General features: G+C 36.7%; 7 protein-coding genes, 1 long non-coding RNA gene and 1 other non-coding gene across 17 annotated transcripts; 3 read left to right on the forward strand and 6 right to left on the reverse strand.

Moving 5' to 3' along the window:
* Positions 1-3,727: 3,727 nt before the first annotated feature.
* LOC112292383 (ceramide synthase 1 LOH3) lies at positions 3,728-6,492 on the reverse strand. Of its 3 annotated transcripts, none has more exons than XM_024540792.3 (6): positions 6,084-6,492; positions 5,647-5,864; positions 5,285-5,440; positions 4,993-5,178; positions 4,598-4,776; positions 3,728-4,500 (listed from the first exon to the last, which is right to left on the reverse strand). In XM_024540792.3, exons 1-6 carry the CDS (start codon positions 6,198-6,200, stop codon positions 4,481-4,483), a joined length of 876 nt encoding a protein of 291 aa, XP_024396560.1. In that variant the 5' UTR covers positions 6,201-6,492; the 3' UTR covers positions 3,728-4,480. The 3 variants fall into 3 exon arrangements, with proteins under 3 accessions (XP_024396560.1, XP_024396559.1, XP_090112333.1); XM_024540791.3 differs by having other exon boundaries at positions 3,728-4,455; positions 6,084-6,339; XM_090256207.1 differs by lacking the exon at positions 3,728-4,500 and having other exon boundaries at positions 4,633-4,793; positions 6,084-6,339.
* Positions 6,493-7,087: 595 nt separating this feature from the next.
* LOC112292382 (transmembrane 9 superfamily member 7) lies at positions 7,088-11,698 on the reverse strand. Its single transcript, XM_024540789.3, has 7 exons — positions 11,393-11,698; positions 10,102-10,266; positions 9,813-9,922; positions 9,551-9,653; positions 9,318-9,445; positions 8,901-9,051; positions 7,088-8,587 (listed from the first exon to the last, which is right to left on the reverse strand). Exons 1-7 carry the CDS (start codon positions 11,498-11,500, stop codon positions 7,430-7,432), a joined length of 1,923 nt encoding a protein of 640 aa, XP_024396557.1. The 5' UTR covers positions 11,501-11,698; the 3' UTR covers positions 7,088-7,429.
* A 14,391-nt stretch (positions 11,699-26,089) lies between these two features.
* Positions 26,090-28,018, reverse strand: LOC112292067 (large ribosomal subunit protein eL27). The gene is made up of 4 exons (XM_024540192.3): positions 27,809-28,018; positions 27,073-27,167; positions 26,413-26,494; positions 26,090-26,294 (listed from the first exon to the last, which is right to left on the reverse strand). Exons 1-4 carry the CDS (start codon positions 27,962-27,964, stop codon positions 26,220-26,222), a joined length of 408 nt encoding a protein of 135 aa, XP_024395960.1. The 5' UTR covers positions 27,965-28,018; the 3' UTR covers positions 26,090-26,219.
* Positions 26,804-26,918, reverse strand: LOC112292942 (small nucleolar RNA snoR83). The gene has a single exon (XR_002972861.1). It is a non-coding gene; the product is annotated as a small nucleolar RNA snoR83 (small nucleolar RNA).
* A 2,469-nt stretch (positions 28,019-30,487) lies between the features above and the next one.
* Positions 30,488-33,018, forward strand: LOC112292276 (uncharacterized). The gene is made up of 6 exons (XM_024540584.3): positions 30,488-31,043; positions 31,511-31,618; positions 31,908-32,035; positions 32,166-32,266; positions 32,459-32,518; positions 32,632-33,018. The coding sequence occupies exons 1-6, from the start codon at positions 30,521-30,523 to the stop codon at positions 32,714-32,716; spliced, it is 1,005 nt and encodes a 334-aa protein (XP_024396352.1). The 5' UTR covers positions 30,488-30,520; the 3' UTR covers positions 32,717-33,018.
* Positions 33,019-34,296: 1,278 nt separating this feature from the next.
* On the reverse strand, positions 34,297-35,604 carry LOC112292277 (V-type proton ATPase subunit G 1). Of its 6 annotated transcripts, none has more exons than XM_024540586.3 (3): positions 35,565-35,604; positions 35,198-35,321; positions 34,297-34,821 (listed from the first exon to the last, which is right to left on the reverse strand). In XM_024540586.3, the coding sequence occupies exons 2-3, from the start codon at positions 35,293-35,295 to the stop codon at positions 34,590-34,592; spliced, it is 330 nt and encodes a 109-aa protein (XP_024396354.2). In that variant the 5' UTR covers positions 35,296-35,321; positions 35,565-35,604; the 3' UTR covers positions 34,297-34,589. The 6 variants fall into 6 exon arrangements, with proteins under 6 accessions (XP_024396354.2, XP_024396355.2, XP_090112334.1 ...); XM_024540587.3 differs by having other exon boundaries at positions 35,198-35,334; XM_090256208.1 differs by having other exon boundaries at positions 35,513-35,604.
* A 173-nt stretch (positions 35,605-35,777) lies between these two features.
* On the forward strand, positions 35,778-38,482 carry LOC112292274 (rhomboid-like protein 14, mitochondrial). The gene is made up of 2 exons (XM_024540583.3): positions 35,778-36,930; positions 37,336-38,482. Exons 1-2 carry the CDS (start codon positions 36,718-36,720, stop codon positions 38,149-38,151), a joined length of 1,029 nt encoding a protein of 342 aa, XP_024396351.1. The 5' UTR covers positions 35,778-36,717; the 3' UTR covers positions 38,152-38,482.
* Positions 38,483-46,448: 7,966 nt separating this feature from the next.
* LOC112292273 (uncharacterized) lies at positions 46,449-49,184 on the reverse strand. Of its 2 annotated transcripts, none has more exons than XM_024540582.3 (3): positions 48,036-49,184; positions 47,510-47,866; positions 46,449-47,275 (listed from the first exon to the last, which is right to left on the reverse strand). In XM_024540582.3, the coding sequence occupies exons 1-3, from the start codon at positions 49,008-49,010 to the stop codon at positions 47,186-47,188; spliced, it is 1,422 nt and encodes a 473-aa protein (XP_024396350.1). In that variant the 5' UTR covers positions 49,011-49,184; the 3' UTR covers positions 46,449-47,185. The 2 variants fall into 2 exon arrangements, with proteins under 2 accessions (XP_024396350.1, XP_024396349.1); XM_024540581.2 differs by having other exon boundaries at positions 46,449-47,354.
* A 9,410-nt stretch (positions 49,185-58,594) lies between these two features.
* Positions 58,595-59,346, forward strand: LOC149987704 (uncharacterized). Its single transcript, XR_016506486.1, has 2 exons — positions 58,595-58,677; positions 58,782-59,346. It is a non-coding gene; the product is annotated as an uncharacterized LOC149987704 (long non-coding RNA).
* Positions 59,347-70,667: the final 11,321 nt, after the last annotated feature.

Below are 70,667 nucleotides of genomic sequence, written 5' to 3' on the forward strand. Positions count from 1 at the left end.
TTGAACATGCAAATATATATATATATATATATATATATATATATATGTGTATTTACATATGATTCGTTTGATCAATTCATCAACATTCCATACTTTAAATTAGTATCATGAAAAAGAAATGGTTTTTTTTCTTTTCCTTTTGATAATAATAATAATAATAATGGTAATAATAAAATTCATAAATTCTTATGTCACTTTACAAATAATTTAGAAATTTAGAGATAATTTTCAAAAAAAATAAAATAAAATAGTTCTTAAAATATGTATGTTTTTTGTGATATCCTTGCAAACCTTTTTCAAAATCACTTATTTATAGATATGTTGTATACAACAAGTATGGCTCATAAATTAATTATGTACTAGAAATGTTGTCTCCAAAAAAGTTTACATTAAGCATTTTTTATATTTTATATTTTTTATATGATTTTCTTAAGTGTATAATTTATTTATTAGTTAGCAATAAGATAAATAAAGAATGTAGTTTTTATTATATATCAAATAGTAATTGATTATTTTAATAAAATATACATTTAATAATTAAGCTCTTTGATTAACAATTGTTCAAAACCACTTTCAAAATTAATTTGTCTTCCAATATCATTCAATAAACTACCATCTATGAAGAGTCAAGTTTAGATAGAGAATTTTGCCCTCCATCTATTGTATCCTTGCTAACCTCAAGCTTCAAAACAACAAGAGAGTTGAACTTTCTGTAATAACAAATATTCCTACATTTTGAGAAGTGAACATGTGTTAAAAAGATTGCTCAACATAGCAAGCAAATTTCACCATATTAAGGAATTCACAAGCTTAAACTCAAATATTGGCATTTACTTTGCTTTTTCTTTATCTTCATGATTTAGCCAATTACACTGAATTATTCTGAGATATTGCATTTTTTTATGAAGTATTCTCAACCTTAGACTACTTTTGGGCTATTTTCATCTCTCTTGCATACCAACTAAAACAATATCATTCATTTTTTCTGAATTTACTTCAATTTTTTATTAAAACAAACATCCATAACAAACATTCATCCTTCAAAAGACCTAATTTGGGCAATAGTTCTAAGTAACAAAAGACAAAGAAGAAGAATAGAAAGAAAGAAACAATCTATGAATGACTTCAACAAACATTAGATTCTCTTTTAAAGTTACAAAGATTTTTTGAAATTCAAATAACATTTATAAATAACATCTTAATGTGAACACACACACACACATATATATATATATATATATATATATAGATGTGCAAAAACATTTGTTAATAATTATTTGTTAATGAGTTCTTTGATTTTGGCCAATAAGAAGGATTCTTTCGTCTCTCTTTGTCTTCACACCTAATCTTCCTTATTATACAATAGATACATATCACAAAGTGACTTAATCCACGTTCCATTGATGACGTCAGCAGAGTTGGACGGAGGCCTTCACAAGAAGCGTTTATACAGCGCGGGAAGGGCGACACGGAGGATTGGGTGACGTGGCGGGAAACCCACGTGGCTGTTCCCGGCGATACGGGTCGTTGGTTCCGGCTAAGGTCCAGCTGTGTTAAGCCCACAGCCGCGGGAATGTTTTTTCCCGCCACTTTGATCTTCTTCATCCAAAGGAGACTGTCCAGGGCGACGTCCAGGCCCTTGTTGGACCCTCTTGCCCTGTATCTGCCCCGGTACTGTACTTCAGGAAGGGTTTGGATGGCTTTCATCGTAGGATGAATGTACTTGAAGACAGAGGAGTCATTATTGTGGTTATTTCATCACTTTCATTTCGATATTCAAATGCTTGTTTTTAAAAACAATTAAAATTAGAAGATATTTACATAAGAACAGAATATTAAAGATGCAACAAAACCAGAATAAATCACACAAGTCCCAACAAGCACATTAATAATATCTAAGTTTGCTAAAATAAATAATAAATGTTTAAAAGTTCCAAAAATTTAGACAAATAGTAAATAACAAAGACAAAAAGCAAACAGGAGCAACAACTGCAGTTCTAAATGCCACTCTAGTCAATAATAGTCCATGGTTTTAAATACCATAATTTGTGTACTAAGAGAAATAAAAATGAGGGTCCTATTACATACTTTGCATTACAGTAATTGGCTTGAATGTCACAGTATAAATAAGCATCAAGAAAATAATGGGTGAGTCCAAAGATTTTTTTAATTTATATTTTCCACAATGTTTCATTCAAAGATTTGAATTTTATTGAGTTCTTAAATGATTTTGGCGATTTCTAAACTTTGATTGAGCCAGTAATGCAATAAATTAAAATTTGATAATAGCGTTTTTCGGTTTACATTATACTTTAAGTATAGGTGATTATTGCAAATTTAATTTTCAGCCTTAGTTGCTTATATTTTCAAAAAAAATTAGAAATATTACTTGTTTTTCATTAAATATATTCTTTTTTTCGTTATTATGATAATTTATAAATTTTATATTAAATCTTGTATTTAGTTCTGCGGATTGTAACGAATATTTTTGGAAAGGGAATACAATTCTATTCATACATCTGTCAAAAAATTTAAATTGAAACATGTGTGTAAATATCTAATATTTATTTACTGCACAATTTTACTTCTATTAAAACTTGAAAACAAATCATTACATTTTAAATAAAATATTATAATTCTTTATCTTAATACAATACATATATCTAGACATTTTTTTCCTCCAATACTTTAAAAATCATAATAGCACTTGTTTAATAAATGATAGTCTAAGAAAACTAACTTGAGACAACTAAGTATTTAAAGCTTCATAACTAGTCAAAATTTAATTACTCTTTAATATGATATTTTTGAAAGGTATACATGCATAAATTCAGAAGTAATAAGTGGATATAGTTATGATTAATTGGTAATAAAATCACAATTGTACCAAATCAATCTCTTTATAAATATACATGTAACTTTTATATCCTCACAAGCTAAAATCTGATTTTTGTTGTGGCAAATTTTTCCATTTTTATTTTTATTTTTAACGGAAATAAAATAATTACACATTTTGAAATGATATTAATTTAAAAAATTAATAAAAATTAAGACAAAATTTATAATACTTTTATTTATTTTTTACAATCTATCATTTAAAGACTTTAGAATGTTCCAAAATGAAATGAAGTTTTAATGTTTTCAACAATGTGTAGATTTTAAAAACTGAAAGTTTTACATGTAATATCATAATTTTAGAATTGAAGTATATATAAAGTGCGACTAACTTGAACATATTTTTCAAATGTAAAAACGAGACATCATAATATTGTTGAATATGTCTGAGACTGATGCATTTCAATTTCAATCGGTAAATATAAATCAAGCACAATACTGGTTTGGGAAAAATTGGTTCATTCTCAGTTTTTGGTATGTGCAAAACTGGTGCATTGTAATATCACTTAGTAAACAGAATTGATATGTTTCAATAGGTATAATATATAAAATTGGAACATCGTAAAACTACCTCTGATGTTGATGCAACATCATAATCCTCCAACTTTGGTACAATCTCAAAAAAATTATGTGAGACATTTCATCACATACTCATTCAATTGCAGGAATTGTTTTCATGTATTCATCATGCATAGTTTTTCAAGTTATATCTTAAACACAGTTCTTTGGAAATTCTATCTAAAACACATATTTCAGCAACTTTGGGTGAGGGCAGGTGCACTTGGTTCAAACCGTGTAATCCATGGCATGGTAAAACAAAATTATGCAAATAGAGAAGGAAGCTAAATAAATAAATAAATAAATAAATAATTGCAGTTTTGGATTGTACACATGCAACAACTGAAACCTAAACCTGCTCTTTAGGCTATTGTCTACATAAAAGAGGATGTTTCATAGAATGGAAGATGCTCCAGAATAACACAATGAATCAAAAATGAAAAAAAGAAGAAAAAAAATAAAAACGTTTCGAATCTATCCACAGCTGTAACTCCAAAACTTTCAAGAGAACACAAAACTGGTGGCTAAGAGCTTTAGCTACAGGAGAGTTGAGGAATCAGCCAGCTTCACATCACACCACAGTGAGCACACAAACAGCTTTGAAGTAAATGAGCGGCACTATTGCACGAGTAGGAGTCCATTATAACTGATGTCTTGTGCTGTTTGAAGAGACCTCACCACCACACAGCCACTTCATGTGACGTTGACCTTGTCAAAGATGAGTAGTGATAACTTACCTGGATTCTCTGTAGACAGCAAAACCCAATTTGCCTCCATTTAACTCACCAAATCCAAGGATAATTTCATGACCTTGAGGAGTTAATGAGCTGCCCAAAGTTGAATCGTCCATTGTGTTTCCCTGTTGCCTGCAGATCCAGCAACAATAGGCAGCAGGGGCATACACGCAGGAGAGTTTGGAAGATGGGCAAGTCATTTCATGGTTGTAGATCAAGATGGACTTTCTGGAGTGGAATCATGGTTGAAGTTTGGGCAATAGCAAAGCTATTCACAACCGAGATGCACAGCGTCAGTCCTCGCCCTCGGAGTCTGTCACATTGAAAATGAGGAAACATAAACATTGAGGATACCCTGCCAAGGGGATTGAAACGGGGGGAGGGGAGCAGAGAGTGGCAAGGACATGCACCTGATCGGACGTCGTCACTCACTTTGCCTGAATCTCGGAACAGCTTCACAAGCATTCGACAAATGAGGATCCACCAATAGATGTGGAAGATGAAGAGCATGATGAGGAGAGTGCTTTGGAAGTAGTACTGTTTGAACTCTTTATTGCCCCCGAGGTCCAGGTATTGCATTACTTCCACGCTGCCATGCCCACCATCCTTCCCTCGTGATCATCACCACCAGCATGCGCAATGTGACCCAAGACATAGTTTTACCCTTTACGCAAACGTGTTGCAACTACAGTTCTTCAATGAGACCGGAGCAGAAAGCGCTCGAGGAAGAGTTGGCATGTCGAGTACCGCAGTATGATTCAAGGAACAGTGTTAGATTTATGAAAGATGGCATGGAGTTACCCACCTGATGCTCCAGATGATCCAGAAGGGGAAGATGACGAGACGAAGAACGAACCACGACAGGGCGAAGAGGCCAAAGCACACGCTGGCGCCCACCTCAAAGTGTGAGTATTTGCACAGCTTGGCGATCTCCAAAAACACATCACTAATGTCGTGCAATAGCAGGGTGCTAATCCCCGCTCGGTATGATCTGCAACGACACAGGATTGATTGTGTCAAGCCTCATTACTAAAACCGACTGCAAAATGGGGTCTCGAAATTATTTTTGCATCAAGTCTTAGCGGCTGTAACAATACCCTTGCACGTAAGAGAAAGCGATAAGACCGATGGTGATGAAGTGGTGGGCCATCATCACGCCGAAGTCCTTCCGACGAGTTTCCCACACCATCAAGGCAGCCACGCTGTAGACGTAAAACCCGCACTGAAACGCATACAGCACCTTAAGCTTGAACCTACAACAAATCCAAAATCCTCTTGAAACCATTTTCCTTTGCTGGCTTTCCAGTAAGCATCAGAACCTCGAGATTCAGTCCTGTGATTAGGTTAAAGAGCAAACCATGCCTGTATATCACTGTACCATCGGTGATTTCAGAGTTGGATTGCTTCTGTGAACCGACAATCCACAAGGAGATAATGTAATGGGGGTATTGATCGTTACTTGATTGCGTGATTGGGCCACTCGATCCAAAAATGCTCGGTCTTGCCGAACCATGGCTCATTACGGGCGGAGAGAAGTAGCGTGGTGGTTGTAAACATGTAGTAGGTTAACTTCCATGCTGACTCGGTGAACTTCGAGACTTTCTTCTCATTAACCTCCAGCAATCGTTTCTTCGTGACTTTTTTCTCACCGGAGAATAGCAATCTTCTCGCAGATTTCTGTAACCAAGTTGACGTATCATGAGAAAAGCAAGTCCTGGTAACCGCAACAGTAATACTTGTCTTGAGTTGAAATGGTCAGCATCTGGATAGATGTAACACTCTCAAGAACCAGCGACGTGTTGAAAGGAAACTTCGCTTTATAGGGACTTCCATGAGCTTAGAGATAATATGACCCACCTTCAGTGCATTAAATGTGGTTAACATTTCGCAATTTACCTCAAAGATGATGCTATCCAGGAAGAGGCGTGCAACTGGGAAGAAGCTGGCAAAGAAAACGGCCATCAGGTAGTCTCGCCAATGCGGCTGGTCTTCGTGTTCCCACATCGACTCCATCTTCTTCCAATTCTATTTATGCTCTCATGGATGATTTCGAAAAGAGTAGATGATGCCGAGGATCTGGATCATCCTCGATCTCTCATATTGAAATCACGCACCTCGGGATGATTGATTATGAACGCAGCATCCAGAAAGAGTAATTCTGTTCTTTGATGATACCACAAATAAACATCAAGATTCTGCCTTAAAGCTAACGACGACGAACATGTTCCGAATCGATCCACTGTATGTCCTTGCACTGAGTGGAAAGCCTGCCATACTACTGTCGAGACACGTTTCGCTAGCTTGCACACATAACTGTGCCCAATTATGAAGTTATCCTCTCAAAATAGGAAATAGCGAATCGGCAGCGTCGTAATCCTCTCAACAGAACAAGAACAAGAAGAGCATCATTGGAAAGAAATTACCGTTACAGTAGCATAGTTGGATGAAATGTGGAGAAAAATGCGTTTCTTGTTCTTTCTTCGCTAGGGGTTCGAAACTTCGGGTTTGATGTTCGATTCGTTCCACACTGCGTCTAGTATTTCTTAGGATTCAAGCCCATGCAGCTGCGTTCTACGCAAAGTGACAATCACCTCTCTTCCTATAAGAACCAGAATAGGAGGCCGCTCATTTATCTTACACGGATCAACTCATGCTTCGTCTGGCCTTTTGACAACTTATGATGTAAATTCCACGAATGTACAAGCAACAAATGAAACGCTGCAATATATCTTACAGAAGATCGTGAAGTGCTAACATCCAAGGAAAGAAGTGACTACAAGCGAGTGATCAATCAACAAACTGAACGGGAAGCTGTAGACAAGCACTGCAACCAATAAGCTGGTCAGGAGACTTCGACGTGAAGATCACATGTTACCAATACTGCGAAGGGACCGAGAATGTAGCATCAGAACGGCTGTATCGTTTTACTTCACGCTCGAGAAGATATGTTCTGCCAGTACATGAAAGAGCGGGGTCCTCTACTTTGGCCAACACGCGCTGAGAAAAACTGCAGTATCCTGGACGGGCTAGAAATACCAGGAGTCTTCAGAGCAATAGCTAGCTAATGCACATACGTCCAATCCCTCTGACACTATTCTCGCAGTAGCGACAAGGATTCTACTAGGTCAATTACAGTTGGACCTCTCCACAATAAATTGACCCATCAGCTTTAGCCCACCTCCCCATCATCAAAATAATCTCTTTAGACTAAGAATAATAGTCATCTGTAAATGCGCTCCAATTTAGTCGATCTTCACTGCAGCATAAATCGTGCGCACAAACCAGTAGCAGGCGTAGAAGCCCATAGTTCCAGTGAGCACAAAGAAGGAATAGGAGATGATGAGCATGTAGCCGAAGTACAAGATCCCAGATACAACCTTAGTGATGTCAAGCTTCGTGAAGAAGTAGAACGCTGCATACAGGAAGAGGTATAGAGCGGATGAGCCAGCTGTAAAATATGCCCTCCACCACCAGTTGTAGTCTTCGCTGCACAACTGGAAGTAGCAGAGCACAATGGTAATCTCGGCGCACGTCACCACGAGGATCAGGAATACCAAGAAGAGGAAGCCAAAAATGTAATAGAACTTATTCAACCAAATTGAGGTCAGGATGAAGAAAAGCTCAATGAAGACGGCTCCAAAAGGCAGAATTCCTCCGATCAAGATTGAAAATACGGGCTGCATGTACCAAGCCTGTTCCGGCACTTGTCTGGGAATCTTGTTGGTTCTGACCGGGTCATCTACAGCGGGTTTCTTGAATCCAAAGTAGCTGCCAACGAAGACTAGCGGTACGGAGATACCAAACCACAGGAGGACAAGTGCAATCATCGTCGTGAAAGGAATAGCTCCTGAGGATTTTTGTCCCCAGATAATAGCGTTTAAGATGAAAAAGACCACAAAAACGGCGCCCGGGAACATGAAGGCCGTCTTCAGGGTATTGAGTTTCCAGTCAGTGCCCTTGAATTGCTTGTAAAGACGGGCGGAAGAGTACCCAGCGAACAAACCCATGAAGACCCACAAGAGAAGCATGGCTGTCATAAGGCCACCCCTGTTTGCTGGCGACAGAAAACCAAAGAGGGCGAAGATCATTGTCACCACGGTCATTCCTAGGAATTGCACCCCTGTGCCCACGTAAGCACACAGTAATCCAGCATTGATGGGAGGTCTAAACACGTCTCCGTGAACCAGTTTCCATCCAGTTTCTTCTTGGGCTTCCTCTAAAGTGTCCAATTGATTATAGTTTGAGATGTCGCGGTGGAGGGTTCGCATCATGATCATGGCTACCATGCCGGAAAGGAAGAGGACAATCATCAAGGAATTGATAATCGAAAACCAATGGATCTGGTCATCTTGCGACAGTAAATACGTGTCCCACCGAGATGCCCACTTCACATCACTAGGCTGCACACGAACCCATTGACGTTACCAAAGTAGCCGTAAAGCGGATTTGAAATCCTTCCGAGCGATTGATACAATAAAAATCAGTATCACAACATACGCTTTGCAATCATGATCACATCCTACTGCATGTTGGGCTAGATCGGCACCAAAATAAAAATACACAACTAATTAATACAATTTAATCACATGCGGTACTTCTCAAAGTCGCCGATACAAGACATGACAGCAAGCCTTCGATTAAACAGACACTGATAGGTGAAGAGACCCTAGTAGACAAAGACCATAAGGAGTGTAAATAGTACCAAATACTTACTACGAATTTCACGTCGTATGTAAAGATTATTTCTCCATCCGCCACGACTTCCTGAGGAGCTTGATGACCGGGAACAGTCACCTTCTGGGCTGGGTTACAAGTCTTCAATTTAGTCTTCTCATCTTCCCATGTTCCATATTCATGTTTCACACTGCAACACCCTCAAACTGAATCAACTCAACAAGCAGGCGGATTTTAATGGACTAATACACATGCTTTCCACCTATCAAACCTAGCCTCGCAATCAACTACCTTGTCGAGAAATTGTTTACTGGAGTGCAAAGCAGAACTTTACACCTGAATTAGGAGGACTACTAGATCAGATTAACGCATTCACAGAGAACCAAAAGGAAATGATAGAACTCCTATCCTCAAATAAAAGAGCTATACGTCTTTGGGGTTTATCAGATAACAAACCTATGAGGAGCCACCTCAAAGCCAACGATTCTGGAATCTGTAGAGACAGGATCTTGGTGATACGACACAACGAAGCTGAGGTGGTTAAAGATGAAATACTTCAAATCGACTTTTTTCTCTTCATTTTTCTGCAAAAAGACCATCAATATAAGCATACAAACTACGCGTCCTTAAGCAATCTCCGAAACAAACAAATCGGGGTCACGCATTCACAAAAGATGGAGAGCACTCACTACATCACTCAAGGACAACGTTTGACCAACGGGAAATCCCCGGTCATAGATCTTGATTCGGCTTTCCGTGTTGACCATTGCCACTGGCAGGTTATCAAGGATCCTGCATAAGAAAATAGCAATGAAATGCTAATTAATGAAGGGGTGAAGGTACAAAATCTTGAGTATTCCACTTGCCTGGAAGAAACTCATTTATTCGTAGATAAGCATCAATCAAATAATCCACTTGCAAGGTATCATTAAGGCAGGCATTAAAACTTACATGTTCACACGGTAGTCATACTTAATCCTTTCTTTGAAGATCTTAGCAGACTTTTCACTGAGTTTTGTTTTGCAAACAATTTTACATTGTTCATTCACCTTCATTTTGAACTGTAAATGAACACAGCATTCACGTTGTAAGCGGACAAAGAGGATCCGTTGACCTCCACCTAATTTCAGAGAAACGCGAACAATGCATGGATAGACAATTTATTGTTCTCTAATCAAAGCAGTAAACTAATGGTATACTATATAAAACCTTTTTAAGATGATAGGACTCCGAAACTTACGACATAAGGAGAATTCTCTATGCGGTCGCCACGAAGAACCTCACCAAGGTTCTCAGCCATGTTTTCAACCTTTTTTGGCTTGCAGTAGTCAAGAGAGTAATACTCATATGGTAGCTGTGTTTTCGTGGACGTTAATTTGTTCACCTTCACTTGGACCTTATCACCCTGTTTCAGGCACACTTAAAATCATTCATACTTGCACTCTTTCAGTTTATTTTAGCGACGCTTAGCCTTGGCGCAGTACAAGACTTTCTCAAGAAGGGTTTTCCACCACTTTAAATAGAAGGCATTACGGATGTCTCTTAAAGATTGAGATGATGGACTCGCATCGAGTGCTTCCAAACATAACAGAAACGAGCCTAGCCTTACCATCAACATTTCGCAGCATAGAACATTAAATTAGCTGATACCAGATAATGCGCTACCGTTTGACAACAGGAGAGTCACTGTCCACCTCCACAGCGTGCAAGCATATATCTACTCAACTACACTGCCATACTCTTAAGTAGCTACGCCCTTCCGGAGGTGTGTGGGGATGCCCAACGATCAATCGCTGGTTACATGCTTTCAACCACGCAACTGTGATCATCTCTCTACAATTATCAATTAGTTCCCTCAGATTCTGAGAGCAAACTATGCCAGTAACATAATATAATCAAGCCGACCATGCGAGGTTCATACGAACGATGGAATAGAAGAACTCTGACTCCCAAAATGCCATACGAGGGCTGCTAATGAAATTTACTGCCTTGACAATGTAAGCAGTGATCATCTTGTCCTTTCTGACGCGTGGACATCACCGCGCGTGGATTGTGCTTCTAGCAAAATGACCTTAACTGACCCAAAATTTATGCACCAAAAACCTGCCGAATCAATTCCCAATAATGATATTATCACGAGAAGGAAATGAACTCCCCCGTTCTCGATGTTTCCAATAGTATGTGTGGATCACACAAACGACCAACATCTTATGCTGTAACTCAGAAAGAAGTTCCATGATTCATTTTTAAAAAATAATAGAAGATCGACCAAATCAGCTCAAATTGGGTCATTGCTAACACCACAGATCTACCAACATAACAAACAATGCAAAGGCACATCGGCGCAACCCACCAAAGAAGTCGCGGCCTTGGCACATTAGGTCTCACATGCATGTTACAAATTTTAAGCAGCAGACCAGAGTCAGGAAGACCCAAGTGCCAGGAACCCATTATCCAAACCCCACAACCACAACCCCCACTTCCCACGCCCCTCGCAACCCAAAATCTGGCCCCGTGGAAACAGAACTCACCTGCGCAAGGTCCAGAGGCGCCACACCAGGCAAATAGAACCCAGACACAAGTGGCAGCGTCAACAGCATCCAAACGACGAGCGAGGAGGCGGCCATCGGTACCGCCATGGCGACCACGAGCAACAAATTTAACAGTGGAGTCCTTCTTCCGAGCTCGATTCAAGCGCGCTAAACCTCAACAAACACCCACGAGGCGCAGATCCCACCCCATACTCCAAAAAACACGAGCGAATGCGCACACGAACACCGTCTCGCGATTGCGAGGGTTTGTTACAATCCCACCGCGAAGAGCAGCTCGGCAACGCTTCCTCGACTTCCCCCGCCCTCAAGCTGTGCTTTCACGGTTCTAGTCTTCCACGGCCTTGGGGTCGTTTTATCGGGATCCGGTCCCCGTGCTGCTTCCGACGAGATCCGATTACCACCTGCTTTTTTTCTTCATGTACTTTTTCACACGCCACCTTTTTCGGGAAAGTGTGCAGAGGCTGCCCGTTTTTGTGGTTCCGAGGCCCGAAAACGGTGCAGGGGATACTTTTTTCGTAGCGTTGTCTTTTATTTCTCCGCCTCGTATTTAGTGTGGTCGTTATTAGTCTAGTCTTGGGTGTCATGTTCAATCAGTTCGTTCCCTCATGGAATTATGCTGGGAAAGCAGGTTTTTTGTGGGCGTTCCCTGCTCCTCCACGGTAGACGTGGACTTCAATGATTTGATGTTTCAATCATTGAGAGGGGAAACTAATAGTTGTTTTATTGGTTTGGGGTTTTAAAAAAGAACTCGCATTAACTCCTAATTAGTCTCGTCCTCTTTTTAAACCATAGTTCCAATTGGTTCTGTAAGTGTTGATTTGCATGTATTTATTTTTCTAATTTTACCTACTCTACGCTTTAAATGTTTTTTTTTAGCACGGACCTGGCACCGTAGGTGATTAAAAGAAAATAACCATGAACGTGTTAAGAAAACGGTAAACAGTGGTTTATACAGAGAATTTACCAAATTCCTTCAGGAATAAAAAGACGTGCATTTATTATTGTTATTATAACTCTAAATATTTTTCTATTACTTTTCATCACATATAGTATGGTTTTGGGTGTTATGAAGAAATTCATTAGCCAATCAAGGCTTTGCAGATTTTTGGGCCAGTTGTGGGGCCAGATGAGAAGATTTGTAAATCCAAATCCAACACCATGGCTCATTTAATGAATGATATTATAAAGATATGCAAATAACCTGGAAATAGGATTATTTATTATTGTTTCATGAAAGGCAAAGTTATTTTGAAAACACACCATCTCAACAATTAGATTGAAGTCTTGAGATGTGTTAATTTTAAAAGTAATCCCAATGAATTTTTAAAACTTTAAAATAAATTTCAGCCACAATCTTTTTTTACTATTATTATCACGTAATTAGTTGGATTGTATAGTAACCAAAATCATGTGCATATTTATGGGTTAAAAAATAATCAGATTTGCCCAAATGTCTATTATTAGATCGTGTGTTGATTGATGTATTTTTCATACAAAGGTCATACAAAACAAACTTCTTAAATGAAGATACATTTAAATAAAATTAAATAAAATAAAGTTTACTCCAAACCATTATGTATATTGAAATAAGAAAGCCACGAAAAGTAAACAAGTGATTTATTTTACTAACATTAAATTTACATTTATTTTTTTAACCCATAAATATGCACATGATTTTAATGGTCCCACTAAGACTTATTTCTCCATTGTCATTTAATATTTTTTTTTTTATTAAAACACCGATAATATTGTAGAATTTAGCATTTTCCATATGAACCATGGATGAAAGTATGCCATGGTGTGGTGCCTGAGGACCAATTTCACCAATTTGCTCTGAGGATTGAAAATATTGTGGCTAGAGATCAAGCCCCACTGCAACAGGAATGACATAATTTGTGGAACCAATTAGAACACTATCAAAGGAATAATTTGATTGGACCTTTTAAAACAACTTCAATATGTTTACCTTTTTAACTTTTCAAAGTTCATGTAAAAATGATCATTTGAAATGCATTGTATAATTGACAAATAAAATAAAATTGCATAGCTTTTGCAGAGTGGAGATGTGAATAAGTATATATATATATATATATATATACATACATACATACACACACATAATATTATCAACGACAAACATGAATGAATGATTGAACAATTAAATAAATAAACCATTTCATAACAACTTCTAACTAAGTAAATTAATGCATTATTATTGTTTTTAATTATTTCATTGACCAACAGTAGTATGATGTGGAAAATTGTGATCACATATTTTGTATTAACAAATCAAGTAGTAGAAATTATGCATTAAAAATATGCTTCACACATGTGTTGTAAAGGAACTAATTTTGTCTTTGAAGCATGTGTAAATATGTGTATATATATATATATATATATATATATATAGACACATATATATATATATAGACACATATATATATATACAAAGCCTAAAAGATATTCTTACAAGCATTAAGTCACAACAAGAGTTAAATATTAGTGGGTTCTTGCAAAGAATACACTAATATTTTATATTTTAAAAAAAATAGTTGATTATGAATTTAAATATAAAATATTAGTGTATATATATATATATGTATGAAAGCTTAAATTTTTTATTATAATAATATAATAATATATTTATTATTAATGTATAATTTTAGACTATATATTTGTAATTTTTTAATGCATGTCCATTATCTTTATTAATTATATATATATATTAATTATATATATATATATTAATTATATCTTTATTAATTATATCTTTATATCTTTAATTATATTTATTTATATATATCTTTATTAATTATATATATATATATCTGGGAATTTTAAATAGATTTAAGTTTTTTCTAAATCAATCCATCCATTTTAACTATCATGAAAAGAAAGAAAAAAATAACTTTTAGATTCATTTCTATACTATTGGATCTGCACCCAATAAAAATCAACCATATTCATCATGATTATCATATTCTTTATCAAAGATAGTTCTATTTAGTAAAAATATGGATTTATTTAATATTCTCTTTGTTTCTTTTTTTGTCTTTTTTTTTCTCTCTTTATAAATATATATATATATATATATATATATTAATTTCACAAAAAATTTATAAATCCAAATGATAATTTTTTTATCCACATTATTTTAAGGAAAATGATAAAGTGATCGAAATTTTTACTAAATCAATCTATCCTTACACTCCTATGTCATGTCCTTGTTCCTAATGTTCATATACCTTATTCTTGTATCTAGTCCCTTGTTTTCCAATCAGCCCTTTTTTATCTCATTCCTCAATCAACCCTCTCCAACTCCTTTCTTCTATCAATCTTCTTTGACTTCATTCTCCAATTACTCCTCCATGACCTTGTTCCTATGTCAATCCTCTCCAATCCCATTCTCTGATCAAATCTCCTTGATTCCATTCCTTAGTCAGCTCATCATAATTCCATTTGACAAATTTCAATTTGAGAGCTACTTTTGCCTTATCAATATCATGCAATGAGGACTAAAAGCTCAATTTTTTTGGTAATCGTCATGATTCTATATGTAATTTGTTCTTAACTTGCTTTGAGCAAATTACAAAAGCTGTAATAATCCTGGATTGTTATGATTGATTTTGGATTTTTGAGATAGTAATCTTACAATATTACCAATTATAGAACTTGGAGACCATGGTTTTAGGTGCATAGTATTAGGATTGTTACACAAGCAATTGAAGTGAGCTAAATGGCATGAGATTTGGTTTTTATACTCTATGTCATCATCTCAATTGCACCCACTTTTGTCTTGGCTTTTGCAACAATTAGGATTTTTATTTGGAAGGACCTTGTTCCTCTCTTAGTAAGAAAAGTGATTATTCCAAATATTGTGAAGATCCCTCAAGCCATGGCATAGTCAAAGAAGTTTACTATTGCATTCACCACCAATAATGACTTCGTGTTGGGTTTCTTGGCCTACAATCAAAGCAACAAGCAACAAACAATTGTTCACAAAGCAAGATAGTTGCATTACCTTTTCTACAGAAGTAAGGGCCTTTGCTATATTGTGGAGAATCCCATGAAGACATTCAAAGTTAATTATATTTTTAAAAAGTATGAATTGACTTGCACTGGTATGAATTGCATTCCATCTACCTGAGTAGTCCAAGAAGTATTTGTAGATGTAGAAGAAGTGAATAGCGTCAAGTGCATGAAGTTCAATTACCCTTCCATGATGCATGCTTGGCTAGAAATGGTAGACAACAACTTGTCCTATACCTTCTTTTTTTCCAATCCTTTATTCATATGCGTCTTAAAAGAATCATCTCTAAAGCTTAGAAAATCAGCTTCAAACATGTTTATAGTCCTAGATTATTGCATCAAGAAAACATTTGGAGAGCTTCATACGCTAGTATGAAAGGCAAATCAATAGCTATACCTTCTATAGAATGCATCTTGAGCTTGAACATGTCTAATTTTAGTACCATAGTTTTTTACTTTCTGTTGTTCATAAAAACCATATATCGAGACATCTACTGTATGTGTCATGAAGACAAAGATGTTGTCACCGACACAGAAATACAGACTCGAGATCTAACAAGAAGTTCAAGAAGAACTGGCAAGAACTAGATTAATTAGATGAGAACAACACCAGAGAGGTGAGCTAGAGCTCCAAGAGATGTATTGTTGAGACTGAAGAACTCTTCAGCCTCGATTCCAATATATACTTCTATTTAGGAAGCTTCTCAAGCAACTTCTACTAACTAAGAAGTTTCTAGAAGGTCCCAGAGACTTGCTTCTAAAAGGTTCTAGAAACTTATCTCTAGAAGGTTCTAAGGACTATGTCCCTAATATCTTCTACCAACTAAGAAGCTTCTAGAAGGTTCCAGAGACTTGCTTCTAGAAGGTTCTAGAAACTTGTCTCTAAAAGGTTCTAAGGATTATGTCCCTAATATCACCCCTTCCTTTAGCTTCGAGGTCTCTGAGAAGCAATGTTGTTGATCAGTACCAACGCAAGAAAATGAAGATCTGTCACATAACGTCTGCTATGAACCCCAACTGTTGTTCTTGAGGCAAGTGGTTCATCGGCCCTTCAAGCCAACGGTAGTGGCCCACTCCTTCAACTTCTGACCAAGCATGAACTTCCATGTCCTCATTATGAAATTGTCCTACAAACACGCCTTCTAGCTGACCATCGTAAGCAGGCTCAGACTCAAATACAATCACCAGTGATTGGTTACTCGGTATCCTCCATTGTCGTCGTGGTGTGGGCAGTTCTTCATCTCGGGGTCGCCTTCGTGAGCTAGTCGGTTGAGATAATCTGACTGGCATAGTATCTATCTCTTAGCTATCCATATCAGAAGACCAAACTATGGCTACTGAAAAAATTCTATTTAATCTTGGAGAAAATAACTACATCAACTACGAATTTTGGTGGTGCTCTCCTCCTTTCTTATATTCTTGGATGAGCAAGCTTCAGAAAGAAGCTATCGTCAAACCGACTTAGGTTTATGAGGATATTGTTGATGAAACTCCTGTACCTTTAGCGACGCATTGGCAAGATTTTCAGCTGGCTCCCACATTCGCTCATTAATGTCGTAGCCGCACCAATGAATAAGATACTCCAACTTGCCCTACCTTCGCCATGAATCCAGTATCTTTTCAACCTCGTATTCCTCATGGTTCTCGATCTCAATACTAGGTGGCAGACATTGTACTCTTTTAGAAAAAGACGACTCTCGATAAGGCTCTAATAGAGAAACATGAAAGACTGAATGTACTTTCATAGAAGCCGGTAATTCCAGACGGTACGCTACTAGATTGATTTACTTTTGGATGATAAATGGTCCCAATCTTCGATAATCCAACTTATCACATGGTCGCTTGGTCTTGATATTCCGTCGAAGAAGCCATGCTTTATCTCTAATTTTGAAAGTAGGTGCTTGATTCCGAAATCTATCTGCAGACGCCTAGTAGGATTCTTGAGCGGACTGTAATTGAAGCTTTAACGTATTTTGAAGCCTCATAGTTGTTTCGCAAACCCTTCAACTGCTGGATTGTTATTTGTTGACGGACTCAATAAATCAAGCTTCAGATGATACCCATAGTTGGAAAAGAATGGTGTGTATTGAGTCGATGCATGGAGGGTGTTGTTATATGCAAACTCGACTAGCGACAGATATGTGGTTCAATCGTCTTGCTGATAGTTGATGCTACATCGTAAGTATTGTTCCAAGACTTGATTCATCCGTTCCGTTTGGCCGTCAGTTTGAGGATGAAAAGTCAAAGAAAGCTTGATATCCACCTTCAGTATTTCAAAGAGAGATCTCCAAAACTTTGATACAAACTGGATTCTTCGATCTGATACGATATCATCTGGTAGTCCATGATATCGATACACATTATCGAGAAAGAGCCTTGCTGTGACTTCACTGGATGATGTCTTCTTACAAGGAACAAAGTACGCCATCTTTGTAAGCCGATCTACCATGAAAAAGATGCTGTTAAATGAGTTCGATGATAGAAGGTCTGTGATGAAGTCCATGGAAACTGAAGACCATAGTCGACATGGAATCGGCAACGGCTGTAGGAGTCCATAAGGGCGATGCAGAGGATTCTTGGATCTTCAACAGATGTCGTAGGAGAAGACAAAATCTTTCACATCCTTCTACATTTGGGGCCACCAAAAATCTCGAGAAATAAGCTCCAAGGTCTTGTTGAATCCAAAATGTCCCGCAACTTGAAAATCGTGGCGAGATTGAAGAACTCGGAGTCGTGCTGGTCCTTTTGGGATATACAACCGCTCCTCAAAGAATAAAAGATCTCTCTCCACCTTGAATTTTTTGACATTGGCACGCTGCTTGATATCAATGGCTACTGAATTTTTAATGGTTGCGGCATGTACCTGATTCAAGAAGTCAGCATTAATTGGCACAATAGTAGTGCAAAGCTGAAATTGCTCTAGCTTCAACAACGTCGTACATTATTGATCAAACGCTGCTTCTCCAGCCTTTGGTAGAAGATACGATCTCCTCGATAAGGCATCAGATAGTCCTTGCTGCTTTCCAGGTCGATAAGTGATAACAAAATCGAACCTAGATAGCAACATACTCCACCGAGCTTGACGTCGATTTAGAACTTGAGCCGACATGAAATACTCCAAATTCTTGTGATCTGTGTATACGATCACTAGGTGTGTAGCTCCTTCAAGAAAATGACCCCATTCTTGGAAAGAATCCACTTTAGCAAGAAATTCCTTATCGTGGATCTCATAATTGATTTCAGCAGCAAAGAACTTTTGAGAATAGAATGCAACCGGATAGAGCTTCTTGTCTTCTCTCATTTGTGAAAGTACAGCTCCCAAAGCAAAATCTGAAGCATCAGTTTCTAAATAAAAGGCCTTTGTAAAGTCTGGATGTACCGAGATTGGAGCCGTAGTAAATGCAATTTTTAGGTCTTGAAACGCCTTCTCCGCTAGAGGTCTCCATTCCAACTTATCCTTGCATGTCAACCGAGTGAGAGGAGCAGCAACTTGAGAGTAATTCTTGATGAAGATCCACCTTCTGGAGGTCCATCTTCAAGCCTTCCATAGTTGCAACGAACCCCAAAAACTCCATCTCTATTTGGTGAAATAAACACTTCTCCAACTTGGCATATAGTCCTCACTCGCGTAGTTTCTCCAAGACCAAACGAACGTGCTTTTCATGCTCTTCCTCATTTTAGGAGAATATCAGAATATCATCTAAATAGATGACAACAAAATTGTCAAGGTACTCTCAAAAAATGTCATTCATCATATGTTGAAAGACCGCTAGAGTATTGGTAAAACCAAAGGGCATGACATTATACTCAAAATGGCCATACCTTGTACGGAACGCTCTCTTCCACTCATCTCCTTCCTTGATTCATACGAGGTTGTAAGCTCCCCTTAGATCAATTTTTGTAAAAATCCTTGCACATCCAAGTTGTTCTAAGAGACGAGAAATCAAGGATAACGGGTAATGATTCTTCTTTGTTACCTTGTTGAGGCCTCGATAGTCCATGCACATCCGCAATGAGTTATCTTTCTTCTTCACAAATAAGATGGGTGCTCCAGTTGACAATTTTGAATGACGAATGAAGTTCTTGGCTAGATTCTCGTTGATGTACTTCCGCAACTCTGCCAACTCCGTCTGCGATAGATTGTAGATTGGGCCAAAAGGCGATTGTGCTCCTTCCTGCAAGTCTATGGCGCAATCATATGGTCTGTAGTCTAGTAGCATGTCGGCATTCTTCTTTTGAAACACGTCTTTAAAATCTTTATATTGCTCCGGTATACTTGTTGTCGAGATCTTCTCCCCGGTAGTTGGAGCCGCATAAATGGTAAACAATATGCCTTCCTTGAACGATCTTATAAACGCTCTTGCTCCAATAAATAAGGATTTCTCTATTTGGGGTTTTCTACTAGGCTTGCTCTTGGGTAGTTTTGTGGGAAAGGTCATCTTCCGTAACTTCCAATCTATGGATGGGTTATGCTTTTTCAAACAGGAAAGACTAAGAATAACAGGATTTGATGGGGTTCTAATAATATTGAAAATAATATGACTACTATGGCCCTTAAACGTCACTTCTATAGGTTCTGATTCATGGGTGACACTCTTAGACAATAAAGGTCGCCCATCTATGACCTCAACGTGAACAGGTTTGGATTTTTGTACTAAAGGGATCTTATGATGCTTTACAAATTCTTTATCTAAAAAACAAGCAGATGCTCTTGAATCTAATAATATTAAGGTTCTCAATTTTTGAGGGCCAATAAGCAAAGGGATTGTAAAACAAAAGGCAGGTTGAGCGGAAAGAAAGGAACCTGGTTGTTGTTGCGATGTTTCACTGTCCAGCCGCACGGTTCCTATTGTGGCTGGGCATCCTCGTTTTCTTGAATAAACACGCCCCTAGTCTTGACAATACGTCAATTTTGCTTCTTGGGGCAGTTTCCAACTTTGTGGCCTTCTTCACCGCAATACAAGCATAGACCTTCCTCCATACACCGCTTTTTTTCTTCTAGAGTAAGGGATTTGACATGTACCGCATGAATTTGCATGTCTTCTACCTCTGAATGTGAATTCACACTACTTGCCGACATAGTTGGGGCGTGGTGAACCGTATGTTGTCTTGAACGTTGGTCTTGGCGGCATTGGAATAGGCAGTTATCGCACTTCACAGCTTGGCTAATAGCTTCGTTGAGCATTTATGGATCAAGAAGAGTTAACAGCAAATCCTTCACATCATTCCTTAAACCCCAATAGAATTGACTCATCAACGCTTCTTCATCCCATTTGATGTCGCATGCTAATTGCCTGAAGTCCGATGCATAGACTGATGTAGGGCGCATCTCTTGTCGTAGTGACCGGATCTTTGCTGTAGCCCATCGAACCTTGTCGTGTTCACCAAATGCTTCCGCAAACGCCTCCAAAAAGGTTTCAAAGTTGTTTAGTATGGAGGATCGTTTCTCAAACAAAGGAGCTCTGACGTTGCTTTAGCGTTCGTTGCGTTCCCGGACCGACCTCCGAGCTGATCTCGGCTTCCTCTATCCATCGCGGAAAGCTCACCGATCCCCCAGACCTCCCACCTATGCGCCATTTTGACGACCTGTGTTGCGCCAGTGCCGGGTATGGTAAGCTGTTTTCTTGATAAGCGCATGATTGGCACCAGTGGCCCATAGTTCGTGTCACTAGGCCTTGTCTCGACTTATGAATCTTTTTTTGTCTTCGGAGTTGGGTGCGTCTCCAATCATGTTGATGCTGCACGGATCGTAGAGTGGTAACAGGACTGGATCCTATTGCCGCTTCCAACACTCCTCCTGAGGCCTGTTGTTCTTTGATCGTGATACGTTGATCGATGATTTTTTTTAACGTCGGGGTAGTTTGAACAAACATGGCTCGGAGTTTAACCACTCACAGATGGTGCTCCTCCTGCATGTGGAAACTCCCCATAGTCTATTGCTAACCTAATTGACTAACTGGTTTAGAACTTTGTCTTACTTCTACGGTGTCTGAGGTCTTCCAGCGCCGTTAGTTGTAAGGCATCGCATAATTCCAGGAAGCGGGGTTTTGGAAATGCTTTAGTGTTGATGTCCGCCATCTGATATTGTGATCGAATAAACACCAGTTTGATTCGTTCTTCTTTGAATTGATGTCGAATGAAATGGCATTCCCAATCTAAGTGTTTGATTCAAGCATGTTGGACTCGATTCTTGGCCAAAGCGATGCAGCTCTGGTTGTCACAGTACATGACCACGGGAGTTACAGTACATGACCATGTTTGTTGAGTGGCATACCGATGTCATCAAAGAGATTGTGTAGCCACAGGGCTTCCTTGGCTGCTTCAATACACGCACGGTATTCAACTTCGGAGCTTGATTGTGCTATTTCAACCTGCAGTTTGCTGCTCCAGGACACGGGTCTACTACCAATGCTGAAGATGTAGCCCGAAGTCAACCTTCGTGCATCAGGTTCACCTTGAAAATCACTATTGGAGTAACCAGATGGAATCACCTTCTCTCCCTTTCGATAGAGAATTGCAAGATCGGTTGTGCCTTCGAGGTAGCAGAAGACATGAATGGCTACTTCGAGGTGAGCTGCTCAGGGTGCCTGGGTGAAACGAGTGAGAACTCCGATGCGAAGACGATGTCAGGGCGGATGTTGTTCAGGTGGAGCAATTTTCCAACAACGACCCAATAGTAGGTGGAATCGGGTAGAAGAGAGGAGGCCATGTCGAAAGATAGCTTGACTATGGGACCCAAAGGAACCGCGGTGATCAAGCTCGTGAGTAAGCCCAAGTCGTCGAGGCAGCGATGAATGCAGCGGGAGTGAGACATGAGTATGCCAGCCAATTCGTAGTGAAAAGTAACGCCGAGGTTCATAGCCAAGAGCCTAAGCATGGACGTTTGAAACTCGGATTGGAGGCGGGTAGCTAGACACTGGAACTTGGTGGGGTGACTGCCGGTAAGTAGAAGGTCGTCAACATAGATGATGAGGAGGACCATGCCGTCGGGGTCGATGTACACATAGAGGCTAGGATCAGCACATGATTGGGTGAGGCTGAGAGTGTGGAGGAATGTGTCCAGCCGAGCGTTCCAGGCGCGAGGTGATTGCCGAAGTCCATTCAAGGCCTTGCGAAGTTGGTAGACGTAATGCTTGGAGCTGGGTTTGACAAAGCCAAGAGGTTGGCGAACGTATGCAACTTCGGTGATATGACCATTCAAGAAGGCGACCTTGACGTCCATGTGCATGAGCATCCATCCGCACTGAGCGGCCAACGAGACGATGCTGCACATTGTTGATCAGCGGACGACATGAGAGAAGGTTTCGGCAAAATCAATACGTTCAAGTTGCGTGTTTCCGAGCTCAACCAGGCGAGCTTTGTGGCGGAGAGGACGACCATCGGCATCAGTTTTCATGGATTCAACACAAGCGAGGGCGTCGGTAACACAAGTGACGGAGGCCACATAATTATGGAGACGGGTACTAGGGATTGGAATGCGTGAAGAGCAGCGAGGAACAGAAGGCGGGGTTGCAGTCGGGGGCTCGATAGGACGGGTAGAGCATCTGTGGTAGGTAATAACATGTGGAGAGGTAGGAGTGGATTCATCTGAACACGAGGACTCAATTGGAGGAATGGGAAGCAGTTCGGCTGGAGGGAAGGCCGGTGTGAGAGAGGGAGTATTTGAAGGGGTAAGGATGGGATCAAAGACCTCGATGATTGTAGACTGATCTGAGAGAGGTTCTAGTGCTACGGAGGGACCATGGGCAGTAGAAGCGGAGGGAGTGTGCCAGAAACGGCGTTCAATAAAGTGGACATCTCCATTGATGTGAATGCGGCAAGTCCCAGGTTCATAACACTTGTAAGCCTTGGTTTCTTCAGAGTAGCCGACAAGTATGCATTTGGTTGTTTTGGAATCAAGTTCGGAGCTACGTTCATCTGACTTGTGTACGAAAACTAAACAACCAAAGACACAAAGGTGATGAAGGTGGGGTGGTTTTTTGAACAACCTCTAGTATGGAGAGAAGCCGGAGTTGGTGCGTGTTGGGGACCGGTTGGTTGGGTAGTTAGCCGTTCCAACAGCCTCCGCCCACAGGTATCGAGGGGTACAAGCCTCCAAGAACATGGGGCGCGCTTTTTCAATAAGAGTACAATTTTTCCGCTCTCTTATGCCGTTTTGGCTAGGGGTGAGAGCCTAGATGAGCTCCCGATGAATTCCAGTTTCTTGAAGGAAGGGAGTGAAAGAACCGGAGAGAAACTCTCCACTCCTATCGCTGCGGAATCTGTTAATGGATTGATACAGTGCTAGCTCAGCATGTGATTTGAAAATTTTAAAGCTCGCAAGGGTGTCTGGTTTCCTTCGCAAAAAATATATCCATGTATATCAGGAGTAGAAGCTTCATTCGTACCTTCAAGCTCGATGGAATATATCCATGTACATCTGGTAGTTCATTCCATCGAGCTTGAACGGCTCGGGAAGAGAATCTGTTGCCATAGAAGTTTACACTACTATCACTCTAAGAATCGACTTAACACCGGTCACACTGATCGTTCAACATACTAACACTTTCAACACTTGATCGCGTATGCATCTAGCGATAAAGAAAATAAGGATGACTACTCAACCCGGACTGTGGTCCAGAGAGAAAAAAGACAGTCACTATTACTAACACATACCCTGTCCAAGAAAGACGGCTCCTCGAGCTCTAATACCATTTAGAAATCAATAGTAACTTAACAAAATGTGTTTGACCACACAGGTAGGTGGTTCTGTTTGTATTTGCAAATTCATAGGTGATCACATGAGGTAGTTATGAGTTATGAGTTATGAGTTACTGTACTAACAAGATCGTAGAGTGGTAACAGGATTGGATCCTATTGCCGCTTCCAACACTTCCGAGTGATGGTGCACAATTCATGCCACTCGTGGGTGTCTAATAGATCGCTGAAAAACACAACTGCTGCTGAAACGAAGTGCCTGAAAAAAACTTTCACAGCTGTATTCAATTCCATCAGGCCGAAGGAAAACGAGTTTGTATAACATCACTGCCCTTTTTCGGGGTCGGCGATCTTTCCTGTGATTCATGATTTTCTTAGTCGATGCATGCATCAGTACGTTGTACTCAATGATGTTCGTTTGTGAGCATTTTCGAATCTGACTTCTTCTGAAGCTAGACGTCATTGATCATGTCCTCTGCATCTTACCATTCATCACCTTGTCCAAGACCTTTGATCTTGTTGCCCTTCTCCATGGAATCGAAGAACATGAAAACTGATGCAACTCACTAAACACTGATGAACAGTGCGTGATAATTGCACATGATCGAACATGCCATCCAATGCTCACGATCACTCTTAGAATGGAACATCCAAATAGATTGATCGAACGGTTTTGCCCAGATATGTACCAAACCGTTTTTACTGACGGCAGAATCTTCCTACCCTTTCACATGTTTCGTGTGCGGTAGCACAGATCCTCTAGATGGCACACGGAAATCTTACTAGACATTAATCTCGATCAAACTTCAGCACTATGACATACAACACAGGAAGAACGCTCGGCCCCACGAAAAGCAGTGGTGGAGTGAAGGCAGTCTGATGAATGTGAAATCCTCACCAATTGTGCGGAGTAGGCAGGACAATATCCTAGGAATTCAGCCACAGAGATGCAGTTGAGCACTACTTTTAGCAACGCCCCGAAAACTCCGAGCCTCGTCATTTTTACTCCACTGAAACAATCCTGCCGTATTATTCAACTCGCTCTTCAGTGTCTCTTGGTTCTCATTAAAATAAAATAAAAGAAAACATAGTTCACTCAAGCTCAATATTAGTACTCAAAACAACCGAACTAGTATACTGTGACAAATTGTTAGTGAGATCGTTTGTCAGTTATCAAGATCATTCCTGATGTTGCATCTGTGATCACGTCGTCCACATTCTTTTTCTTCGCAACAACCGAGATGGCTGACCTGTTCTGCTCTACTGTGATAAATGCGGAGTTAAACTGCTCAGAATTGACCTCACGGATCAGGCATCTTTTTGAAGTGTAGTTTTTTCATATCTTTTCCTTTTGATTGATTTTATCCTAGGTTACGAACATTTCATCGAAAAACCTAGTCTAAATTCGTAGAAGTTTCTGTAGTTACAGAAATGGTAACCGAAGTGACGATTCACGATCATTTCCTCCTTACTAATTCACAGTTTTTTGTCATATGTCATGGTGTCTGACAGCAAAACTCCTCCTAAACACAACTACGCTATGCAATACGGTGAAGAGGTTTATTTCACGTACTGGACTGTTGTGTTTTACATCAATTGCTATTATGGTATTGGATGGTCGTCATTGACATGGTGAATCATTTTTTGATTTAACCAACTGTTTGATAGATAAACAATTTGATTTTGTTTTAAATTTTCTAAAATAATAGTGAGAAAAGCGGCAACATCAATTTTAAATACAACTTCACGCCTCAAAACAACTGCTACATATTGATTGGAAGATAGTGAGATAATATAAATGCAATTACTTGCTGCTAGCCATCGATACCATTTTGATTGTTTTCATTCAAGGCAATAATGCACCAGAGACCACAGCACAATCTCTAAGGCATAAGCAAGACTAACTGCACACAAAATTACGACAAAGCATGCACGAGAAAACTCATGGGGTTGGGGAGAAAAAATTGTCTATTACCAAATTGGTTGAGGGCATGCTTCTTGCAATGATTTAGATATTCGCATGGTACCATTAGGAATAGAGGTAGAAATTCTACGTTTCATTCCATAACCTAAGAAGATTTCAGAAACGAAGTTTGGTGAAAAACCACCTGTTCTTGCCAGTCTTGAACCTCTCCTCCAAAACAGCTTTCGCCCCCTGTCATCATATAATGACGAATTCGCAAGTCAATACAAAATTTAATCGGACCTATTTCGTTACTATTGCAAAGAGTTTTCTTGAGTGAGAAACTTCTAGAATAAACGAAGACTAATACCTTTCTGGCCTCTACGCGGCTAGCAGTAGACTCCAACTTGTCCGCTGTTACAGTAGATTTCAAATCCACATCCAAAGAGTACCTGCAACAAGCCATACTGAGAACTTCAGCGACAGTCGTAAATTTTGAGATCGACGTACAGACATCACTGATAACGCCTCTGGGAACTTTCATACACTGTGTGATGTTCAGAAAAAAATTTACAGTATAAATCTTACAGAAATAAGAGGATAAATAGATGAAGACTGATGCTAACTTTAAATAGATCAAAAATGAACAGTATGCTTAAAAATACAGAGCAGGCACGTAGTTAGATTCGACCCGTTCCAGCGGAGGATATGTTACAATTGCAGCCTTGTAATTATAAGAATGACTCGAGGCTGATATCAGAAACTGTCTGAGAAGTTACTATCAGATTATACCCAGTAATTAAGGTGATTTCAGCGAAACTCAGGTTTCTGTAGGCCTCCCATGAATCAGACGAACATGTCACGTAAGACTGGGATTAAAAAGAGGCACACATTTCCACACCTTTGCACAGATGAAAGCACGTTGTGTAGAATAAGGAGAGGTAATATGCAGAAGCTGAGGCCCGGGAACAGCCATGAGACCTAATTATGGAAGAGTGAGATGAGAGTCGGAAAGCATAGAAAAATGCACCTGGTCGGCATGATGTGGTTGTAGTTGACCACCTTAGTGAACGCTTTGACTCTCGAACGCTTGGCGATGGTCTTCTGAGACGCTTTCTTGATCACCTACATTCACAACACAAATGAAAAAATGATGAGTTTCCAACAAATCAAACATCCCATCAACATACAAATATCCTACAAAATCTCACATTTACTGAATCCTAAACAGTGTGCACCAGAGTTGAAGACTTCTACAGTGGAGTGAGACACAGTGAACTATATCAAAGGTTTAACTAAGCAGTAACACTAATGCCTAGAAAGACACTACCACACTGCATCCAGTAATACATCACACCTCCTGGAAGTTTCTGGAACTACCATGGTTCACGCAAGGAGGTGTAGGTAATATTACACTCAAAATGACACCAATCCACATACTTTTTCTTAAACCCCACAACTTACATCTCGTAGATGGTGTATTCATTGTTCTCAAAGTACTCCAGTAAGGGGATCCAAAAAGTAAACATATCAATCTCAAGGGCATGTGACATGAGATCTACGTGCAAATACAGCAGCTCGAGGATAAAACCAAAACACATCCGCAACACCCGCAAACTGGAAGAATTAATTTCAACGCAAAAAGGTATTTCCAGTACCCACAACACATATTCCACTCATCTGCAATCAGACCCGAAAGATCTTCAATTGAACATCACGATACACCAAAAGAACCTCCGAAGACGCGAAGAAAGCAGGGCCCATACCTTGCGGGGATACTTAGCAATTCCGCAGACGATAGCATGGCCGTAGGGGCGCTCCTTGGTGCCATCGTCGAAGTTCTTGACAATTACGGCCTTGCGGCCGGCGTACCGTCCCTGCAAGAGCACAACCACCTTGTTGGGCTTCAAAAACTTCACCATCGTGCTGAGCTTCGCGACGGTGACGCCCTGCGATCGGTGAAGGGAGGGAGAGCGATGGCAAAAGAGGCGTATTGCTTGGCAGTGTCGAGACCTAGAAGCCTTCCAGGATACCACTAGCCCTAAACCTAACCCTAATGCATGGGTACGTAACGTTCCCAACTTCGATGTTGTTCCCTAACCGGTGGGGACTCTGGATTGATGTCCGCCATTGGCTGGGGAAATCGATCGACGCTGTGGCGGGTATCACGCTTGATTAACAAAATGTGCACAAATGTTAACCATTGTTTCAGGGGCTTTACGTGAATACTTTCCAGTTGGATTAGAAATTTAAAAAAAATAAATTTAACTAGTGATCAATGGATTGAAGATTTTGGGAATTTTTCGAAAAAAGTTTTAAAATCAGTCTAAGAAACTCGATCTTAAATGATAAGTATTTGATAGGATTGAATACATTTCATAAACATGTGGTATTCTTGAGATGATAATTTAGTAGTTTGGAACTTGTATGATTTTTTTAAAGATGTTTGAATTGAATTTATTTAGAACTCAAGTAATGTGCCAAATATTTTTAAAAAATATCAGTAAGGAAACATTGAAAATACTAAATACATAAGGCATTAAAAACAGTTAATACATCTTACAACACCAACAACCTTAAAAAACATAACTTTTTCATAAATTTATTAAGCAAATAAAGACTTCATGCAAAAACAATAAACATACAATAATTTTTTTTATTTGTATTAAATATTGGCTAAAATTATAAATGTATGTTTTAAAAATATGTATAGGTCTTTGAGACAATTGCAGATAGTTTTCCAAAAATTATAATACAAACAAACCTTTGTAATATATATTTCTAATAAATGAGTTTTTTAAAAAACAACTAATAATTCAAAAAATGTTTTTAAAAAGGCGAGTGTATTTATTCATGAAATAAATATTGTATTATATTTGGGAAGACTTGAAGTAGTGCCACAAGTATTGAAGAAATATCAATGACTTATCAGAAATATTTCCGTCTAATTGCATATCAAATAAATGATTTATAGGTTTCATTTGTCCATGGGTGATTTCACCACCTTACTACCACAATTTCGATAATAATTAGATCGTGACATATTTTTAATTTTTACTTAATCTTATTTTTCTCCTTATTCTAAGCACATTACTACATTCTTGTTAAGGACGATTTTTTTAAATTAAAAATTTATAGCTTTCTAGAGGACAATTAATTCACAAAAAAAAAAAAAAAAAAAAAAAAAAAATTGTAGACTTTTAGATAATTGGTTTGAAGAAATCAGAGCAGAAATTCATAATTATAATAATTATACTCAAATATTAACGTGTTTATTGCAACAAAAAATGACACACAGTGCTTTAAGCAAACTTAATTGTATAAAATACACATATAATCCTGTTGTTGTTGCTTAATGACACATCTTAAATATTTTTTCTCATAATCGATTGCAAATTTGGGTATTACCATATATATAATTGAAAAAAATCATGACTAATTTCGAGATTTTTAATGAAATTGAAAATAATAATTACAATTGTGGCTTGCAAATCAATAATAATAGTTTTGGTAAATTGTTAAGAAATTAGATGGGATGGAAAACCTATTATTGATGGATATTCATCCATTGAATAGAATGCAATAGTTTATTTTTACTTTCAACACTTATTAAAGATCATGACTTGGAAGATATCTCAATTGAGGTCGACCAAGTATTATGTACAAAAGAAAAATATGGGTTTAGAGTTACAAGCAACCTTGATCATTAAATTGTATGCAAGATGCTATTCTAAACTAACATATTGCTTATTTATCTTGATCATAAGTAGCAAAACATAGGTCAAGTAGGTTTCAAAACTAAGAAAATAATTAAGAATAAACTGTGTGGCCGAGGAGTATAAACACTCTATTGCAACAAGTGGGAAGTGGGATTCAGTTGCAATATTACCCACACAAGGCAAATGCAAATCTAAATTATGATTGGTCAGTTGAAAATCTTTGAATATTATAGAGATTGTTCCTACGTTGAACACAATAAAATTCGATAAATTACATAAAACTCATATGGTGCAAGAGTGGTTTATTTCTTGCTTATGAACTTAATTCTATCAACGCAATGTCTTTCCATGTAGTAATAGCAAAATCCCATACACTTCCTCTTTTTATTTTACTTTATTTTCTTGCAAAATACTCACTTGAAATCCAAAACCAATAAAGGATTAAGAGAGGAGTTTTTGATCGTAAAGAAGTCATGACCATATAACTGCACACTCAAAAAGACTGCTACGTCCCAAAAAGCAATTGAAGGGTATGGTATTTTATTTTTATTTTTTTTTCCTTTTTCCTTGTTAAGGAAGTAATCACAATGTATAGGAAAATTTTAGAAAATTATAATGAAACAAAAAAAATGGGTTTTCCACTCTGGCTCCCCAGCTTGTGATCGTCTATAAAATCCAGCATTTCAACACCAGTTAAAATTGTAAAGGACCAATGGGTACCCTAAATCCATAGCTAGGTGAAAGAAGATTTCGCTAGCCATGGGCCCCACCTTTATCCGCGGGTGCGGCCACAGGAGGACATGCCTTTATCCGCTGCTTTGTCTGCAGCAGTGTGTGAGATTGCGGAGCTGCTTGCAGAGGGAGGAGCTCCAGCGACGCCATAGCCAGGCAGTCTCACCCACCATGGCCACAAGCTTCACCACGCCCACGGGACCCCTCCTTGCCTTCCCACCCACCTCTACACGCGCTCCTGCAGTCACTGCGGCCAGAGCTTCGGTGGATCACACCTCCACCACCACCACCACCATCACCACCTTGGTAGTCAGTGGCCATCGCGATGCCGCAGTCAGCTCGAACCGTGGCAGGGGGAATGCGAAGCTTGAGACCGAGTCACTTCTCGCGAGTGTAAAGGAGGATGCAGGCAGAGAGGATGAAGGCCACGGTGGGCAGGAATCGTGGAGCCGGAGAGGGCTCTTGGGAGCTGCGGCATTGGCCATGGTTGTCAGCTGCGCGAACCTCGGTTGCGAGCCTGCGCAGGCGTTCGAGTTCAGTCTTGGAATTTGTAAGGTTGGATTATGCCTTTTTTTTTGTTTTTTGTTTTCGTGTGATTGGAATTGGCTTCTGCTTTGCTTTGTATCATTATCGCGTGAATTAGTTCGAAGGTTTCTCGTGCTGCCCAGGTGCTTGAGGTGGTTATACTGACAGAGTTTTATTAGCCTAATGCCTTGAAATGGCAGCTGCACTGTAAAGTTCGTTACTCGTAAGATTCGCTTGGAGCAGATATCTAATTCATGAAATACTAGTTGAATTGCTTTCTCATTTGCTGCCGCTAAATGGGTTAGTTTAGAGATCCGTGTTTTGTTCATGAAGTTAGCTTTTACGGTTGATCCCTTCGAGTTTATCTCAATGCGTCTCAAAGTGCGTACGAAATTTCGGGTTCCGTATTAGTATCTTCGACTTGAGACGATATGCACTTTTGTGGGATGTGGGTTCTGACATGGGATTCTCTTCGATGGTCGGGTTAATCAGCTGGACCGAAGGATTGGTTGAAGGGCCAGAAACGAAAGACTGCCCAGTTTTTGTTGAACCCCATCGAAGCGTCACGCAGCCGGTTGTCTTCAGCTGTGCTTCTTCTCTGTAAGTAGGATCCCCCCCTGACATTAACATTGCTGTTATTTTTCCCACATGTCCTGATGTTTAACGTTCTTGGCTTTAGAAATTCTAGAGTCTAATCATCGATTTCGCTCCAGTCAGAAAAGAAGTTTTTCAGGGCACGTATTCACACAACCGACTAAGAGAAGCATATAAAACCAGAATAGTTGCATGCGTGAAAATGTAAATGGAATATTGCATAGGATTGCGTGATTCTGGAATATTTACTTCAGAATCCTAGAGTAATTTTTTTATGTCTTATCTTGCATCACAGCTTCAGCAGAAGGTTCCTCCTTCGAAAACTACGAGGAGGCAGGAAAGTTGGTCAAAGTTGCCGCTCGAGATTGCACTCCAAACGAGTTGGGATCAATCCTTGATTTTCAAACTCGAACAGGGGTTGAGGTTAGTTTTTGTTCTCAATATCTTGTGGTCAGGATCGCGAGTTGGCAGAGATTTTTGTAGCTACACCGAATATCTAGTGGAAACTCCACTGAAAGCAGCTCTACTATCCTCACTCATTTCTTACGTGCAGGTTTGCACTTTCAAGTTGGTGTTAAAGAATGCTGCATCACTGTTGTCCGATGATGACCCTGTTAAAGTGAGCGCTGTTGCTGCTCTGAATGACCTCATAAGGTCGGTATTTGCTCTCACCCCACGCTTTTAGCGTTCTTTGGATTCTACACGCCAGAGTTGTAGCATGGTAGTTACTAAGCTATTCTACAGATAGTGCATTACATGGATATAATGTGGTCTTTTTTGGGCTACGGTACTATCCTCCAGGCATTCTTTCTTTCGGTGAACGAGAGCTGTAGCTGTTTGTTTCAGGTCATTCACTACCGTCGATCAGCTTCTTTCAAGCGGTGGAGCTAGTGCTGCAACTCAAAGGTACCATTTCCCTCACCATCTCGTTATAGTGACTTGCCTTGAGAGTTACGTCTTCTTCAATTGGAATAGAGAAATTTCGACGTATTATTGATGACTGGATCTGCCGTGTGCAGAGAGGACGTTATGGGAGCATTGAAACAGACCATGGCAGCTCTGGACACTTTTCAGCAGGGTGTTCAGAACTGTCTAGATATTTGATTCCAAATCATTTTTTTTTTCTTACTCTAGTGTTGGCATCTCGGACCTCTGCCCTGGTGTTCCTTTCATGTGCAATGACATGTCTCGTAGATCTGAAGTTGCAATGGTTGTATTTGGCAATTTTATGAAACTGCCCAAGAGTCTTGAGGAAAATGCAAGTTATGTTGAATTTGGCCTTGCCAAAATACCCTTCATATTTTAATTGTTTTATTGGTTTGTAAACCAAGAAGACAGGAGAGTAGGATGCTACAAGGAGGTTGTATTGTAATTTTGAGATACTTAAGCAAGTTTTGGATGTGATATATGACATTTTGAGTGATCTTAAAATTCCAAAGAATTACTTCAAGATGCATCAAGGAAATTCAATATATTTGAAGGATTTAAGTTTAAGGATATTGCAAACCTGAAATCTAAAACGTGGAACTAAAAAATTGAGTCTTAAAAAGAAGTATTAAGAATCAATGTTGTTACCATGCATGTAAGTTAGATTATTGATTTGAAGTTATTAGCAATTTTTTTTGAAATATATAATATTGTGTTTATCTTTACCTCAATTATAGATTAAATATATATTTTATTATTCTTCTGTTTACATTAACAACAAAGAATCCACATTGTCTATTCGTAAATACCATTAAAACCAACCATCATTGTTATTTTATCAATACTTGGAACCAAATTTCTAAATTAAAATTTGCTTGTCTATTTTATTAGTTGTTTGAAAATATACTATTTTTTAAGAAACGAATATCTACAATATATTGCCAATAATAGAATTGATGGTGAAATTAAAATCTGAAAAAATACCAATTATGTTGATATAAGTTTTCAAATTACTTTTTGTTCATCTGACTATTATAACACTACTCAGCTGGAGAAACTCATAAGAATAATAAAAAATCTTGAAAATTTGGAACATTGAAATCCCATGCAATCAAAAGAGAGAATAGTGTAACGATTCCCTTTTATTTTATCATCTTGAAAAATCAGACCTTGAAAAATACACTCCAATATCCTCAATAGTATCAAATCAATCAAATTCAATCACCTCACTTGCTATTATCTAAAACTGGCAGAAGCATGCGCCGTTGAATATAAATAATTCCTATGATTTAGAGACAATCTCTCACTTTGAAGATATTGCTTGTGAACAAGTGAACTCCAGTTGCCACTACACAACTTTGAAAACATCTCTAGTGAGGATTTGTGTTCGGCTTTACCTCATTTCCTTAATTTGTGTCCATTTATCCCTTGTCTGTCTCCCTAGTGAGACCCATCCTTTCTAATTCTATTCACACAGATATCAATATACATGTTCAAAGTCTTACTGCTCTTATTTCACTCGTTGCAGGTTGCTCAGAGATGACCAGAAAGCATACTCTGATTCATGATTTCTTAAAATGACCACTGTGGAAATCTCAAGCATGTGAAATATATAGATATCTATGAGGTGAAACAAACCCCAGCACAAATTCAACCACAAGACGGACACTAATTCCACAGACTCCAACAAGCACAAGGACCAGTACCAACGAAGCCTTTTGTAAGAGGATAACCACGTCCAGGTAATGGTGATGTGATTTATGTTTTATCAATATGAAACACTCGAATAGACCTTTAATTGGATTGAACGTGAAGGTACACAAAAAGTTTAGAAACTGGACAGTAAGAATTAACACAGTTTGAACGAGAAACTCTAGCAAGTGTTGGCGATTTCTACAAGGAATTGTCCCTAGATAGCAAGAGACAACACGGTTAGTGATACTAACACAGAAACAATACACCAATCTGTTTGAATGAATTCATACTATTCTACAATGATGCTGTTTACAGAGCAAGATAACGAAAACCCACTTGGGATGGAAGTTCTGCCCTAATTTTTGACTGTGATCACGTAGTTCATTAGAAGAGCTGTGACCTCCGCAGCAACCTTGGCAGCATCATCGCTGAGGCGATTAATCTTATCGTTAGTCTCAGATTCCAGACGCTTCACATTTGCACCGGAGTCACCGCTGGAGTCCGAGAGCTTCTTCCGAAATTCAGCCTCCCGCTGTGCCCTGTACTGAGCCACTTCTCGCTCAGCTTCTTCCTTGGCTTGCCTAAGTCTAAGAACAAAATTGATGTTAGCTTCAGCTGCAATGGATAGCCGACATGGTCTTGAATACACAGTTGATGGGTGAAATATCATCAATCTCGAAACATCCTAACAAGACCTACAAGCCTACAAGCTTTGTGGGATCTGTAAGGTTTGTTAACTTGGAGGCATTTAGGCTTGTAATCCTGAAAGCAGGCCATTCAGACTTTCAGCTGGATTTTGAAGTCCCTGATCAAGCATATCCATACATTACGAAATTATATAAATTCGCACAGGGAGGGCAGCGCAATGCCCTAGCTCAATTAAACCAGTCAATCCAGTCGCTTCTAATCGATCGCTGACAAAACAGAAATGATATAGAAAGGATTTCAGCTAGCCCATAATACCGTGCAGTCTTGGCAGCTCGAGCGTTGGCCACAATACGTTGCGCATCTTGCTCTGCTGCAAGAAGAGCCTGAATACCTCCCCTGTCAGATGAACTCATCGCGATGCTTCTGGAACTGCTGTGACCTGAACCTACCCACTACACGGGATTCAGAACATGACAAACAAGAACACAGTCTGATATTGACGATAACGCTTCCTCACCATTCTCGAATTGCAACAGAAATTCTCCACCAAACCCTGAAAACCCAAAATCCACCGAAAACCCACCGAAGCAGCAAGCAGATGCAGATCTAGTTACTCTCGCCGCAACAGACCCACACGGGATGTCCACAAACAAGAAACCACACAGGGAAAAACGTAACAGACCCACACGGGATGTCCACAAACAAGAAGCCACACAGGGAAAAACGTGAAAAATAGCTCCGACGTGAAACACAACGCGCTTGTCTTCTCTGGAGCCAGGTTCCTCGACGAGCAACTGAAGCCAACAGATTGGCGACCTTCCATTGGCCGGCTCCATCGTCTGCCGGGTATAGTTTACGTCATACTCCGAACCTAGTCCAATATCCTCCGAAGGGTTTTCTGTGCACGAGGTTCTCAATCGTCCACAATCCGATCTGCTGTACAGAGGAGGGGCTTTCCCGTTCTGGCCAAGGGAAGTTCTGGAACGTCCGCATACCTTCGGTGGGGTTAAGTCACTCTCCCGGCTGATCGGTTTGTACTGGCGTTGCATCCTCGATGGGTGGGCTCTGTGGGCCATCTGGGTTTCATGAAGCGGCGGGGAAGGCCAGCGCGAAATGGGGTTCAGAATTTTGAGTACATTGTACAGTGTTTTAATGAGATTAGCAAGATCCAGGGTGCGCAGTTTTGGACTGGATTAAGGAGATCAGCTGAATCGCTGCGGATTCCATGGCGTCGAGGGCGGTTTGATTGTAGATAATTTCGCCCATGACAGTTTCGTGAGCTCGATTGGGTTGTTGAGGAGTTGAGGAAGAGACGCGAGGACTTTTGCTTACGCAATTGATCGGACTGCGTTGAGCATAGTGTTGTGAAGAAGTTTGGAGTAGGTTGGAGTGGGTCGTTGGCGGATTAGAGGTACGGTTCGTTTGTTGAGAGGGGATAAAAGAAACGTGAAATTAAAGGGCATTTTGAGTGACGAACAAATTCTCAGAGGACATGCAGTGAAGCTTGTGTACAATAATAGCTTTTGTAGTTGTGCGAATTCTCTCTCGCTCGCTTTTTCGTCTTCGAACCTTTATATGTTTCGAACAAGACATCATCTGATATTCCAGTGGTCCTCTATTGTGGCTGCACCCTAAAATGATGTCGCAAGTTTCAGAGATTTTAGAATGTTGAAGAGAAGTACGAGTGTGTGTGTGTGTGTGTGTTTCTTTCTTTCGAATTAGCCTTTAATTTCGGTTTTGGGGTGATTGTTACGGAATTGTAATAAGATTAGACACCAGGACTTCATTGTTTAGTTCTGTAATTGAGAGTTTCTTTCAAAGAATTTCCAAAAAGAATGGCAAGGCCGAGGCGGCGATTCCAGAGCAATAGCATGCTGTATATGATGGCGATGCACGCCGCCACAAATTTACTGCAACAGCCAAGGAAGCCTGTGGTGACGGCGGCACTTATAGCTGCGCAGACTTTGATTCACTTACGGCCTGGAAAGCTTGATGCCATCCTTCCGACGTTGTCTGAAGTTTGCCTTAATCCATATTTCGTCGTTAAGGTGAGTGACTTTCGTTTTCAACTTCATTTTACGTTTCTTTTGCTTCATCGCATACGAATTTTGTGAGGTACACTCGGTCTACGTTTTTGTATGCTAATGTCCTGGCTCTGTAGAACACGAATTAGAAGTTCTGCGGTTATGATCTTGCATCATCCAGCTTTATTTTACGATGGGCTAGGAGATTGCTGCTACGTGCTTTGATTCGTAGTTTGTAGTCGTAGAATGTAATAAGGATTCCAATGCGTCGCGTTTGGACGACCTCCTGGTTGCAGTTATTAGGTTTTAGATAATTAAACTAACTGAGATTCATTTTCAACTGAAGTTGTCTAATTTGCAACTTCTTTCCCATGCTTATTTCAGTCATGTTTTAATGATCGTTGTTTAAATATTTTTCTCTGAATGCAGAACCGGGACTTGAAGCGGCTGTGGTTATCTGCATTGTATCATGTCGATGAAACACATCTCGTCTACAACATGATATCTTTAACGTGGAAAGGCATTCAATTGGAGAATTCTATGGGGAGCCAAAATTATGCAGCGATGGTGGCTGTGCTGCTTGGTCTCTCCTCCAGCCTTGTTGTAGCTTCATCCTCATTCCTCGCATTCATAGCAGACTCTCCCACCTCCTTTTACTCGGAATGCTCCGTGGGGTTTTCAGGTGTTCTGTTTGCACTGAAGGTGGTGCTCAACTACAATTCTCCGACCCACACCAACGTATACGGAATCCTTGTACCCTCTCGCTACGCTGCTTGGGTGGAGCTTCTCGTAATTCAGATGTTCGTCCCTGGGACCTCCTTCCTCGGCCACCTCTGTGGCATCCTGGCAGGACTCATATACGTAAACACTCCTGGAGTCGTTTCTGGCACTCTCAGCATGTGGGGTGTGCTGCCAATGATGCTGGGAGCCTTGTCATGGCCCGTGAGGCAACTCGGTCGGTTCGTGCGGGGATCCAGCGGTCGCACATTCGGCCGTGGAACTGTTGGATCCTCACGAGCCACTCGCCCCGCCTCAAGTCCTTTAAGGGATCGAGAAGGTAGCGTGTGGCGATGCGAGGCTTGTACTTACGACAACAGCACCGTCGTGGATACTTGCGACATGTGTGGTACGCGTCGTGGCAGGGATGTGAGATCTGAAGCTGGCGATGCAAGGAGAGGCACGTCGAACTCGCCCATGTCTAGAGAAGAGCTGCGACAGGCTCGCCTGTCCCGCTTCAACAGATAACCACTCAGCTCGTGCTTCCCTTACTCAGCCAGAATTCAGCCACCACAAGGAAGAGCTCAACAAGGCCATGTACAAATCTACAAGACGATCCTCGCATTCTCGATCCCGTCTTCGCAAATGGATCAACGAATCCGTAGAATGGAGGAGACGGCAGAGGGAACAGGGGAGAAGCTATAGCGTGGCACATACAGAGGTGGACTGTTGCGCCGGTGGGTTTGCTCCTCAGCAATGTGGCGGGCCCCGGTATATACCGGTAGCCGGTAGCTGAGGTCTCTTGTGTATTTCGTGGAAGTTCTATTGCTTTTTGAAGTGGCGCGAAGGTTGTGGATTCTATTCTTTCATTATTGTTCTTCAGGTCTTTAAATTTTTATTTTTTATGTAATTTTGATGTAATTTAAAATTAGTTATCAAATTAAAAACCTTACATTAAAAAATGCACTAATGAGTTGAAGCAAATTAATGTGTTTGTTAACGGTATTGTGCTGAATGACTTTTTTATTTTATTTTTCTTTATTTTTTTAAGTATATGTAATGAATATATTAAGATCAAAACCTCAGTTTGCATGCATATAATTTGTGTGTGTGTGTGTGTATATGTATAATATAATTATTTCCATGTGTGTATAAATGCATGTTTCTTATGTTTCAAGTGTGCAAGGAAGAAATAAATAAATATATATATATATATATATACACATACAGAGATGAGAAGAAGCTCATTATCTTTTAAATTGCATTGGCTAGTAATTAAAAATAAAATACAATTGAAGGGTTATATCCTTTGATTGCAAATTGAGTAGATTAATTGAATGTCACGAGTCCTCATTTTGAAATGTATACATTTTTTTATTTTTCTATTTGATGCATTGAATAATAAAAAAATAAAAATAAAAAAAATGAAAAATAATTATAACAGTAATCCTGTAGAATTTTTACAGGATTATGAAAAATAATTATAACTGGGGTAACCACCACCCCCTGCAACCGAGGAGAGGGTATCGCACGGTTACCGGGTAACCCTGCAAAAGCGGTCACCGAATACCGTGAAGTCCTGGACTGGTCACCGAACGAGGAGTGTCGCCGACAGCGGCGTTGAAGAAGCGATGGAAGGCAGCGAGGAATTGTGAATTGATGATCGCTATCGCCAGCCCACGCGGAGCTTAATCCACCTTGGCTACCTCCGATGCCGTGGAGGCCGCCGTCTATGCTGCCAAGTACCGCAAGTATGAGCGCGACTACCTGCGACGCATCCACCATCTCTACTTCTCTAACCTCGCTCCCGATAACGGTACCCATGCTCTCTCATGAAATTCTGGGCTGTTTTCTTTACCTGGGGCCCCTGGATATTGATTCCGCTCGCGATCTGCTCAACGCTGTGACATGGGTTCCCCCCTCTCTTATCTCGTTCATTGAACTGGTGTAGACCTGAGTTTCTGTGGTGACTCCATCCACCACGCCAAATATGTTGTGCCTAGCAATTGAACATTTGGCGGGGTCAGTACGTATTGTGCAGTGAGTGGTTCGGGTACGCCGTAATTTTGGTTCCTGTCATTTAAAGTGGCCTTGAGGGGATGCTTTTAGTAGTATAATAACTTAATCAGAGGTCACCATTGGATGCTGTTGTAAACCCTCATGGATCACTTCTATTCTATAGTCGGACTCTCGCATAAGACACCATTTTTCTATGATTGAAGGACCAGCTAAAAATGCCGGTTCGGGTACTGCTGTAAAAATAACAGCAAATTTCTTGAGAGCCGTTCGAATACTAGCGGTACATGCTCTCTTTGCTGACTGTGCCTTTCGCACTTGAGATCCTCTGGTGATGGATGCTGGTTTATTAATTTTTGCCGTTTATTGATGTTTATGTAAACTTTTCCCTTTACTTAATTTCTTATAGAATTGTCAATCATCCATGCTTTAGAGGTAATCATCTGATGTGTGTTGATCATGTAATGAAATATTGTAGGAGAATTATTTGAGGGCGTTGCTACCATTGACGAATTCGTAATTAAGAAGAGCAAGTAAGCAACGCGTTACCACAATTCTGATAATTTTCAATGGCTTATGATCATAGATGCCGCAAGTTTCTAAATTCACTCATTTATTAAGAGGAGTATCTTGACTACAATACTTTGGCTTATTTGACATGACTTTGAGACCATTAGATGCATGTGTTATGTGTGTACCTGATACCAGAGGTTGGCTGTGTCAGAGAAGCCTCATTTAAAAAATTCCTTGCATCATCAGGGCTTGTAAACAAGGAGTACTCAGACTCACAGTTCGAACTCATGGATATCGATACAAACGCACCATCGACGTCCAAAAAAAAGTCTCAACGATCCACTCCGGAAAGTAGTCAGAAACCAGCTAAAGATAAGTTACAGTAGTCATTAGTAGAGTCTTTGTTCTTCAAGGTCGGCCTCATTGTATATACAGATCTTCGTGCAAGCAGAGACTGACCGGGGTGTCTGTTAAGCTAATGTATTAGATATCCCTTGGTGTTGAACATACTAGTTATGTAAACACTTGACGAAGTACTTGAGCTTGAATCTTTCATTTACAGGTTATGGGTATGCACGGTGGTCTAGCTCGCGATCCCATTGGCCTGGTCAGAATGACATTGAAATGGAAGCATGGTTGGGTGTATACTTTTTACTCTGTCCTATTCAAGTTCCCGAGAAATTCGATATTAATAGTTAAAAACTTAATCTCTTTCAGTAAGTATACACATATGTATGAATCAAGCTTATCTTTATTCCTTGTAGACAATTCTCTAGTAACATAGGAGCTTAACATTCTCATGATCTCTCTCCTTTACACTGTCACTCTATAATTGTAACTACATCGAACTGCCGTGATACTGTGAACATCGATCAAACACCTACGGGCCACAACTCTTTTTGTGATGAATGAAACTCTAAAGTAGAATGTGTATGGATGTTCATCCAACACTCCCACTCATCCTGACACATTCTACGAAGAATGTAAATCTTTGTGTTCCTCCCACTCATTCTTCTCGAATTGTCTGAGACCCATTAAATGGAGCAGTCTGATACCAGCTATATATCAGCTATCTGATCTGATCTTTTGTATGAATATATTTGAATTCCATTAGATTTTGTTCATAGTGCTCATGGATAAGAAAATATTTCATGTCGATGTGTTAGGTTTGACGATGGTAGTCTGGATTCTTCACTGAAGCGAGAGCTGCTTGATTATCACAGTAAACAGTTGTGAAAAGATCTTGAGCATTGTTTAGCGAATGAAGGAGATGACACAACCAATTGGTCTCACGAGTGGATTCAGCAAGGGCAACTAGTTCTGCGACGGTTGTCGATGTGGTAAGACAAGTTTGTTTGTGACTGCCCCATGTGATCGCAGTGGAGCCGAGAGTATAAAGAAAACCGGTTCGATTTTTCCTGTCGTCAAGATCTCCACCAAAATCTGCATCGCAGTAGCCAATAAGGCGGGGTAGTACTGTTTGGGCATGATAATACAAACCATAATCTTGAGTTTGTTTCAAGTATCGAAAGATACGTTTTACAACAGTCTAATGGCTTTGGCGGGGATTTTCTTAAATGAATGATACTTTGTTCACAGCGTATCCGATGTTTGGACGAGTTATTATCATTGCATACATTAAGCAACCTACTGCTTGTCGATATGGGACGGCAACTGGAGGATCAGCTGGATCTTGATTTTTCCATAACTTGGTATGAGTGTCCGCAGGAGTCGAAACTTCGTGAGCGTCTTGGAGGCCAAAACGTAGGAGAATGTCACTGATATATCGATGCTGATGTAGAAACAAAGACCCCGAAGTTGAACATCGTTGGATCTGAAAACCAACAAAATAGTCCATGCTGTCGCTGGTGACTTTGAATGTTGTTTTCATGTAGTTCAAAATTTCTTCAATATAATTCGGTAAGAGTGATACGATAATATCGTCATCTACATATATACCAATGAGTGTATGAAGTTCACCATGGTTGCAATACACACGAGTCAGCTTCATTCGCTATGAGTCAAAATTGTTTTAGAAAATTAGAAATTTGTAAATTCCATTGTCGTGTGGATTGTTTAAGCCAATAAATGCTTTTTAGCAAACGGCAACAATGAGTCGGTTTAGTAGGATCTTCATACCCTTGTGGCTGGTCCATATAAATCTCTTCAATTAAATCTCCATTCAGAAAAGCAGTACCGATATCAAATTATTTAATGAGCATCTGTTTTGCAGCCTCTATTGCAAAGATAACACAAATTGAGTCATAGTCTATAACAGGTGAGTACGTTTCTTTGAAATCAATACCAGGCTGTTGAGTAAACCCCTTGGCAACTAAACGGGCTTTAAATTTTTCAATCTCGCCATTAATTTGATATTTAACCTTATAAATCCACTTGTTACGAATGAGTTTGCGATTAAGATGTTTTGGAACTAGCTGCCAGGTTTGATTTTCCAAAAGAGATGCATATTCTCAATCCATCGCAACTTTCCATGGTAATGAGTCAGAGGAAATGAGAGCTTCTTGATAAGTTTGGGGTTCGTGAATTATATCTCCCACTGTCGCAAGAAGAGCAGCAGATTCAGTAAAAGTTGAAGAAGAAACGGGATTAGACAAAGGATCTTCAGCGGGTTGCTCAAGAAAATGTGAAGAAGATGAGATGATCGGTGTAGAGTTCATTAAAAATTGAAGAGATTTGAACTTCGGATATAAACGTTGATCAGGGGAGTTTTCATTAGTAGTAATCAAAGGTATAATCGGCTGATCACATGTCGATGTGATTAAATTGTGAGGATCAGGTGTGACTGGAAGAACTTTCGCTGTTATGTCAGTGTGGTTATGAAGAACTCCCACTGCTGGTGATAATGAAGGTGAGATAGTGTGATCGTCCAATAGAAAACCTCCCACTAGTGAAGAAAAAGCTCTTGGTGTTGAAGAGGATGGAGTCGGAGTCAACAATGCATGATGCAGTGAGTTGGGAGCGATCGGATTTGATGCTGAAATGACCATGGGATGTGAATATTTGTTAGGTAAGATTGGATTGTATTGTACTGGAATGTTGACATAAGAGTCTTGTCTTGGATCAGGTGGGGAGTAAAATTCATATTTCCTTGAATTCTCATCGATAGTATAGTCAGAGCTCTCAATAACTTGATCAATAAGAGGATTCCAGAATCTATAGGCCCGGCTAGTTTGTGAGTGGCCAACAAAGTATGTACCGGTATTCTTTGCATCTAGTTTTGTTTGAAGCTATTTATTGACAAAAACCCAAGATATTAAGCCAAAAATTCGATAGTGCTGGACAGTAGGTTTTGCCCCGAACCAAAGCTCGTATGGAGTGGCAGTACCAGATGTTGATTAATGGTTTGATTCAAAAGATGAATGGCTGTATTAACTGCTTCCGCCTACAATTTTGGTGGTGGCGCTTTTGCATGTAACATGCTCCTAGCCATTTCGAACACTGTCCAATTATCTCGTTTGATGTAACCATTTTATTGTGGAGTATAGACGGTGCTGGTTTGTCGAAGAATACAAGGATTATCTAAGAATTGATTAACGAGCGTATTACAAAATTCTCGACCTTGGTTAGTTTGCAACGCATAGATATTATGGCTTGTGTCTTGTTTGACAAATTTGATAACTCGTGTAAAGAACGGTAGAGCTTCAGATTTTTGTTTCGAAAAATGAACAAATGTACAAGTAGTCACGTCATCCTTGTATAAAATATAATAATATGATCCGTAAAGAGAAGGTGTTTGATGTAGTCTTCCCAAAACATCTCCATGTATAAGTTGACCTACTGTGGATGAACGTTGTTTATTTGGATTAGTTGGGTTGCTAGATTTATGGTGTTTATCCATCATGCACCCTTCACATGGATGGACATAAGTTTCAGGTAGTAATAATTTGAAATCAGATAAACAATTGCTTGTACTCATTTTGTGAATTGTCAAGATAGGGACTTGTCCCATTCGCTCATGCCAAAGTTGACTACATGTATGATGCAGTATGAGATACTAAAGCTGAATCTGATGATGGCAATTCAAGATTTGTTTGATTTTCGATGTTGATATGGTTGGAAAAAATATCCGAAGGAAGAAGAGGAACTAGTGGGGGTATGACTTCAAGAGAGAGTCGATAAAGTTTCCATTGACGAGTGCCTTCAAGTACCTTTTTATCAAAAATGGTTCTAAACTCGCATCTGCCAAGGAAGATAATGGAAGTCAAATTTCTCTCCAAAACAAGTCCTACTGAGAATAAGTTCCTATTTAGTTGTGGTATGAAAAGAACGTCTCATAGCAAACCTTTCTGAGGTTGACCATCAATAATACAATTGATTACCATTTCACCACGGCCACATACCCAAAGCTTTGTATCATTGGCAATCTGAATAGTGTAGATTTCTTCAAGAATGTGAAGTAAATTTACAAACCAATTATAGCGGTCTGTCATGTGCTCACTTGCACCGCTGTCAGCAAACCAAGTGTTCTCAAAAGAATCTGCAATGAATGCATGGCTGGATAGAATAGAGGTTACTACAAAAGCAAAATCATCATTAGAAATAGAATTGGACTCATCTTCAGAAGCACCTGATAGGCATAAACTTTCAAGTAAGTTTGCTTCACTAAAACCTTCATCAACTTTTTGAGGAACTTTTGCATTTGGTCATTTTTGCTTTGGCTTAGGGTAGTGAGCGGACCAGTGCTCAAATTCGTGGCAATTAAAACACTTTGTTTGTACTTTTAAGTCACGAATGTATATGAGATCTTTTTGATGTTGTTCTCTTATGTTGAGAAGGCAAGAAAGAATAGTTGATGATTGAATAAAGAAGACATGGTCAATTTCAGAACTGCCACACCTTGTCTTCGTTACAAACTTTCATGACAAAGTAAACGTTCTTCTAGATTGTTGATTGTTTGTGAAATTTCAGGAACATTAGACCACAAGGCAATTATACTATTGTAGTTTGGAGGTAGGTTGTACATAATCTTGGATATTATCATCTTGTCAAGTACAACATGACCAAGATCAGCAAGTATGCTTGTCAGGTCAGTTATATTTTATATGTGATGATATATCATTAGTAACCTACATCTGATACTCAAAGAACTTTCCCTAAAGAGTGAAAACACTATCGGGAATTTTCTATAGATGAAGGGAACACAATTTCAACCACATTGTTGCACCTGTCGGGCAACTAGTGAGTTTGCCTAGAACTTTCTGAGATATTGATTTACTGATAAACATACGGGCATTAGCATTCTTCGCATTCTAGATATCAACCGATTCTTGATCCGCAGAATTTGTATCAGGTCACTTCTCTGATCCGTTTACTACTTGTAATACTTTCTTCGCTTTAAAGATGATCTCCATGTGATATTTCCAGATAGAGAAATGTGTACCGTCAAACATTCTAATAGAAATCTTATCATGATAGTCCATGTTGTAATAGGAGTGTTGACAAAAGAAATGTCAATAAAAGAAGATGCTGTAAAATTTCAAGAACAAGAAACAAGAAAAATTTAGGAAAGTTTCTTAAACAGAGTAAAGGATAAGGAGAAAGGAAAAGAACCTAGGAAAAAGCATAGAGGATGCTGAAAACACGCTTAAGTGATTGAAATCAAAGTGATAATCGTTGCTAGTTGCTCCTGGTTTTGAAAGTAATTAATATAATCCATACACGTTGAATGAGGAAATTGTGTAAAAAAATCGCAAAATATCACTGCCACAATATGAAAATAAAATGTAAAAAGAACTGGTACAACGATTTATCTGCACAAACATACTTGCTAGGTGGGCCCATAACCTAATAGTTAAAAACTTAATCTCTTTAAGTAAGTATACACATATGTATGAATCAAGCTTATCTTTATTCCTTGTAGACAATTCTCTAGTAACATAGGAGCTTAACATTCTCATGATCTCTCTCCTTTACACTGTCACTCTGTAATTGTAACTACATCGAACTGCCGTGATGCTGTGAACATCGATTCAAACACCTACGGGCCACAACTCTTTTTGTGATGAATGAAACTCTAAAGTAGAATGTGTATGGATGTTCATCCAACAGATATGAGCAGCTCTGTTGCAGCTCTCACTCATCTCTAGTGTTTTGTCGCTGTTAGATCGCTGTAAATCTCTTGTTTTTGCCGCTCATTTACGAATATTCATTTATGCTGAATTGAAACATTGTTTTAAAAAAACGCTGTGGTGGATACGGTTCGCGTTTAGTAGCACAGGTTGATCGTGGGGTAGTTGAATGTCATCCACGAGCCACGCATAATATGCGATCACGTATGGTTTAACCACGTTCTCGTATTATCGTGTGCTCATTCCAAATGTAAGAACGTGCACTTACAATCGTGCGACCTACAGAATCCTTTGACGCATACATGATGGAAATCAGTGTTCCATACCAAAATTTTACCACCAGTCTCACCTCGACATTAGTAATAAGCTGTAGCTCTGCTTTTGCCAAATACTAAAGCTAATTTAGCTCAGATCACTGTCACTCTTGCACGTCATGCTATTGAGGACGTAAAAAATAAATGTGGCATCAACAGATGCTAGCATGAACTAGTCCTCGAGATCGCAAGTAAAGGGTACAAATACCTGCAATCATTTACAGATCCTGACTAGAAAAAATCGACTGTCCTGTCCAGAAGAATGCATCGTTCTCTATCGAATCGGACGAAGAATTCTAGCAGCTTCTCGGTATAGGAGATACAAGCAGATGCAACTGCCCGGTGTACCTTCAGAACTCTACAATCACCTTTGTTGACTTGTGCAAGCACATTTGTCCGTGTCCCACTCAACTTGGTCAGCGCCGGGCTTCGCTTGCCCGTCAGCTGGTGTTATATTTTCCAATTGATTGGAACTGAAGCTAGTAATCACACTTCTCAACCAGTTGGAGGCGATAGTGGCATTGATACCAACCGGCAAATCTTTGTAATACGTCATGCACCGGTTCCAGTCATTGCCATATGGACAATCCGAGTGATCCAAATCACGCCAGTAGCCCTCATGCTTAAGGCCTACCCACGAGGCCAGATGCTTGTATATGAACTGTCCATGTCCAGCCAACTCCAACCACCCTTTGGGAAACATTTCCAGAACCCTGCCGCCTGGGCTCATGAATATCATGTTGGTAAGTTGTGCGCCGTGTACAGATACCAGGATATCTGTTTGACCCATGATTGACGCCTATGGAAAACCATGTTAAGTTCCTGATCAGATCATCTTGTGACTTACATCGATTTCAATACCACCGAACATAGAGAGAATCAATTGCACCAGCATTCTAGTCCATAAATTACTTTAACATGAATCTTACAACGACGTGTAGATATCTGGGTTACCTGTTCACAGAATGTGATGTTCGAGACAACCATAGAGCTCCACACACAACCTTTGACTTGAGCGCACTCACGAGCAATCACTTCCTCCCATTCCGTCTGATTCTTCCACTCTCGAGTTCGACTTCGAACTACCAACGTGATGCGCACGCGTTCAATCTTACTCCGTTCAAAGCTTTTTAAGGGGATCTTGCAATGGCGACGAACGACGCACCGAACTTCTTTGTAGAGCCCTTGCAGAGTTTCTTGCGGAACACCTCCAATTCCAGACCGCGAGACGACTGCTTTTTGGAAGCATACCGGCCGATCACCGATTTCCATTCGGTAAGGTACAGTGGGTAGACCAGCAGCACTGAAAACCTGGAGTTTCAATGACATTTGACATAATGAGCGTCGCTCAAGAATTTTCTTATTAAAGCGTTAGACCACACCGACGCCTATTTTTGCGGACCTATTTTTATTAATGTTTTGGAACGGAGGGAGGTGGACCCTCGGTCGTAACAGCGACACCGATTAGAGGAGACAGTACCTCTGAGATCCAGCCGCCCAAGTGTCGGCGCAGTTCACTCCAATGGTACAGCAGCAGCCGATCTGCGCGCGCGCACTGGTTTGCCTGCTTCCACCATGTGAACTGAACCAAATTGTACATGGAGTGCCACGGATTTTCGAAGTCATAATTCGTCTCGGAAATGAGAGTAGTACCTGTGAGGAAAATGTGATCTTTTGGCAGCGCGTCTCGCCACGCGTACATGTATGAGTTCCGAGTGCCATTGCTGGTGTCATTGCCAAGGAAGCACAGATGCCGTTCACGAGATTGCGCAGATGGAAATTCGTGAAACTGCGGTGGACCTTGTACGAGCCCCCGGTCTGGAATGTCGGATAAAAACCTAAGGATGCCTTCCTTAGACAGGTCCTTCAATGTTTTCCATGCAGGATTCTCGATAAGATGATTCACAAACTGCTTTTTAAGCCTCTCATTCTCGGATTTAATCACCTGGAGCTCATGCTTCAGTTTCTCCTCCGTTGATCGGAACTTCTCCGCTAACCTGGTCTCCAACTTCTCTGAGATCTTCGAAATACTCTCGGTGCTGCAGGAGGTAAGATTCCCTGCGCCGTTTTCTATCCCACCGGCACAAGGCACACCATGAGCATCACCCGTAGTCTGGTTCAACTCACCCAGCAATCGTTGAAGCTCAGGAATCAGCGACTCTTCAGGAAGGCGGTCGTTCCCGCGAACCACCCTGCTGATGACCTCCTCGAGCAGCCTGCGAACTTGCACCTCGGATTCGCTGTACGTGTTGAAATCGCTCAAGAACCCAGGAACCGCACCACCCTGTGACAGTCGAGGGAGCTGTGCATGCAGGGGGAAGCGGAAACGGTGCACGAAGAAAACCTGCCACAATCCAAACAACAGTGTGATGGCGAAAACGACTACAGGAAGGGTCTGCCAACTCCTCCTCCGCTTGCGCGTGTGTTTCGAAGGCGGAGACCCAGGCTTCGCCATTGTCGTCCTCGGTTGCGACTCTATTCTTCGGCCAACAGTGCGACCATATCATCACATCTAGGGCTGGAGGGTCTCGCCGCTTAATGTTTTAGACGGCAGTTTGTCGACCAGCGAGCTTAGTTGCCAAAAGCTATGGCAGGTCCCGTCAAGACCTGGCATCGAGACTTACTAACTCAATCCACTGGCTCCGGCCATCCGGACCTGTAAAAAAGTGGGAATGATGGAAGGGAACAAGGGAGCAGGTAGCGGGGTGGGACAGGACCTCACGGTGTTTTTTTTTTTTTTTTTTTTTTTTTTAAATTTAATTAAAGTACGTAGTTCTCCAGAAACATACTATTGGGTTATTCAGATTGTCAAGCCTGATTAATAGAAGTATGGATTACTTCATCAAGCATCGTGATTGGAACTTGACATTGCCATGGATTGCAATAGGTTATTGCTTTAGTAAACAAGCATTTTTGGCATCTTATAGTCTTTACTAGTTGTTGTATGGACGGGAGTCAAACTAAGTTCAATACATGAAAAGCTAGCTCCAATTGTAGCACTCAATGTGTTATGTGTAACAATCTTTGTTTATATAACAATTAACAAGTGATATAGCATTGAGTGCCAAATTCCATCAAATATATATAATTTAGTTTGGTTAGTGGTTTTTCATCTATTGAGATTTTTTTGTTAGTTGTCTTTGTTAATGTCAATTAAGATTTGGACACTTAGATGGAAAAAAATCCTTGATTTAGCATTCTTGTCAAAACAAGTCTTATAAGTGATTTTGAGAGAGAGAGAGAGAGAGAGAACTTCTTGTAAGGGTTTGTTTTGGCTACAATGATTTAGCCATTTTAATAAAGTTTTAGGATTTTTTTTTATTCTTCATACCTCCACTCTTGGATTCTTCTTTTGCAGTGTGAGAGATAGCTTGACTTACTTGTGTATAGATTTCTAATCTTTCTCTTAAAAGTATATTAGTTGTGCATTTTTATTTGGTTTAAATTACATACTTTGTGATCAGTTTGTAGCACTCAATGTGCTACGTGTAATAATCTTTTTTACACTACATTTGTGTAATATCTTTTTTTAAGAAGCACATGAAAAGGTGACTAAAGAAATATTAAAATAAGATGTGAAAAAATCCAAAAGATAATTAATTTGAACTTTAGCCAGATGGTCTTAATTTGATGGTTGCATGAAAAAAAAGTTTTTTTTTCTAGGAATGCAAGTGGTCAAAACAACACCCTCCATCTAATGACTCTCTGATAACTTTGGCTAAGAATTCACCACTAATAAGGCAATGGTCCATTATGTAATTGGATATTATGAAACTTTCTTCTCGTCACAAGGCAAGACCTTAGAATGTGAAATCACCTACCATACTCACTCAAATAAAGTCTTGAAATTAGTCACTTAAAGCATGAATAAATCTCTAATCTAGCCTCTCATCAAGTTGAAAATCTTTATAGCATTAAAAGCTCTACGAAGTTGTTGGCCTTTGGATAAAAGATACTACCTACTAATTTTGTTTTGCCATGTGGAATACCTTCTAACATGTTTTTTTAGAAGTCTCCAACAAGATTTTTATATTAGATACTTTCTGTGAATATTTAAATATAAGTTTATTGTATTTAATTCTAAAAGGAGGATGTAAGAAGTATCTCAAAAATTGACATCCAATTACTTTATTAGGCATAATTTATAAGATACTTACTAAAATTATTGTCATTAGATTACAACCTTCCATCCTCTATATTATTTGTTCCAACCAAATATATTTCTTAAAAGATAAAAGAATTATTTATAATATTATTTTTTTCTTTGAGGTAATGGACTTAGCTATTAAATTTAATCAATCTTTAGTTATATCATCACTTGATTTTGAAAAGACATATAATAGAATAGAATCCAGCTTCTTAAAAAGAATTATGCTAGCAATGGAATTTGTACTTTAATTGATATTTTGAACAAAATCTTTATATATCGACTTATGGTACTTGGTCATATTCAATAGAGTCATTATTTAATTCTTTAAATTTTATAGATCAATTTAATAAGGTTATTTTTTTGTTCTTTTTTTAAAAATATATTTATAGTAGATTCTTTAGATTATATTCTAAAAAGAAATTTAGGAATTGAAGGGCTTTCTCTTCCTAGAAGTATTCATATTATGGATTAAGAATTTGTAGACAACACTAATTTCTATCTCACAAGTAACTTTGATAACCTTAATAAAATCAAAGAAATACTAATCATTTTATTTTAGATAGCAGAGGTTCAAATTAATAGAAATAAATTCTATATTATTTGGCTCTGAAATACCTCAATGCTATTTAGCTGAGGAGAGTATTTTAATCTTAAGTAGTTTTCTTTAGATGAGACCACCTATTACATGGAATTTCAAGTAGGTTTTGAGGTCTCAACAAAAACTCGTTTTGAGGCAACATTGACAAAGAAACTTACTTATAAGGACATTGTAAAACATTTTATTGCAAGCCAGATATTGATTGCCAACTAGGTTTTGTTAGCCTCAATTTGACATGTGGACTTTTTTTAGGCTCTTTATCTCTATTCAATCAATAAGATGCAATCCTTACTACAAAACTATATTTGATCAGATAAATTAGAAATCATTCATGCAGAGCTAAGATCATATAGAAGTTACTCATCTTCCTTCAAAAACTGAGAGAATTAAAATTACTTCACCATAAGTTGTAGATGCAAGCTTTGGTGATGAAGCTTATTATATGGAGATTGATGCTAGGAACATCCCTATAGCAAATGCTAATCTAACATCAAATATACTTTCTATGATCCATGCAAAGAGAAAATTAGCCGCAAAATATACATTTTATTCTTTTTGTGTCAATAGTATATGGATCCAATTTACAAGAGTGTTGGATAGTTTGAAAAACTTAGTCTTATCTATGTTATGGACTTAGTTTTCAGCAACCTCTAATAATAAATACCACAGTAAGATAATGTTTCTTTTGGAATGCCAAAATATTTGGTCTCTATAATTCAATGCATGGCAATGAATCATACTCATTTAAAAACACTTGGATGTTTAAAGAAATTAAGCAAAAAAAGATCTATGGTGCAAAAATGGAAAGACTAAAAAATAGTTGAGGAAGTCACTACCAAGTTAGTATCTTTCATACTGCAGTACAAAGTCTCAGCTTCCTAAACTTTATACTGAGTCATTGATGTATATTTCAATCTTCCACCTTTCTTGAGCACAAATGGATAGCAATAATTTCTACCATTGAGATCTTTGAAGACTTATATCAACTTCATAGACTGCATATAGGTGCCAAATTCACTAAACTTTGATCCAAACTTTTCTATATAAATTCCAAATCTTTACACGATATTACAAGACTTGAGATTTATTACATATAAGTCACCAAACCAATGGTGATCTCAAAAGAATAACAATTAATCTACCACATGAATTTTTGAGATGCATTTGGATCCTTGAGTAGATATATGATCTAGACTTCAATCCCTCTAAAATCCACAAATTTTTTTTAATTATTCAACTAGAATAGGATATAAGATTATATTAGCAATTAATCTACAAATAATTTGACTGCAAACCAAGTAGCAAAGGCTTAGTCTTTTGCAAGAAGAAATGATTAGTTCAATTATAATATTTTGGAATAAAAATAAGACCTCTAAGTTATAGATGTTCTTTTGGAAAATTAAGTTAAGAGATTTGCTTGCAAATAATTGGTATGAAGCCATAGAACTTCTTGCTAATTGATTGCAATATAAAGATAAAAGAAATTTAAAGAAATATCTAAAGGAATATAAATTTTCTTAGCTTGTTTAAAAGGTCTATGAAGTAGTTTAGCAAGTATTCCAATGCCTCTCAATTTAAGTATAGAGAGAGTTATTTACAAGAGTTCTATCAAGAATACATGATGCAACAGGAGTCTACCATCTCAATCTTAAGCCCTTTGTATCTGCTATAAATGTATTACACACAACAATTTCATAGCATCAATAATGCACCAGATTTCGTATATTTTTATCTTAAGAACAACTCAGCATTTATTATATTTATTACATAATTTAAAAAGAAAAAATCTTTATAAGCATGTTAATTAAGAATTATATAATTAATTACATAGATAAATGTAGAGAAATCAAAAAGCCAAAAATTATCCTTGCCTTTTAAGATACCTGGTGCTCTCAAGATATTTTTTGTTTAAAAAGATTATTATTTTTTTTTTTTTTTGCATTTAGCCCCCACATTCATTCATTTGCCAATCCATCTATGAGATCTATATTGACTTGTATTATATATATATATATATATATATATATATATTTTAATAATAAACACCATTTGTTCTTAAAAAAATGAGATACATATTTTCAAGGTATAAAATTCCAAAGAGCTCAAAAAAGATTGTTAAATTTTTTTGACTTTGAAGTGTTGTGCAACAAAAAAGATGCTATTAGATTAGGATTGGAAGCATGGAGTAGCCTATCAAGATGCATGATATCAACTTGCGACTAAAAGCATCAACAAATATATGAAATGTGTCATATTTTCATCTATAAATATTTTTATTTGATCATCAATGGTTGGAAGAATAATCATCAACAAGTTTTTTATCCATGAATTATTTTTTTATCAAAATAAAATAAATGTACTTTCAACATAAGGATTTTGTAAAAATACAAAAAATAAAAATAAATGACATTTTTTGTTTAAAATTCTTAAATATTTTTGTTTAGAAGTTCATGCCAAGAGTATATAGAATTCAAAATTGATATTATTTTGAGTTTTTTTAATATAAAATTTGCCAAAGAATCCAATGATGTTTTTGGTTTAATAATTAAAAGTCATTTAGAGTAGTAAATATGTATTTATTTAATATTTTTTTCTAAAAATAGATTTTAAATTTTTTTTATATATTTTATTTAATTTGGACATATTGTGTCTATAAAAACTCGTACAAAAATCTATTCTATTTTAAAAGACAATTATTTCTTCTAAAAAGCAAAGTAGAATTATGTGATCTCCAATCTTGTCATGATTTTTCAACAATCGGATATTTTAGATACAAGAAGACTTTGGAGCAAATATGAAGAGATTTTTAGTATCTTCAAATTTGGAAGGCAATTAAAGACTTTGTACAATCATGCAATATTTTTATAAAATTAAAAATTCCTTGTCATCAACTTTATAGACTTCTTCAGCCATAATCTATTCTAAAACAACTATGGTCTTCTATTTCTATGGATTTTATTATGGATCTTTTAGTCTTAAGTTTATTTGATTTTATATTTGTAATAATAGATTATTTTATCGAGATGGTATATTTTTTACCATATATTAAATCCATCATATTTGAAGAAATAGCCAAGTTTCTTCTTAATAATATCTATTGTTATTATGGATTGTCCAAGGATATTATATGGAATAAGGAAATATAATTTGTATCAAGATTTTGAAGAATCCTTTTAAGATTCTAAAAGTGGATATAAATCTATCTTTGGCTTTTTATCCTTAAATTGATGGATAGACAAAGTATGTAAATTAAGTTTTGAAGTAGTATTTAAGTTGTACCATCTATTATCAACAAGATGATTGGATAATTCTTTTGGCAAAGTTTGCTTATACTAATATGATATATTTTTCTATATAAAAAATATCTTTTTTAGCTAATTATGGTTATCATCTACAACTTGATGCTTTTAACTTCTCAAAAATTAATAATCTTGTGACAAAAGATTTTATGAATTATTTATTTAAGATATATATATGTATATATATATATATATATATATATATAGATGAAGGCATAATTAAAAGAAGTTCAAAATGACAAAAGACTAATGTAGATGCATGTTGTAAGGAAAAAGCTTAATTCCATGTTGGCAATAAAGTATCATTACTTTGTCACAATATTAAAATTAGCTGTCTTTGTCAAAAATTGCATTATTGTAAGCTTAGACTATTCTTTATTTGTGAACAAATCAATCTAATTGCTTATCAATTATATCTATTAAGGTGTATAAAGATCTATCTTGTATTTCATGTATATCTTTGTAAGTCATATAAGACAATAAATATCTTAAAAAAAAGACAAATGCCACCTTCTTCTATAGAAGTCGATAATAATCAAGAGTTTAAGATAGAAGAAATCTTAAATTCAAGGCAATGCCAAAATAAATTGAAATATTTTATTCATTGGCATGGATATGAAAGTAGTGAACACACATGAGAATTTATCAACAATCTTGTAAATGAAGCAAAGAAGATTCATACTATTCATTGATGACATCCATCAAAACTAAGATAAAGAATAGTAAGATCTATTAAAGATGATGATTACTCTTTATTGAACTTGTCTCTAGAAAGTAGGATAATATCATGGATATATATATTTAATTTAGATAAGAAGTGTTAGATAGAAAATAAATATAAATAGATTTGATATTATCTTATGGTAAAGCTTCTTAAAAACTCTATAGATGCATATTTGATTTTATATATGTTTATAGTTGACTAATAGGTTAGAAACTTGGCGAACAAGCTAGCCACATGTTGTACATGTTGGTAGCTTATGATATAAGCTAACGATGTGGAGTACATATAAAAAAATTGCCTTGCAAATTAAAGCATGTTTCTTACAAAGTCAACATACGTTGAAGATCTTATAAAACATTGCCATGAGTTCCTACTTAGATAGTATATATGGAAGCAAGAATGATGCCTTCTTCACTCTTGTCAAAACCTTTCTAGTTCTTGATCTTGTTTCAAGACTTTTTAGTCTTCTTGTCTTAGATAATAGCCATTCTAGTTCAATATATTACTATCTTTGAATAATTTTTAATCTTTTCAAGTAACAAAAGGGTGTATTGAGTCCTTCTTTCTTTAAAATTCATGTCCTTGATAATACCATTGACTACCATCAAGATGATTGAATAATTTTTTGGCCATTAGAATTTTTTTCCTATAATAATATAATAAATTCTTCTCATAAGTAATCATTGTTCTATGCAAATTATGGTTATTAACCATGCTTTGATACTTTTGACTTCATAAAAGCCAATAATCTTTTAATAAAAGATTTGAAAAAATATTTATCTAAATTAAATGTGATAATGAAAGCATAATTAAAAGAAGGTCAAAAACAACAAAAGCTTAATATAAATGTTAATAGTAAGAAACAATCTCAATTTTAAATTGGTGGTAAAAAATGGTTCTTTTGTTATAATATAAAGATTAATTGCCTATATGATAAGTTGGATTTATTGTAGATTGAGACCATTTTTTGTTTGTGAATATATCAATCCAATTATATATCAATTATATTTATCAATATTTATGAAGATCCATCATATATATTCTATATCTCTTCTTAAGCCATACAAGACAATGAATATCTCAAGAAGAAGATAGACGCCACTTCTTCTTATAGAAGTAGACAATAATCAAGAATATAAGATGGAAGAGGTATTAGATTCAAGGTGGCTATAAAAATCTTATAAAATTGGTGCAAAACTGACATAGTGAATGATATTGGGAGCCATTTAAGAATCTTACATTCAAATCCTAAACTTGAGCATAGCTTTCTTTGAAGGAATGGGCACAAGAATCTTTGATACTCTTGTATGGAGATAGAAGATGTCCAAAAAGTAAACAGATTTTACATCTTGTGGTTGTTCTAGTGTGTGGAAAATTTGTAATTCCATGTCCATAGATATGCATTATCCAAGTTGATCTATGTAACATCTTTTTCAAGTGAATGCGGCAGGTGTCCTGCAGCAGTTTGACTAGATTTGAGGGACCCAGGCATGTTCAAACTTGTGTAATTCGACAAGCAAGGGAATATCTGCAACTGGATTTTACTGGTGTGACGATACAGTTGGATCGTTGGCATGCCCAACAGGCAACAAGGACCAAAATTTTTCCAAGGTAATCCTCGTGGTTGTCAAGAGGAATGAAAGATCTACTCGAAAACTAAGTCAACAACAGATTGACATATCTACTTTCCAACCTAGATAATCTTCTTCCCACCTCCATTTTCACCCATTTTCTTTACCACGATCAGTAAAAGCAGTGACATTAAATAAGATTTTATTACCATTTACACTTAAGTCCAGTGGTTTCTTCCTGCACCCGGGACAACCGAAACTCTTGAACTTGGCAAAAACTGCCAGAATCTCGAGTCTAGGAAAAACTGTCCAGGTGAAAACACCTCCCCCCTTTAAGATTTTAGTAAACGATAAGCAAAATGAAGACTCCTACTTGAACAGGTCATGGCAACTGCATTTCTGACAATGCTCAGCTTACTTTTGTCTTTATGACCACTAGGAAAATGTTTTCTCATTAACTCGATTTAAAGCTTCTCCTTTGATTTGGTGAGAGCTCAGAATCTTTGCAACTCTAATCATGGTCGGCTACTACATGGCAACGATTGCACGATTTCTGCTATTGCTAGATCTCAGATTCGGTTCGGTTTTTCTAGTGTCAGTCAACCAAACATCAGCTATTCAAAAGTTGCGGTATGCTTTGATAGGCTTGCTTAAGCCTCTATCAGATTTAAAACGTCGCAACGGGCTTACTCGTTACTAAGCTTCGACGTGAAGTGTTTTCTTCTTTTTAACTGCAGTGCAGCAGTTTCAACCCATTGTAAGCGAACCTTCTTTACAGTCATAGTAACTGAGAGATTTAACCACGAGTATCTCTGCAAATGCCAACAAAAATTGAAACAAGTGAAAGCTCCTCGACTACCAATGCATGTACTCAAAGCAAGAATAATTCGCGAGATACTCTTGAAACGTGTCAGTGTTAGCACCAAATGGATACACATTTACAACAATCGTGTAGTTGTACTATTCCTCATCCTGACACATCATTTTCTTCAGCACCTTTAAACCAAAGCTTGATACTCATTTGCAAAGTTCGAAGGTTTCTCGATGTTGCACGCCAGACAATGTTTTGGCAGCTCTTTACCATAATTAGAGAAACTGATCATGCAGAGCGAAAAAATACTAAAAAAATAGCTAAATCTCTGCCGAAACCTAACACGAGTCGATTTTGAAGGATATACAATCTGTCTCAGAAATCAGCGATCTACAAAAACTAGTCGCAACACCTTCCTTGCGAAGAACGCAGTACTGCTACTGTTTTATTGTGTGAATCATCTGGAACATGCTCCAATCAGTTCTTCGATGAATCAAAGCCATAGCACTGCAGGTTAGAAAACGATCCACACGAGCGACACTCAACGTCAGAAGAAGCCATCGCTTGAATGGGTTAATTTTTGCTTCTGCAGACTGTTCTCTGGAGGATCGGTTGTTGTCGCAGGGGACGATGTTGCCAGATGGGCCAAGGATCTGAAAGAGTTTAACAGATCTAAACATGCTGGAATCCATTCGAAAAAATGGACTCCCTTTACTCATAGACATTCACGTTGATATACATTCATCACTTCAGTTAACTGCGAGTTAACTGATGTGTCCGTTTTAATAAAGCTAACTATGGTTTGCTGATGTCACCTAGATTACGTAAGCTAGTTAGGTTCGTGGTTGCTCTCCTAGATATCCAACACTCCTTTTCAACCACAAACCTTTTTCTTTTGATTTTTGCAGCTATGTCGAATCAGACTCATCCCTTCGAAGGTTATAGAGAATCTTCGTTTACAGATGGAGAGTACGTCTTTTCTAAGTATTACTGTTTCTTGTATTGCTGTTTGTATAACACTTCGTAGAATCTTTAGTTTGTGTTCTAATTGTGGAACTTGATGTGTAATGTAGTTGCAGATCTTCATCCTGTCATTTTGCCCTTCAAAGCATCTGCAGGATCACCAGTGGAGTTTTGTTTGATTGGTTGGTAGAATCTTTTCACCCTAAGTCACATCTTGATAAAGTTCCTGTTATTGATACTGCGATAGTGAAACAAGAAAGTAGTAGTCTTCGCTGTGCATCTGTAGTTAGTTCGATGAAGTTTTACGTTGTTAGAAGAGATCGCATTCCTGGAATTTATCGCAACTGGCGTGACTGCGAGGAACAAGTCAAGAAATTCAGAGGTTGTGAATATAAAAGTTTCAGAAATTATGAAGAAGCAAAACGTTATCTGCAACCAGACTGTGCGAACATTGATTAGCCTCTTGAACTAGTTGGGCTCCCATGAAAATCCTGTAATCCGCCGAGACCTCGTAGTTTATTGTGATAGAATGTAGACAGTGGTTTAGTTAATATATCAGCTACTTGTGCTTCGCTGGGAATGCAATGTACTTCAATTGTGCCATCTGCGATCTATTCTCAAATGTAACGATGTTTGATAATATCCTCTTTTCCAACAGGATATAGGATGCCAGGATTCAAGGTTCCCTTTAAATATCATAGTATGTTTCTTGTTGCTTGTAAGTTTGTCTCATGTGGTTTGCTCATAAAGCGTGAGCAATTGAATACTGCAAACATGATGTCCCACCTAGTAATATTCAAGTGAATTAAGCTCCCTACTAGTGAACAATAGTAAGTTGAATCAGTTTCAGGAGAATTCATCTCAACTTGTAATTTGACTCCTGGATTCATGGATACTGTCAAAGTATTACAATTCTCCATATTGAATTTTCTTAATAGTTTTGAATGTATCGTTTCTAGTGCCCTTGTCTGTGCATTTAAGTTCTCCACCAAGATAATTTTGAGCTTGTCCTAAATCTGTCATCTTATAAGTACTCATTAAGCTTGTTTTGATGTCATTAATTGTCTCGGTATCATCTCCTGTTAAGAGTAAGTCATCCATATATAATAATAAAATAGTTTAATTCTGATTTTGAATAGAGTAGAACAAGTTATGATCGTCGTTACTTCACTCTAGCTGCTTCTGCTGTAAATATACATCAATGTTTGAATACCATGCCCTGGGAGCTTGTTTCAATCCATATAATGCGCGTTTTAATTGACATACTTTGTTTGTTGCTGCTGAAGATGTCCACTCTTCTGGTACTTCCATGTACACATTTTCTTTTAGTATCCCGTTTAAAAATGCCGTCTTCACGTCTAAATGCTGAATTAATCATGTACGATTTGCAGCAAGGGCTAGTATAATTCTGATTGCCGACCATCGTACCACTGGGGTGAAGGTGGCAGAGTAATCAATTCCAGCAACCTGTTTGTCACCACGAGCAACTATTCTAGCCTTCAATTTCGGTTTCTCATCAATACTTAATTCTTTTGATATTAAAATCCAGCGTGAGTGAATGGATATAGGAAAAAGACCGACGGGTTTCACTTTCGAAAGTTCAGTTGGTGCTACATGTTGATAGCCAACTCTCGTTTTGTCAAACATAACGTCTCTGCTCAATAGGATTTTTCTGTCAACTGGATCATACAATCAATATGCTTTGCTCTTATCATCATAACCGACCAAAATACATTTCTTGGTTTTAGTATCTAGCTTTTATCAAGTTTGTTTTGGAATATGAAAGAAGGCTACGGATCCAATGATCCGAAGATGATTCACCGCTGGCTTGATTTTTGTATATCTTTATTTTGTTTGGTTTCGTCGGACTACGATTGATCAAATAGTTGGCTGTATTAACCTTCATTCTAGGCGGGTATATGAGCCTGTGTAAGATGCCTTCTCATCAAAGTATTTCGTAAGAAACTCACCTTCTCGATCACTGCGTAGAATATAGATTCTCTTCCCCGTCGCTGTTTCAGTCGTAGCTTTAAAGATTTTGAATTTTGAAAGAGCTTCTGATTTTTCTTTTATGAAATAAATCCACCTTTTTTTTGTTTTGTAATCAGTAAAGACAAAAAAATATTTTGACCCGTTCAATGAGGCAGTTTGTATGGGTCCTACGAGATCTGCGAAATTAAGAATTGATCTCAGATGCTCTTGTTTCAGAAAATTTTGGAAAACTCTTGCGATGTTGTCGGCTTGCCAATCATGAAATATTGTTTTGCTGTTCGGTAGAGTAGGTAATCTTTTTACATATTGCATTTTTGAGAGAAAATGAAGTGCTAAAAAATTCAAATGACCATACCTCATGTGCCATATGTTTAGCAGATCATTTACTGTTGTATAATTGATCTGCTGGCTTGATATCAGTCACCAAACCTGTATAAACCATTATGTATATCTATCTCTCCATATGCAACCACTTTCTGTTTGTGTATATTATCAAGAATATAAGCATGAGTTGCGGTGAACATAACCACCCTTCCAGTATCAATCAAAGATTCCACAGATAGCAAGTTACGTTTAATGGAAGGTGAGTAAAGAACGTCTTTAATCTTTATTTCATCATCATCGGTTTTGAACATAACCTCGTCTTTCTCGAGTATCTTGTGACATTCACCTCCAACAGTGGTTACTGTTTTTCCTTTGACTGCTTTTATATGCTCTAGAAATTGTTTCTCTCTTGTAATGTGAACACTACAGCCTAAGTCCAAGTATCAGTTTGGTGAATTCTGAAATTCAGCCAAGTCTGCCTTGAGATGTTTGCTTCATATGTAGGCTTGTTATCTAAATCTGATCCTTTAGTCACCATGTTCACGGAATGCTGAGTTGTTGGGCCTTTTCAATGGAGACAATTTCGGGCTATATGCCCTGGTTTGCCGCACACAAAACAGTAAACAGTTTTAGCATTATCAGATTTGTTCTCATCAGAGGCTCTGTAACCTTAGTTTGAAAGGTGTTACGTCCTCTCTGACCGCGATAAAAAAACGTTTCCTTAATGTCAATGAATAGGTTGACTTTGATGCTGGTGTATAATAGCTAGTGCTTCTTCAGAGGTGCCTCCCAAATGTAATGCACTCAGCTGAAGCCAATGATGCTCATTAATCACCTTGTCTACGACTTGATCGAAGGATGGAAGTGGAGTTAGTGTATTAATGCTCATGATCAAACCTTGGAAATTTCAAGGAAGTCCGTTCATTACAATGTTGACCATTATGAGTTCAGGAATTTGTTCTCCGATTGCTGCAAGCTTATTATGTAACTCCCTCTCATGTCGCAAGTATTCTTCCACATCGCCTCTTTCTTTCATCTGCATAGAGTGGAGTTTTGTGGTTAACAGTAGAATCTACGACTGGTCTCCACTTTGAAACATGTTTTGTAGCATCTCCCTAGCTTCAGCCGGATCTGGTTTCTCTTCAACATTGTCTATAAGTTCGTCTTTTACTGACACAAGAGTACTTGTATATGCATTATATTTGTTTTTCTTAATTCAAGACTTGACCATTGATAGTAGCAAGGAAAGTAGCAGGGGTTACTTTCATTTCTACAATATGCCACAAATCCTCCCTAAGAAGAAGGGCTTTTATTTTCACCCTCCATACATGATAATTGTGTTAATATAATTATAGCCCCATGTATTTAAGTAGCTACTTATCTAGTCAATATATACTACTATACAAACATATTCAATAGAATCTATGTATTTAATATGTATGTACCTAATAGAATATATATAGTCATAACTATACATTGTTGTAATATAACATGGCTAATAGGTAAAAGAGTGTGGAAATTATTATATTATAGAAGATCTTAGTTCAAAATATTATAGAAAATTATCTTGGAAATATAGATAATAGTCAAAAGGGTAGTAAAATTAAAAGTTCTAATATTATCTTTCACAAAATGAGCTTCTATTTACTTTGTAAGGCCATAAATAAGGCAAAAATAAAAATAAATTAGAAAATTAAATGATATAAGCATATCTAAGAAGAAGTTAAGAGTAGATTTTTAAAATTTACCTCAAGAAACTAAGAATTGATATTCGGAGAAGACTGGTTGTCAACTTGGGTCAAAATCAGACCCAGAGGCACAAAACTACACTCCTATAGCAATCCCAAGGTTCTTTAGGAAATCAAAGAATAGGATTTGATAGCAGACTTGATAGAATTTCTATAAGCATAGGTTTTATATGATTTGGATTTGTAATGACTTTGTAAGAGCTTTACAAAGTCAAGATTGTTTTGGATGACTTAGGTTTTTGTGAAATAAAATAAGGTTGACATTTTTGGTAATTTCAAGAGCTTTGTAGCAGATCTTTAAATAAAGTTTTTTAGATTAATTGTTATAGTTGTGCTTAATATGTTTTGTGAATTTTAGCTTGATGTAATAGTTGAATTGAGGATTATTGAGATTTAAGTGAATCGGAGTCTTAAAAACTAGAATTTTAGATCTAGTGAGGATTTCTAAGATTTCTTACAATCTATGAGTTGGATTGGAGTAAAAGTTATATATGTAGATAGTAGACTTATTTTTCTATATGTATGAGAATTTTGAGATTAATTGAATGGTGCAAAAGGAAGATGTTAGCACTGGAAGATTAGCATCAAGGTTAGAGAAAGAGGCCAGCCAACATCCGAGCAGATTTTAGGATTTTTTTCTATTTGATAAGTGTGATTGTCTTCAAATTTATTGTATTTATTTTTAACTAAGAAATTGAGAGGTGTCTAAAATTTTAAATAAGATCAAGAGTTTAATCAAAAGATATTGAGGTTCTAAACTACCTTAGGATTTGGTTTAGGATTTAGGATTTGATTAGGGTTTGATTTAGATTTTAGAGTTTGTATAGGATTTGATTTAGGATTTAAGATTTAATTAGGATTTGATTTAGGATTTAGGATTTGATTAGGATTTGGTTAGAATTTGATTAGGATTTGATTTAAGGTTTAGAGATTGATTTAAGATTTAAAATTTGGTTTAAGATTTAGGATTTGGTTAAGATTTGGTTTAGAGTTTGATTTAGGTTTTAGGATTTTTCTAAGGTTTGATTTAAGCTTTAAGGTTTCTCTAGGATTTAGTTTAGGGTTTAGAGTTTGGTTACGATTTGATTATAGTTTGAGATTTGTCTAGGATTTAGTTAGGATTTGGTTTAGTATTTAGAATTTGTCTAGGATTTGGTTTAAGATTTAGGATTTGATTAGGATTGGATTTAGAGTTTAAGATTTGTCATAGGTTTGATTTAGAATTTAGAATTTATTTAGAATTTGATTTAGGATTTAAAATTTTCCTAAGGTTTGATTGAAGTCCATTAAGGTTTCAACTAGGATTAAATTAGAACTTCTTGGAGATTTATTTAAGGTATATTGTGATTATTTTAATATTTTTTAGGGCTTCTTAAGGATTCTTTTAAGGTTTATTGTGGATTATCTTTCAAGTCTTTTAAAAAAATTTATTTTTTCTTTTATAATTTCTTTAAGGTTTCTTTTGAATTTGGTTAAAGCTTGTTTAATATTATTAAGATTTAATTAGAGTTTATTTAGTATTCTATTAGAATTAAGATTTTATTATTGCAATTTCCATTCTACCTTCCACACCCTGGTGTCCGGTGCACTCTCAAGCAACACGTCACATAACACAATAACGTACTAAATATATATATATATATATATTTAATAGTATATATATAGTCAATACTATACATACTCAATATGTAGGTATTTAAGTAGAAGATACATAATATAATACCAAATATATATTAAGCATCATATATTTAGTATAATATGTATTATTGAAAATACTTAAGCATTATGAAGAATAAGACTCATCATCTTTTATGGTTTTTCTACTTATTCTAAATACCTTCATGGTATCAGAGCCTAAAGAACCTTAGGACCAAAGTCAAGTGTAAGCAAGGTTGACTTTTAGCTTTTGTGTAAAAAACAATAAGAATATTTGTTTTGTTTTGTTTTATTTTTGTTTTTGTTTTTATTTTTTCTTAACTCTTTACTTTCATGTGAGAGAGCAATGAAAATATTTACTATCTTATATGAAAGGTTAAGCAAATAGCTTATGCACATAGATGAAAGGCTAAAAGAAGGCCTTATATTTATGAACTAATCAAGTTCTTTTTAATGTTTAATAGCAAGTCAAGAGGGTGTCTTATGTCAAAACTTAGACTTATATATTTTTAGAAGAAAGTAATAAGAATGTCATTAAGACTTATAAAAGAAATTAAATAAATATCTTTATATAATATATTAATGTTCAAAAATACTTACAACTATTATATGAGTTTCCAATAGTGTTCAAATTAGAGGCTCAAAAGTATAAAGAGACTAAGAAATAAAAGAAAAAAAAAAATCTTAAGTAGATAAAAAAGACTACTAATTTTAAAAAAAACTACCTATTTAGATCTAAGATTTAGATCTATATCTTAGTTTTAATGGATACAACAGATAAGATTATCTCAAAAGCTAACATGTTGGTAGGTATTTCAAATTACTCAAAATGAAAAAATATCATGACTAATATGCTTCTAAAAGACGATCTTTATGAAGTGGTTGATATTGAATTAGAATATGTTGTAATCAAACTTGTGGCACAAGCAACAATTGCCAAGACATCATCAAAAAGATCTAACTTCTTATGGCCTGTCATTGTCACAATACCAAGAAAATTAGAAGAAAAGGATACTACTTTGTCATATTTACTAAGAGATGCTACTAAACTATGATATTACAAGCATAAGCATGTAAAAATATTGGAAATACTATTGCTATTGACTTTTTAAAATGGTAAAATCAATAATAAAAGGTTTTACCAATTCTTTAGATATTTGATTAAAATTACAAAGTTTACATGATATTAAGATTATAGTAGAAAATATGATTATATTCAATAGGTAGAATAATCTTAACATAAAAGGTCACAACCGATTATCACAACCTACTTATAATAAATAAATTGTATTATAAACTAATTGAAAGAGATAAATGAATACTTTAGAATCTTGACTATAATACATAAAATCTTAAAAAGACTACCAAAGAAGTTTGACATATTCAAAATTATTGTTAAAAATAAAAAAAAATATGCTTAATATTAATATACTTATTAGATTAGTTCTATCTAAAGAGATAACACTCAAAAATACCAATTCTAATCAAGATGTAAAAGAAATGTTAACAATTAAGTTTAACTATGTATTAAGACAAAATAAAAATACATGGAAATTATTTCAAAGAATCAACAAGATATGGACCTTTGAACTACAATAAATAACCATAATTTGGAGGTGGAATGAGCTATGGAAGATCAAATACAAATCTTGAAGATTACATTAAGTCATATGACAATCTAATACATTTTCATAGATGTAGTATACTAGGCCATTCAACTAATTTGTACACTATTCCAATTCCAATACCAAGACTGTATATTTCACTATCTAGAGCACATAAAAGAACAAACAACTACAAGCATTATGGAGCACATCTTGTGGCAATTCATAATGAAGAAAAAAGAGCCATCTATAAATATGAACAACTAACAAAAGAAAATATGCCTTCAAAATTCTTCGAAGAAGAGTTTAGTAAAGCCTTAGTTCTATTTTTTGCTAAAGTTACAAAAAAATAATTAATTCATTGATTCAAGTATGACTCAATACTACATTGGCTAACTTGATAGTTTTATGAATATAAAAACTCATTTAATAAACCAAATTATTAAGTTAACTAGTAGCCAAATCTATATAATAGTAATTAGAGGTATAATTTATTTAATAAAATTTCTAATATTATCAATATTTATTATATACTAGGTCTAACTTCTTACTTATTATTTATTGATCAGTTTTTTCATTAAAGACATATAAATTTCTTCAATGATTTACAATAAATGGTTGTGATAAAAAAAACCAATAAAAATAATAATACAAGGAACTCAAATTAATAATAGATTCTACAAGCTATTAAATATCTATAACTCTATTGCTTGTAGAATAATAATATCTAGTGAATCAAGTCAATCATCACCTATAAACAAATTTGCCTAAAAAAAATCTAATAAAGCTATCGCATGAAAGACTAAAATACTTAAACTATTAAAGTCTTTTGTACTTAAGTCATAAACAAAAAATGGTTGGAATTTCTTTTTTAAATCCATCAATATAATATGTATATATTGTCAACTAGAAAAACTCTATAGAATATGTCTTCCAAAATTTATTCGAACTAAAACTATAGAACCATTAAAAATATTATATGTAAATCTATATAAGCTCATTAAAAAATTACTAATAAGTTGTCAAGGACATGGACCTCAAAAAACTAAAATGTCAATACACTCTTATATTTTTTAAAAAGACTAAAAAATTACTTAAAGATGATATAGTATTAAACTAAAATGGCTATTGCCAAAGATAAGAAGACTAGAAGGTCTTAAAATAAGATTAAGGACTAAAAAGGTATTGACAGAAGTGAAGAAGGCTTCACTCTTATCTCTATATATACTCTTAACTAGGAGCTACATAGACATGTACTATAAGACCTGTAAAATATATTGATCTTACAAGACACATATCTTAACTTGCAAGATAAGTTTTTTATATGTGCACTATATAATTAAATTATTCTGTAAGCTACCAACATATGGTTAATTTTTTTTTAACCTATTAATCAATTATATACTTATGTAAAGTCAATACAACATCTATGAAGCTTTTAAGAAGCATCTTTAAAAAATATTATGAAATAAATCAATTTTTATTTATTTCTACATAATCATATATGAAAATATTAGAATAAATATGTATATCTATGACAATATCTCCCTTTTTAGGGACGAGTTTTATAAAGAGCAATCATTATATATTGAGAAAATTTAAGATGTGGCAAATTATGTTTGCTATATACTCTAATCTTTGTTCTCTTTGAAGATGGTTGATAGGTCTTCTTAGCCATTGATAATGTCTTATATCAGGGTAGGAAGTCTACCTTATTTTTTGATCATTATTGAGGCCTTCATAACTCCCTTCAAATAAAAAATTTGGAACACCATCAAGAGTTGTTCCTACCTCTAATAAAATCACCAAACATTGATAGTGTCTTCTAAGGTTGTGATATCAAATAAATTTTATCTTACCATCTATTCAAAGAAGGACATGTGATTTTTTAAGTTCTTCATTCCAAGTATATTGTCTTGAAGGTTGTAAAAATTGCAATATCTCATACAATAAGTCAATAAGTGATAGGTCTTGAATTGAATCTAATGATTATTGGTGTTTCATCTCTTTAGCATTATAAATACACAAAATTTACAAACAGAAATAAAAAGTAGAATGTCATTATTCTTGAATCTTATTTTTTTTATAGAAAAGATTTGATATTCTTCATCTTGCTTTTGATGGATATTGTCAATACAAAAACTTCTACTTTCTTTGTTGTATTTGCAAGATTCTTTATTGGCTTTTATGTGCATTCACTAATATTATATCCATGCAAATGAATAAGATATTCTAATCTATTTTGGCTGTGCTTTGAATCTAAGACTTCTTCCACCTCAAATTCTTATTATTATTCACTTTTATAGGAAGAAGTGGTATTTTTCTTCTTCTTAAAATATTCACTATCTTATATGGCTCAAGAAGAGATACATGAAATATAGGATGAATCTTCATAGACTGTAGTAGATATAATCAATAAGCAATAGGATTGACTTATGTACAGATAAGAAAAAGTTCAAGCCTATGATAGTTCGACTTTTCATAAGGATGAGTAGTCTTGATATTGCAACAAAGTAGCCATACTTTGTCACCTACAATGAATTATGATTGTTTCTTATGATAAGCATCGGTATTAATCTTTTGTCATTCTTGAGTTTTTTTTAACTGTATCTTAATTGTTGCATATAGCTATGTCAAATAATTTATCAAATCTTTTGCTACATGATTATCAACTTTTGAAAAGTAAAAAATATCAAGTTATAGATAATAATCATAATTGATGAAGGTGTTTGTTGAGTAAAAGAATATACCAAATTATTGTACACAATTTCTACCAATGGCAAAAGAGTTATCTAATCATCTTAATGATAGATGATGGTACATCTCAAATACTTCTCCAAAACTTGATTCATCTATTTTTTTTATCTATAAATTTGAGGATAAAAAGCCAAAGAGAGTTTTATATCTATCTTTAGAATTTTAAAAAAGATTTTATAAAAACTTGATACAAATTAAGTCCTCCTATCTAATATAATATCTTTGAATAATCCACGATAACAATAGATGTTGTCAAAAAAAAGCTTAACTGTTTCTTCACTTATGATATATTTTGTATATGGTACAAAATGTAACATCTTGGTAAAACTATCTACTATCACAAATATAAAATCATACAAACTTTAGACTAAAATTTCTATGATAAAATCTATAGAAACAGAAGACAATGATTACTTCAAAATAGGTAATGGCTAAAAAATTCTATAAGGTCGATAACAAGGAGTTTTTGATCTTGAACAAATATCACATGATTGTATAAAGTCTTTAACTACCTTTTATATTTGAGGCCACCAAAAATCTCTTGATATTAATTCTAAAGGCTTATTATATCTAAAATATTTGGATGCTAAAAAAACATGATAAACCTAAAGAATACGTAATTATACTTTACTTTTTGGAATATGAAATTTTCCCTCAAAGTAGAATAGATTATTCTTGAATACAAACTTAGAAGTATTATGAGATTTAGAAGAATTATTTTTGACATTATAAATAAGAAGATTAAAGGACATACTTGATTGAATTTATTTAATAAAAATTAAATCAATAGTTAATATTGATTTTATTGCTCAAAGGTGAAAATGCTCTAGATTTAAGAAGATCATTCTTTGTTAATCAAAAGGTGCATCTCCTTCTTTTGGTATAAGATACAAACATCTAAAAAAGATATCTCATAATCTTGTTGTTTTTAAATTGATAAGTAATCTTGAAATCAAATCTTCATAAAGACATGCTTCAATAAGCTTGGCAATGATTCAAAATACATGCTAACATAAAATACTTGAGTTTCTTGTGATTCATATATATGATGATTGGATGAGAAGTGCTTTCTAGATAATGATGCCATTCTTGAAATGAATCCATGATTGCAAGAAACTCTTTGTTATAGATCTCATAGTTAATCTCAGTTGCTAAAAATTTCTTGGAATGAAAAGCTATCAAGTAGAGCTTGTCATCTACTCCCATTTGTGACAGAATAGTACTCATAGCAAAGTCTAATGCATCTATTTCTATGAAAAATGGCTTTAAAAAGTTGAGATGATACAAGATTGGTATAATAATAATTGCTATCTTTAAGGCTTCAAAAAATGCTTTAGCTTCTTTGCTCCACTAAAGTTTGTCTTTACTTGTCAAATGTGTAAAAAGGATTGCAACTTGAGAAAAGTTTTTGATGAAGTTTTAATAATAATTGACAAATTTCAAAAAACATTAAACATCTTTGATTGTTTTTGAAATATTTTAATGTATGATAGTTTGGATCTTCTTAGAATCCATCATAAGACTATTGTTTGAAATGATGTATGATGAAAAGTCAACTTGAGTAGTATAAAATATATATTTTTTCATCTAAATGTTGTTGTATTATATATATTCTTGCTTGAGATTGTACCAAATACCTAACTATAGAAGGTAAGTAACAATGCAACAACAATTCTATCAAGTCTAATAGAGTCTTAAATAAACTTCAAATAATCCCTAATAATCCAATTAAACTATACTTTATTGAAATAAAATTTAAAAAAAAAAAAACATAAAAGAAATATACAAAATCCTAAAGAAATATTAAAAATAAAATTATAATACAATTCTAATTTAAACTCTAATTGAATCTTAATCAAATCCTAATAAAATCCTAATGAAATCCTAAACTATAGACAAATCCTAGCCAAATTTT

Source organism: Physcomitrium patens, chromosome 15, assembly GCF_059467195.1.
Source record: "Physcomitrium patens ecotype Gransden chromosome 15, ASM5946719v1, whole genome shotgun sequence".
Lineage (NCBI taxonomy): Eukaryota > Viridiplantae > Streptophyta > Bryopsida > Funariales > Funariaceae > Physcomitrium > Physcomitrium patens.

Coding starts and splice junctions, on each gene's coding strand:
- LOC112292383 (XM_024540791.3), bottom strand. CDS start 6,200: ATGGAGTCGATGTGGGAACACGAAGACCAGCCGCATTGGCGAGACTAC. Junction 5,865..6,083: donor TGGATAGCATCATCTTTGAG/GTAAATTGCGAA, acceptor ACTTGGTTACAG/AAATCTGCGAGAAGATTGCT. Junction 5,441..5,646: donor TGGCCCAATCACGCAATCAA/GTAACGATCAAT, acceptor GATTTGTTGTAG/GTTCAAGCTTAAGGTGCTGT.
- LOC112292382 (XM_024540789.3), bottom strand. CDS start 11,500: ATGGCGGTACCGATGGCCGCCTCCTCGCTCGTCGTTTGGATGCTGTTG. Junction 9,923..10,101: donor TAGAGAATTCTCCTTATGTC/GTAAGTTTCGGA, acceptor GTTCATTTACAG/TTCAAAATGAAGGTGAATGA. Junction 9,446..9,550: donor CGTTGTCCTTGAGTGATGTA/GTGAGTGCTCTC, acceptor GTCTTTTTGCAG/AAAAATGAAGAGAAAAAAGT.
- LOC112292067 (XM_024540192.3), bottom strand. CDS start 27,964: ATGGTGAAGTTTTTGAAGCCCAACAAGGTGGTTGTGCTCTTGCAGGGA. Junction 27,168..27,808: donor TTGCTAAGTATCCCCGCAAG/GTATGGGCCCTG, acceptor TTGTGAATGTAG/GTGATCAAGAAAGCGTCTCA. Junction 26,295..26,412: donor GCCGCGTAGAGGCCAGAAAG/GTATTAGTCTTC, acceptor ATATGATGACAG/GGGGCGAAAGCTGTTTTGGA.
- LOC112292276 (XM_024540584.3), top strand. CDS start 30,521: ATGGGCCCCACCTTTATCCGCGGGTGCGGCCACAGGAGGACATGCCTT. Junction 31,044..31,510: donor CGAGTTCAGTCTTGGAATTT/GTAAGGTTGGAT, acceptor CGGGTTAATCAG/CTGGACCGAAGGATTGGTTG. Junction 32,519..32,631: donor GCTAGTGCTGCAACTCAAAG/GTACCATTTCCC, acceptor TGCCGTGTGCAG/AGAGGACGTTATGGGAGCAT.
- LOC112292277 (XM_024540586.3), bottom strand. CDS start 35,295: ATGAGTTCATCTGACAGGGGAGGTATTCAGGCTCTTCTTGCAGCAGAG. Junction 34,822..35,197: donor CGAGCTGCCAAGACTGCACG/GTATTATGGGCT, acceptor TTTTGTTCTTAG/ACTTAGGCAAGCCAAGGAAG.
- LOC112292274 (XM_024540583.3), top strand. CDS start 36,718: ATGGCAAGGCCGAGGCGGCGATTCCAGAGCAATAGCATGCTGTATATG. Junction 36,931..37,335: donor ATCCATATTTCGTCGTTAAG/GTGAGTGACTTT, acceptor CTCTGAATGCAG/AACCGGGACTTGAAGCGGCT.
- LOC112292273 (XM_024540581.2), bottom strand. CDS start 49,010: ATGGCGAAGCCTGGGTCTCCGCCTTCGAAACACACGCGCAAGCGGAGG. Junction 47,867..48,035: donor TGGGCGGCTGGATCTCAGAG/GTACTGTCTCCT, acceptor TTGAAACTCCAG/GTTTTCAGTGCTGCTGGTCT. Junction 47,355..47,509: donor ACATCACATTCTGTGAACAG/GTAACCCAGATA, acceptor GGTTTTCCATAG/GCGTCAATCATGGGTCAAAC.